The following is a 72,089-nucleotide window of genomic DNA, read 5'->3' as shown; positions in this document are numbered from 1 at the left end:
GGAGTGTAAATTAATAAGGAACATTAAGCTTGTGAAGGTCTCAGAACAAAACTTTCTTCCTCTGTGACCCAGGCGTGGGCACCATTTGGCAAGATGGTATGTGAAAGGCAAAGGCCTTTGAGATGAGGGAAGCACAAAAAGAACCATTTATGCCCATTTTTAGCCCAGGAAAACAATAACCTGTTTCTTTGATGAATGATTTGGATTTGGTGGTTTCCAGATTAGTCAATTTTTTCATGTCTTGCTCTTCCTTCATACCTCCTCTGCCTCTACCAGCCCTTAGACCGTACACTTCTATTCCATCTCCCCTCACCATTCAAGTTGTCTCCAGTCCACTGCACCAGATTAGCTATCGATAATCTATTAATATATGAAAATATAGCTGTATTTTGCATCCACACTAGGGCTGTTAGCACACACATGCATTTTCTTAACAGCCAAAACATGAAGAGTTTCTGGTTATTACGAACATACACAGAACAACTGGCCATTAGAAGCCTCCTTCCAGTTCTTCCTGTGAACCTTGCTATTCCTCAGGACCTTTGCTATTCTCCTATCTGGAATATTCTTCCCCTCCCCTTTCACTGAGCTAAAACCAACTCATTCTTCAGTTTTGTGAAAGGAAACTAAACCTGGGGATCCCAAAATCACTAAACTAAAGGGAAAAGTCAAGGTGGGAACTGGGTCACTCAAACCTCCCTCCCCTTTTAGTTCCTAAATAAGATGGCCACAAGATGAACAGCTACACCCTTCCCCCATATTCTGCAAAAGGAAATTCCTAATGAGCTCCAAAGATCTTTACCCTAAGGTTTTTCTGTTTAAATTTCACCATGGTAATGTAAATCGATAGCTTATCTTTACAGGTGCAGTCGTCCCCTGCCCACCAGACATAAAAGCATATCTGATTGTTCCCTTGTCCCATTTTGTCTATGTTATCTTACATAAAAATGCAGATTCCCTGCATTTTTCCTCTGTCCCATCTGTCTATGTCATCTTATTGTAAAATAATGCAGATTCACTGAGCCAGACAAAGGCATGAATAACTATTTTTCCTAATGCCCCCTTACATGAAAATTGTGTACTTCTCAATATTCTGCCCTTTCCCCTTTAAATGTGGAGCCCTCAAAATATCTTCAGAGTAAGTCATAGGTGTACATCCTTCACTTTGGCAAATAAACCTCCTCAAATGATTGAGACTTGTCTCATCATTTTCTTGATTGACAGTTTTAAGTTCAAATGTAGTAATTACAATACTAGAGCAAAATGACAATGCTAATATTTCAGTATTTGTTTCAAGTTTTAACACCACTATTTTATTTTTCAAAAAGTACTAGCACCACATAATGGTTAAGAGCATGAGCTCTGGAACCAGACTGTCTCACTTTGATTCTCAGCTCTATCATTTACTGCTGTGTGACCTTGGGCAAGTTGTTTCACCTCTCTGAGCTTCAGCCTCCCCATCTGTAAGTGGAGATACTACTGATACCCACCTCATAGGGGTGCTGTGAGCATCAAATAAGTAATATGTGTTTTAACAACTCGATTAAAAATAGAAACAATATTTAATACATTTCAAATACAAATATATTTAAACCTGTTACTAAATGAAATGAAAATATTAATTTATAAAAAGTCATTAAACATACATTGTTCTGCTATGAATTATTTGAAGTTACAATTAATAGAAATAAAATATTATTAAAAATTGATGCTGAATAAAAATGACTAAAACTTGATTAATAATAAAAAATTGAATGTGTAATAATTTTTGATCTTTTGAAAAAGCTGTGGTATTAACAAACCAAAAATGACAATGGTCATTATCAAAGCTCCAGAGTACTCTCTGCAAAAATATCCAGCTTTTGGAAGCTCTGGTTTGTGAATGGCAAGAAGACATTTAAAACTAATACCATACCCTTCTTTCTGACTCTTCTATCTTCAAATAATTCCATCTCTTCATTAATAACTTTGAGAAGATATTTTTAACATTCCCCATGAAGGAACAACAGAATTTCTATCCCTGGCAGAATTTTTAAAAATTATACTGAGCTGGAGTTTTGTTCAGAGAAAGCATTTCTGGTTTGTTTTGTGATCCTTACTTTTCTCATGTATAGGTGAAGATTCTAACGCAGTTATCTGTAAATGTGGAATCTGCTACCTTTTCATTCCAATTTTTCAGAATGTGTTTGTCCCCTGTCATTTCCTCTTTTTCTTGAGCAGACTGTGGCCCTTGCATCAAATCCAGCCTGCTGCCTGTTTCTTTAAATAAAGTTTTATCAAAACATTCACACTCACTCATTTGTGTATTGTCTGCGGCTGCTTTTGCAATGTGATGGCAGAGCTGAGTAGTTGCAACAAAGATTGGCCCACAAGCCTGAAATATTTACTCTTTAATCCTCTACAGAAAAAGTTTGCTAATTATTAGCTCTCTATACCTTTCCTTCAGAATCCTAATACAATTTGTAATGATCTATTGTGATTATTTTATTAATGTTACTCTCTCGCACTATTCTTTAAGCTCCATGAGGGCAAAACCATGTCTATTTTTTTCACTATTAAATTCCCAGAACCTAAAATAATGTTGGCATATAGGTACTCAATATATGTTTGTTAATTAAATAATTAGATTATCTAAAATGATAATTTTGGAGGAAAAAGTACCTCTGGGGTAAATCTGCATTTCAGTTTAAACTTGTGAGATATAATGGTGAAGTCCAGGTGGCCTAATACACAAAGTGCTCAGCATAATGTTTACAACCTGTAATGGGCTGAATAAATGACACCTTTTATTAACTGAGATCCTCCAAATCTCCTGTTTAAACCATTATGGTGGCTTTGCCACCAGGGAACAGCCTTATAAATGCATGAAAATATTAGGAAGAGCATTCACTCTAGAGAACACATTTAGTAAGCACCTACTTTGTGCCTGGTGAATCCACTTTTCTTATTTCATGGCTTCTGAGTCTTACCAGTCTGCCTAATGTCTATAAGACCTTGCTAATCATGTATCTTCCAGAAAAGAAGATCAATGGAGAAGTCAGCAGCCTTGCCAAGGCACATGCCAGTTCTTCATGTGTTTGCTTGTTAACCAGGACCGTGCATTGGAATTGCCTGGAGAACTATTACAAACACTGAGGTCTGGACTCCATCCTCAGAGATTCTGGTCTAATTGGTTTAGGGTAGTCTTTTTAAGCTTCCCAAGTTATTCTAACATGCAGCCAGGTGTGAGATTGTCAGTTTTATCAGTTAGGAGGTACGTGGCAGGGCCCAGCAGCTCACATCTGTAATCCCATCACTTTGGGAGGCCAAGACAGGGCACAGTGGTTTGCATCTGTAATCTCAGCACTTTGGAAGACTGACACAGGGGGTCACTAGAGATCAGGAGTTCAAGACCAGCCTGACCAACAGAGCAAGACCCCTGTCTCTACCAAAAATAATAATAATAATAATAATAATAATAATAATTATCCATGCATGGTGGCACACTTCTGTAGTCTCACGACTTGGGAGGCTGAGGCAGGAAGATCATTTGAGCCCAGGAGTTAAATACCACAGTGAGCTATGATTGTACCACTGCACTCCAGCCTGGGCAACAGAGTGAGATTCTGTCTTTAAAAAAACAAAAACAAAGAAACAAAAAGGGGCACTCAATGAATATGTGATCCGAGAGACTGAAGATACAGACAATGGCTAGACCACACAGATATGACAATACAACTTTGACCCACAACCTCTGTAGCAACTGGCCTAGAAGGAAACTTTCCTATTTTTGTCCTCACTTTTCCAACTTAGGACCACCAGAGAAAGTCAAGTATGTTCCCCAAGCAAATCACAGAAGATGTCCCACTTCTAGTTAGTCCATCTCTAGTATCTCCATGCTAACAACCTCCAATCAGGATGCACCTGAAGCCTTCCATTCTTTTCACAATAAAGCCTTTCTATTCCCCTGCCTGCCTTTGAAACTCTGCCAAAAACAAGTAACAGTGGCTGACTCCCTCCTTATACCAAACTCTGAATAAATAGCCTCTTTCTTTTCATTTGGGTGGTTTTAGTTTGTTTCCACAGTGCCACTGTACTTGTTACTGTAACTAGTACTGTAACAATTGCACATATAAATAACATATTTCTTCAGCATCTCTTAAAACAAGCAGAATCAAATAACAGACCTACTGGGATTAGCCTAGGTAAAAGCCCGATCAAATATAAGGATTCGAGGGTGTCTCAAGAGCAGGGTACAGTTGGGTCTCAGGAACCCGGAAAAGGAAGGTTGTACGGAACCAGAACATTTTCTCTCTTTGTCTCATGTCTCCATTTTTCTCCATGCATCTGCTCCATTTTTTCCTGGTTTAGACCACCTGTCTCTATTTTTCAGCCCATGTGACACAATAGTCACAGCCAGAAGCTCCCAGGTTTGCATACATTTCCTCAATTAAAGACAGGAGAGCTAGACCAACTGGAATCTCCTACTTGCAATTCCAAATCCCTAAGGAAGGATCTGCCTGGCCCATGATGGAGGGGTTCCTTTTCCTGATACCCCTTTACTATGTAGATTGCTGGGAGGAGATCAGTTCCCACAGGAAACAGGAATGGTGGCTGAGGAGCACACATTAGTAAAAAAACTTTAATAATAAAAAAGCCATGTAATTTAAATTCTTTTTTTCTTCTTTTTTTCCTTTTTTTCAAATTATACTTTAAGTTCTAGGGTACATGTGCACAACATGCAGGTTTGTTACATATGTATACTTGTGCCATGTTGGTGTGCTGCACCCATCAACTCGTCAGCACCCATCAACTCATCATTTACATCAGGTATAACTCCCAGTGCTAACTTGGACCAAACCTAGTGATTTTTGTCTCTTCTGGTGAAGCTTACCTTGTATAACTTGTAGCTGCATCTCCACTTTCAGGTATCTTGTGATCATTTTAACATTTTTAAGAAAAATTGTCCTTGAGACCATGCTGCCTCCATGGGGCCCTTCAGTGTACCTCTCTACTTTATACGCTTAGCCCATAGCCATGAGACAGCTGTGTCCATGCCCCCACCATCTCCCGGTGTCCTGTAGAAGTACACTTCACCTATTACCGATGAGGGGCACCCATGCCCAAACAACTGCTATAGTCCTTGCTATCCTTTCTGGCGGCGACGTTGGATCTTCTTGCCCAGAAGACCTAGAGTTAGGGCAGCTATTTGGAGCACCCCAGCTTCCTATTGTATTTACCTCCACTCATCCAAAGTGATGCTGTTGTCCCTCACTTGCCCCTCACTCCACCAATCCACAGGAACAAAGAGAGAGCAAGGAGGTACTAGGGATAGAGGAAGAGAGAATTTCTTGAAGTGGAATTAGCTCAGAGCCGTCCACTTCTAATCAACTCAGACACTAAATTCTGGGCAACACAAGGAGGCAATTAAGCATAAGTGTATGCCATTTGCTTTATAGGTGAATATAAATTGCAGAGGCCAGAGGTTTGAGACATTGTGCTCAAGCCAAAACCAGGGCATACTGTGCTTCTCCCAACAAATCACATACCATAAGTACAGAGGAGCCACAGGATTAAGTCTGGAATTCATATTTTCAAAGGAAGCTTGGAGAAAAACACTGTTTCAAACATTCCAGCCACTATCACCATGGAACTCTGCACTGAGTCTTGATATCAAAGATTTACTGAAGACCTGACACATACGCCATTATGCAAATAACATATTCTTTTTTCAACTGTGAAGTTCAATTAACATTTTATTATGTGAAGTCAAACAGGCGCCTACTCTTAAACTTCTAGCTTTAAACAAGTAGCAATATTGTCAGTCTGTTTTGATGTCTGCTTATCTCTAAGCAGAGAGAACAGGAACAAAGATAACTGGGAGTTTTGTGTTATGTAACTGCAGAGTTCACTGTCTCTTTGCCCTTTTCAAGGTCTTGGGTACTATCTGATCTGACATTTCTCAAGCTAGGTATTTGAGAATAGCTTCTGAAAGATCATCTCTCTCTTTCATTGTTCCCCCTCCTGGAATATTTTACATGAGTTTGCAAAGCTCCTGACCCTTCAATGGAAAGGATTCATGAGGCCCTTAGCGCCAAAGGACATTGTGACCTAGCTAGCAGGGATTGTGTTTCCACTCCCCTACTTACTAATGATATAGGCTGTAGCAAGTACAGATATATGTGTGTGTGTGTGGTGTGTGTGTGTGTGTGTGTGTGTGTATATATGTAATACTTTAAGTTCTAGGGTACATGTGTACAATGTGCAGGTTTGTTACACAGGAATACATGTGCCATGTTGATTTGCTGCACCCATGAGCTCATCATTTACATTAGGTATTTCTCCTAATGCCCTCCCTCTGCCCTCCACCCCACGACAGGCCCCTAGGTATGATGCTCTCCTCCCTGAAGACACAGATGTTTTTGAACCCTGATTTCATCATCAGTCAAATGGGAATAATAATAATAAAAAAAAGTATGGGGAGGCGGAGCAAGATGGTCGAATAGGAACAGCTCCAGTCTCCAACTCCCAGCGTGAGCGACACAGAAGACCGGTGATTTCTTCATTTTCAACTGAGGTACTGGGGTCATCTCACTAGGGAGTGCCGGACAATCGGTGCTGGTCAGCGGCTACAGCCCCACCAGCGAGAGCTGAAGCAGGGCGAGGCATCGCCTCACCTGGGAAGCGCAAGGGGGAAGGGAATCCCTTTTCCAAGCCAGGGGAACTGAGACACACAACACCTGGAAAATCGGGTAACTCCCACCCCAATACTGCGCTTTAAGCAAACGGGCACACCAGGAGATTATACCCACCCCTGGCCGGGAGGGTCCCACGGCCACGGAGCCTCCCTCATTGCTAGCACAGCAGTCTGGGATCTAACCGCAAGGCAGCAGCGAGGCTGGGGGAGGAGCGCCCGCCATTGCTGAGGCCTAAGTAGGTAAACAAAGCCGCTGGGAAGCTTGAACTGGGTGGAGCTCACAGCAGCTCAAGGAAACTTGCCTGTCTCTGTAGACTCCACCTCTGGGGACAGGGCACAGCTAAATAACAACAACAAAAAAAGCAGCAGAAACCTGCCCAGACGCAAATGACTCTGTCTGACAGCTTTGAAGAGAGCAGTGGATCTCCCAACACAGAGGTTGAGATCTGAGAACGGACAGACTGCCTGCTCAAGTGGGTCCCTGACCCCTGAGTAGCCTAACTGGGAGACATCCCCCACTAGGGGCAGTCTGACACCCCACACCTCACAGGGTGGAGTACACCCCTGAGAGGAAGCTTCCAAAGTAAGAATCAGCCAGGTACACTCGCTGTTCAGCAATATTCTATCTTCTGCAACCTCTGCTGCTGATACCCAGGCAAACAGGGTCTGGAGTGGACCTCAAGCAATCTCCAACAGACCTACAGCTGAGAGTCCTGACTATTAGAAGGAAAACTATCAAACAGGAAGAACACCTATACCAAAACCCCATCAGTACGTCACCATCATCAAAGACCAGAGGCAGATAAAACCACAAAGATGGGGAAGAAGCAGGGCAGAAAAGCTGGAACTTCAAAAAATAAGAGCGCATCTCCCCCTGCAAAGGAGCGCAGCTTATCGCCAGCAATGGATCAAAGCTGGTCAGAGAATGACTTTGACGAGATGAGAGAAGAAGACTTCAGTCCATCAAACTTCTCAGAGCTAAAGGAGGAATTATGTACTCAGCGCAAAGAAACTAAAAATCTTGAAAAAAGAGTGGAAGAATTGATAGCTAGAATAATTAATGCAGAGAAGGTCATAAACGAAATGACAGAGATGAAAACCATGACATGAGAAATACGTGACAAATGCACAAGCTTCAGTAACCGACTCGATCAACTGGAAGAAAGAGTATCAGCGACTGAGGATCAAATGAATGAAGTGAAGCGAGAAGAGAAACCAAAAGAAAAAAAAAAAGAAGAAAAAGAAATGAACAAAGCCTGCAAGAAGTATGGGATTATGTAAAAAGACCAAATCCATGTCTGATTGGGGTGCCTGAAAGTGAGGGGGAAAATGGAACCAAGTTTCCCCCTGAAAATGGAACACTCTTCAGGATATCATCCAGGAGAACTTCCCCAACCTAGTAGGGCAGGCCAACATTCAAATTCAGGAAATACAGAGAACACCACAAAGATACTCCACGAGAAGAACAACTCCAAGACACATAATTGCCAGATTCACCAAAGTTGAAATGAAGGAAAAAATCTTAAGGGCAGCCAGAGAGAAAGGTCGGGTTACCACAAAGGGAAGCCCATCAGACTAACAGCAGACCTCTCGGCAGAAACTCTACAAGCCAGAAGAGAGTGGGGGCCAATATTCAACGTTCTTAAAGAAAAGAATTTTCAACCCAGAATTTCATATCCAGCCAAACTAAGTTTCATCAGTGAAGGAGAAATAAAATCCTTTACAGATAAGCAAATGCTTAGAGATTTTGTCACCACCAGGCCTGCCTTACAAGAGACCCTGAAGGAAGCCCTAAACATGGAAAGGAACAACCGGTACCAGCCATTGCAAAAACATGCCAAAATGTAAAGAAAATCGAGGCTAGGAAGAAACTGCATCAACTAACGAGCAAAATGACCAGTTAATATCATAATGGCAGGATTAAGTTCACACATAACAATATTAACCTTAAATGTTAATGGACTAAATGCTCCAATTAAAAGACACACACTGGCAAGCTGGATAAAGAGTCAAGACCCATCAGTCTGCTGTATTCAGGAGACCCATCTCACATGCAGAGACATACATAGGCTCAAAATAAAGGGATGGAGGAAGATCTACCAAGCAAATGGAGAACAAAAAAAAAGCAGGGGTTGCAGTCCTAGTCTCTGATACAACAGACTTTAAACCATCAAAGATCAAAAGAGACAAAGAAGGCCATTACATAATGGTAAAGGGATCAATTCAACAGGAAGAGCTAACTCTCCTAAATATATATGCACCCAATACAGGAGCACCCAGATTCATCAAGCAAGTCCTTAGAGACTTACAAAGAGACTTAGACTCCCATACAATAATAATGGGAGACTTCAAACTCCACTGTCAATATTAGACAGATCAATGAGACAGAAAGTTAACAAGGATATCCAGGAATTGAACTCATCTCTGCACCAAGCGGACCTAATAGACATCTATAGAACTCTCCACCCCAAATCAACAGAATATACATTCTTCTCAGCACCACATCACACTTATTCCAAAATTGACCACATAATTGGAAGTAAAGCACTCCTTAGCAAATGTAAAAGAACAGAAATTATAACAAACTGTCTCTCAGACCACAGTGCAATCAAACTAGAACTCAGGAATAAGAAACTCAATCAAAACTGCTCAACTACATGGGAACTGAACAACCTGCTCCTGAATGACTACTGGGTGCATAATGAAATGAAGGCAGAAATAAAGATGTTCTTTGAAACCAATGAGAACAAAGATACAACATACCAGAATCTCTGGGACACATTTAAAGCAGTGTGTAGAGGGAATTTATAGCACTAAATGCCCACAAGAGAAAGCAGGAAAGATCTAAAATGGACACTCTAACATCACAATTAAAAGAACTAGAGAAGCAAGAGCAAACACATTCAAAAGCTAGCAGAAGGCAAGAATAACTAAGATCAGAGCAGAACTGAAGGAGATAGAGACACAAAAAACCCTCCAAAAAATCAATGAATCCAGGAGTGGTTTTTTGAAAAGATCAATAAAATTGACAGACCGCTAGCAAGACTAATAAAGAAGAAAAGAGAGGAGAATCAAATAGACGCAATAAAAAATGATAAAGGGGATACACCACCGACCCCACAGAAATACAAACTACCATCAGAGAATACTATAAACACCTCTACGCAAATCAACTAGAAAATCTAGAAGAAATGGATAATTTCCTGGACACTTACACTCTCCCAAGACTAAACCAGGAAGAAGTTGAATCCCTGAATAGACCAATAGCAGGCTCTGAAATTGAGGCAATAATTAATAGCCTACCAACCAAAAAAAGTCCAGGACCAGATGGATTCACGGCTGAATTCCACCAGAGGTACAAGGAGGAGCTGGTACCATTCCTTCTGAAACTATTCCAATCAATAGAAAAAGAGGGAATCCTCCCTAACTCATTTTATGAGGCCAACATCATCCTGATACCAAAGCCTGGCAGAGACACAACAAAAAAAGAGAATTTTAGACCAATATCCCTGATGAACATCGATGCAAAAATCCTCAATAAAATACTGGCAAACCGGATTCAGCAGCACATCAAAAAGCTTATCCACCATGATCAAGTGGCTTCATCCCTGGGATGCAAGGCTGGTTCAACATTTGCAAATCAATAAGCGTAATCCAGCATATAAACAGAACCAAAGACAAGAACCACATGATTATCTCAATAGATGCAGAAAAGGCTTTTGACAAAATTCAACAGCCCTTCATGCTAAAAACGCTCAATAAATTCGGTATTGATGGAGAATACCTCAAAATAATAAGAGCTATTTATGACAAACCCACAGCCAAAATCATACTGAATGGGCAAAAACTGGAAAAATTCCCTTTGAAAACTGGCACAAGACAGGGATGCCCTCTCTCACCACTCCTATTCAACATAGTGTTGGAAGTTCTGGCTAGGACAATCAGGCAAGAGAAAGAAATCAAGGGTATCCAGTTAGGAAAAGAAGAAGTCAAATTGTCCCTGTTTGCAGATGACATGATTGTATATTTAGAAAACCCCATTGTCTCAGCCCAAAATCTCCTTAAGCTGATAAGCAACTTCAGCAAAGTCTCAGGATACAAAATTGATGTGCAAAAATCACAAGCATTCTTATACACCAGTAACAGACAAACAGAGAGCCAAATCATGAATGAACTTCCATTCACAATTGCTTCAAAGAGAATAAAGTACCTAGGAATCCAACTTACAAGGGATGTAAAGGACCTCTTCAAGGAGAACTACAAACCACTGCTCAGTGAAATCAAAGAGGACACAAACAAATGGAAGAACATACCATGCTCATGGATAGGAAGAATCAATATCATGAAAATGGCCATACTGCCTAAGGTTATTTATAGATTCAATGCCATCCCCATCAAGCTACCAATGAGTTTCTTCACAGAATTAGAAAAAACTGCTTTAAAGTTCATATGGAACCAAAAAAGACCCCACGTTGCCAAGACAATCCTAAGTCAAAAGAACAAAGCTGGAGGCATCACGCTACCTGACTTCAAACTATACTACAAGGCTACAGTAACCAAAACAGCATGGTACTGGTACCAAAACAGAGATATAGACCAATGGAACAGAACAGAGTCCTCAGAAATAATACCACACATCTACAGCCATCTGATCTTTGAGAAACCTGAGAGAAACAAGAAATGGGGAAAGGATTCCCTATTTAATAAATGGTGCTGGGAAAATTGGCTAGCCATAAGTAGAAAGCTGAAACTGGATCCTTTCCTTACTCCTTATACGAAAATTAATTCAAGATGGATTAGAGACCTAAATGTTAGACCTAATACCATAAAAACCCTAGAAGAAAACCGAGGTAGTACCATTCAGGACATAGGCATGGGCAAGGACTTCATGTCTAAAACACCAAAAGCAACGGCAGCAAAAGCAAAAATTGACACATGGGATCTAATTAAACTAAAGAGCTTCTGCACAGCAAAAGAAGCTACCATCAGAGTGAACAGGCAACCTACAGAATGGGAGAAAATTTTTGCAATCTACTCATCTGACAAAGGGCTAATATCCAGAACCTACAAAGAACTCAAACAAATATACAAGAAAAAAACAACCCCATCAAAAAATGGGCAAAGGATATGAACAGACATTTCTCAAAAGAAGACATTCATACAGTCAACAGACACATGAAAAAATGCTCATCATCACTCGCCATCAGAGAAATGCAAATCAAAACCACAATGAGATACCCTCTCACACCAGTTAGAATGGCAATCATTAAAAAGTCAGGAAACAACAGGTGCTGGAGAGGATGTGGAGAAATGGGAACACTTTTACACTGTTGGTGTGATTGTAAACTAGTTCAACCATTATGGAAAACAGTCTGGCAATTCCTCAAGGATCTAGAACTAGATGTACCATATGACCCAGCCATCCCACTACTGGGTATATACCCAAAGGATTATAAATCATGCTGCTATAAAGACACATGCACACGTATGTTTATTGCGGCACTATTCACAATAGCAAAGACTTGGAATCAACCCAAATGTCCATCTGTGACAGACTGGATTAAGAAAATGTGGCACATATACACCATGGAATATTATGCAGCCATAAAAAAGGATGAGTTTGCGTCCTTTGTAGGGACATGGATGCAGCTGGAAACCATCATTCTTAGCAAACTATCACAAGAACAGAAAACCAAACACCGCATGTTCTCACTCATAGGTGGGAACTGAACAATGAGATCACTTGAACTCGGGAAAGGGAACATCACACATCGGGGCCTATCATGGGGAGGGGGGAGGGGGGAGGGATTGCATTGGGAGTTATACCTGATATAAGTGACGAATTGATGGGTGCTGATGAGTTGATGGGTGCAGCACACCAACATGGCACAAGTATACATGTGTAACAAACCTGCACGTTATGCACATGTACCCTAGAACTTAAAGTATAATAAAAAAAGAAAAAAAGAAAAGAAAATCAAATTTTACAAAAGTAGGAAAAAAAATAAAAATAAAAATGGAAAAAGTATGTTCTGGCCACCTCATAGGGAATCGAATGATAATCAAAAGAGATGCCAATGTGGACATTCTAATTTATTGGGCACCTACTGTATGCCATGTATTCTGACAGGTTCTTAGTGTGAAATGATAGAGCAAAGATAGACATGGTCTATTTCCATATGGGCTTACTTGAGTCTACTGGCAAAATTAGTTTTCAAGTTTTAAAATCCACACAACAAATGTAAACTTTAATTGTGACAAATGCTCCAAGGCAGAGGTCCATGGTGCTATGAGAGACTGTATTAGGGAGATCTGATTTAGGTTTGAGGTCAGAGAAGGCTTCCCCTATGGTAGTGATGATTGAGCTATAACCTAAAGGGAAAAATAGAAGTTGGCTAGGGGAAGAGAGATGGGAGAGCCTTCCAGGCAGTGGGAGTAAGATGTACAAAAGCCTCATAAAGAAGAGACCCAGAATAAATACAAAGAATTGAGAGACATGCAAAAGGAACATTGGCACCTTGCCCTGCCACCATTATAATTAAGTGTACACATTGCATACACAGTCCGAGGGGAAAATAAAAGCAACTTTGCATCTGAGTGACCATGAAAATCAGAAATAACTGTCTAATCCTCGTTCCTCAAATGAATAACATCTTGAGCCCCTTCTTCAAAATTAAAAACAACTTTATCCCTCATTTTATCTTTGGTATCTTCAGATATATAATGATCCTTGTAGATATGATAATCAAGTGAGAAATTTCTAGGTTTTGAGCAATGGAAATAATTGCCAGACTGATTATAACTCTAAATATCTGCTTTTCAGCACGTTCCATTCTTCTGGAGGTTGAACTGTCTTGCAAGCATTGCAAGGAACATTTCTTACCACTTAAACCTCCCTCTGAGTGCTAGTGTGGCGGGAACTGTCCAAGGTAAGGTTAGAGGGATTTAGTTTGGGCCAGCTCAGAGTCCTGTGAGCCACTTTCAGAAATTGTATCTTTATGTTAAGAGCAAGGGGAAAGCCACTGGGGGTGGTAGAAACATGATATTTTGTATTTTGAGACCACCACTCTGCTATGGCATGAAAATGAATGAGAGAGGAACAGAGTAAGTGCAGGTCAGCCACTTAGGAGGCCACCGCAATAACCAAGTTGAAAGAAGATGGAAGCTTATTTTAGGGTGGTGATGGTGGTGGTAAAATGGAGAGAAGAAAATGGAACTGAAAGGCATTTGGTAATAAAATGAACAGGACTTTATTCTGGCCTGAAAGCTAATTGGATGGTGAAGCTATGCCCTAAGCTGGGAAGCACTGGAAGAGGAGCAGTCTTGGGGCCTTGTAAAGTCCTAGATGCATGTGAAGTGTGATTCTCATTATCCAGGGATTGGGGAATTCCTAGGGATGGAGTGCTGTCACACTCCGTTCCAAACCACAAGGTGCAGCCCTAGCATTCCCAAATTTCAGTGTGTAACCCATTAAACCCTCTGGTAGAGTGCAAGGAATTCATTCTTTTGTCAAAGCCACTATTGTGTCTCCTTGGAGAACTCATTTAAATATATTTATAGGGAGAAACAAGACATTAAGAATCTGTTAATCACTCTTTATGTTTACACGACACCTTAAAATTCACAAGATGCTTTACCACAGCAATACTCAAAGTGTAGCCCCTAGCAGCAGCTTCAGCATCACCTGGGAGCTTGTTAGAAATGCAGATGCTCAGAATATCCAAGACTGAATGAGTCAGAAACTAGGTGTGTGTGATGTGGGGGCTTGGGGGGTGTATCTGAAACCCGTATTTTGACAAATTCTCCAGGCGATACTGATACACACTCAAGTTTGAGAAGCATTGCTTACATGTAGTATCTCTTCAATGCTTAACAATTGTGGTAGGTAGAAATTATTATCATCCCTATTTCACTAAGAAAGAACCGAGCCTCTGAGAAGTTAAGGGATTTGCTTAAGCACCCAGTTGGTGTTAGCAGAAGTGTAAATCTAGTCCAAGAATCCAGGATCTCCTGGATCTACATTTAGTTCCCATCCAGCCTTCTCAGTTAAAATGAATGCAGGGATCTGAGGAGACAGGTTTGTATGTTTGATGGGGACTGAGGGTGCAAAGGTGAATTTGGAAGAGATGAAAGGATTTCCTTTCATCCTAATTTGTACCAAGTAGTAAGCTGCCAGATTATATTATTCTGCCTGGGGTGGGCCTCAGGAGGGAGCAGTAGTGCACTAGTGCTGGCTGGTAACAGTTCAGGAAGAGCCAATAATGCACGTCTCTTCCAAACTCTGTGTTTAGTGATGTCATGCTGGTAGGTTAAAGTGGACCAGGGTGAGAGTATTTACATCACAGAAATGGCAAATGCTACAAATTGGGGCTTACCAACCCTCCTCCCTGAGATGGTTATTAAATATTTACCAGCACACCACTGGGTGGAAACCAGAGGATCTCAGAGACAATATCATAAAATAGGAAAGGTGGGGGATACTGAGGTAGGACAGGTTCACTGTGATCAAGGTAAGGTGTTGCCAGTTATAATTATGAACTAGATGTTTCTCTTGTGGATTAAGGTAACTGGCAACAAATAAACCAATCTTAAATCATATACTTCTAGCTGAGCTAATCAAGTCAAGATAAGAAACACTGAATACACATGTTTGAGGCAAAATTAAAAAACATTTTAAAAGGGGTTTCTAGTCTCCACTAAATATAAAAAAAGTGAGCAGGCTCTTCATAATAAAGAGCATGTCTTCAGCCGTTTTTCCTAGCATCGCTTGAAATGGCTCTTAAGAACTCTTGAACAAAATGATAACAGATGCCATCAGCAAGACCTACAGATTCTGGAAAGAAAGGAAGTTTTACCAAGATCAAGTTCATGTTATATTTTAGTAAATGTTGAATAAAATTCTATGAATTTTTCTATACACCCAAGATTGAGAAAGTATAATTATATGAAACACGGATTCATGCTAGGGAGGCTTGTTTTAAATAGAATCTATCTTAGCTAAAATTTGAATACATTTTGGTTTACAAACTAAGGATGAAGACTTTTGACTTTGGGGGCACTTAACTCCTAATATTATAGAGCTTAGCTACTAAAACCAATCATAGAATCACCTAGAATGTCTCTGGCCCAGTGATTCTCAACTGTGGATACACACTAGAACCACTTGGGGAACTTTTAAAAATCCTGATTTCCAGGTGGGCCCCCGCCCCCAACCAAAAGCAGTTAAATCATAGTCTCTGGGAGTGGGACACAGGCAGCAGTGTTTGTTAAAGCATTCCAGGTGATCCCAAGTGCAAGATTCCAATTGTAGCTGAGGTCAAGAACCCCAGTCCTGGAACAAATGGAGACTCCCTACCCCTTATTTCACAGAAAAAAGGCCTAAAGTCCAAAGAACTTTAATGACTGGCCCAGAGCCACTCAGCTAGTTGCTAGTTAGTTTATCATTGTAAACATTGTCAGAATCAAAATGGAGTCACTAATGTTAAGAAAATCCTGGCAGGCCAGGCATGGTGGCTCACACCTGTGGTCCCAGCACTTTGGGAGGCCAAGGTGGGAGGATCACTTGAGGCCAGGAGTTCAAGACCAGCCTGGTCAATGTAGCAAGACCATATATATATGAATTTATTAAGTATTAAATCACACGATCACAAGGTCCCATTATACACAATAGGCTGTCTGCAGGCTGAAGAGCAAGGAGAGCCAGTCTGAGTTCCAAAGCTGCAGAACTTGGAGTCTGATGTTCGAGGGCAGGAAGCATCCAGCACGGGAGAAAGATGTAGGCTGGGAGGCTAGGCCAGTCTCTCTTTTCACATTTTTCTGCCTGCTTATATTCTAGCCACACTGGCAGCTGATTAGATGGTGCCCCCCAAATTAAGAGTGGGTCTACCTTTCCCAGCTCACTGATTCAAATGTTAATCTCCTTTGGCAACAACCTCACAGACATACCCAGGATCAATACTTTGTATCCTTTAATCCAATCAAGTTGACAGTCAGTATTAGCCATCACACTTCTACTAGGACATCTGCCCAGCAACTGCCTGTCTAACCTTGGACTGGAATCACCATTGTTATTGAACTTTGTAGTCAAGGATAATTATTTCAAAACAATGATGTAAACTTCCTCAGTTTTTCCTTTAAAAACCTTTGTTTTACCTCCCTGAGTATTCATTTAGTTTGATATGACATGCATATTCCCATTGCAATGCTTTATTCCCAAATAGTTACATTTTCTTTTAGAAAACCCCTCTCTGTTATTTAGGTTAACATCATCAATCTGATAGCAATTATCCTTTGCTCAGTATTGTGGTAGATGCCATTGAATTTAAAGGGAAGACCAGTGGAGTGGACTGTGGAGCTCTGTTCTCATAATTCCCACAAGCACTTTTGTCCTGGTGAAATCATTTTAAATCAGTGGTGACTTCAGATTCACACTTTACCATGCAACCTCCTACCCTCAGGTTTTTCCAATTACTCTAATAGCACTCTGCAATTTATTTTCATAGCACTTGTCACAGTCCGTAATTGTATATTTATGTATAACATTACTATGTTAATTAATCCCACTAGTCTATAAACTCCACGAGGACATGGATTGTGTCTGGATTTTACCCACAATTCATTCCTTTATTCAACAAATATTGACTCTGAGTGCCTACCCTGGGTCAGGCTCTGTTCTAAGAACTAGTATAGTGCCTGGCACAGAGTAGTCACTCAATAAATGTTTCTGTCAGTCACAAAAAGGCAGGAAGAGAAGGGGTATGTGGAAACATGAAGAGGCACCCATTTACGTTAGAACTGTGGTTTCCAGAGTGGTCTGCAGACAAGCGACATCAGCATCACTTGGGAATGTGTTAGTAATGCAAATTCTCAGGCTCCCCTCCAGACCGACTTAATCACGCCCCTGGTGATTCTGATGAATGCTAAGGTTTGAGAACCACTGCGGTAAAGCTGGCAGAATTGGGAACTGATTATAGGCTTCTGATCTGATTTTGGCATCAGTTAACCAATGCCACCTTTGATCTTCCCACCAGCTGCCCCTTTGCCTGTCCTTCTTCCAAGGCCTCCCACCTGTCCCCAGGAAATCAAAGAGCTTGAAGGAACCACTCAGATTTTGACCCATAAGGATAGCTCTTTCATCAAATTGTGGTCTATGTCTTCAAAAAAGATGGAAATGTAAAGTAGACTGGATGTAAGGCTGAAACAGAAGGTTTCACTTGGCACTATTTAACGAAACTCTTGAGAATATCCTTTTTAAATGAGTTGGCTGTGTTAGGAACCAGACATTCACAACCTCAAATCAGGAATGGGAGTGTTGGCTGCATATAAAGTTTGGTACCACCTTGTCCTGCTGTACATGCCTTGCCAACTCCAGCCCTCAGCAATTTCCATTTGCTTCAGTTTCTTCCTCATTACAACTGCCAAGATTTCTGAAGAAAGTGTCAAAGCCTTGCTAGTTTGATCCACTCCCAAATCACTCCATCCAGCTTTGACGAGGTTCTCCCAGTGCTGGTGCTCATCAATCACCCTTTTCCTTCTCTCTTCTTCACTCTCGACCAGCCACTTTCCACTCTTTTCACCAGAAACCCCTCTCTGACTTCTCACTCTCAGTAGTGACCTTACCACTCTTCTTAGAATGTCAAGGAGTCCAACACGCTCTCTCAGCTGTCTTCTCTCCACCTCATTTTTCTGCATCTTAATTTTTTCCTTTTTTCCTCATTTTTCATCTCATTTACAAGTAATTTACTAAGAACTCTTTATTTGCCAAGCACTGTCCATAATCCTGCCTTCAGGGTGCATTCAAGGAAGGTTAATAATAAACATACAAATATTTAATAAGACAGGATAATTATAAATTGTGACAAGAGCCACAAAGGAAAGCCAGGTCTGGGCCAGGGATAGGGGATAGGAGAGAGAGAGACAGAGAGAGAGAGAGAGACTTCCTAGGGCTTTCCTCCTCCCTGTGCGCATTCTGATTCCAGCCTGGTTTGCTTCCACTGATTTAATTACCATCACATCTCTCTCTCTTACTCCAAATCCTTTCCTGCTACCTACAAATAGAATTGACTCTGCCCCATTGTAAAACATGTCTTCATGATTCTAGGATAGGTTGCTTTTTGTTTCCACCACTTTCTTGAAACTCTACCTTTCATTAGGCTGGTCGCTAAAGTCTAAATCCAGTGGCCTAGTACTCTTCATTCTTGTCTTGCGTATAGGGATATCCACGTTCCTTCTGATTTAAACCCATTCCTTCTCTGACTTCTGTGAGGTGGAGCCAATCTTGTTCTTGAACCTAACCAAATGTGCTTCTCTCTTTGTTTTGCTCTCTTCTACATTTACACACCTCCTTCAGGAAATCATTTTTAATTTTCAGCTGAAAGTGACCAGGCCCTCCTCTGATACCTTACAGCGCTCCTCTTTAACAGGTGGCAGCACTTACTGGTCCTTTTGTGGCTCTCGCATTCTCCTTCCTGGGGTTGCAAAATGCGTAAGAGCAAGAACTGTGAGTGAAGCATTTTAAAAATTCTACCACCAAGGGTTTTTAAAAAAATTATTATTTTTTAAAACTTTTTGTATTTCAGTAGGGTTTTGGGGAACAAGTGGTGTTTGGTTACATGAATAAGTTCTTTAGTGGTGATTTCTGAGCTTTTGGTGCATCCATCACCCAAGCAGTGTACACTGAACCCAATGTATAGTCTTTCATCCCTTGCCACCCCTACTCTTTCCACCAAGTCCCCAAAACCCAATGTATCATTCTTATTCCTTTGCATCCTTATAGCTTAGTTCCCACATAAAAGTGGGAATATAAAATGTTTGGTTTTCCATTCCTGAGTTTCTTTTTTTTTTCTTTTTTTGAGACGGAGTTTCGCTCTGTCGCCCAGGCTGGAGTGCAGTGGCCGGATCTCAGCTCACTGCAAGCTCCGCCTCCCGGGTTTACGCCATTCTCCTGCCTCAGCCTCCCGAGTAGCTGGGACTACAGGCGCCCGCCACCTCGCCCGGCTAGTTTTTCTGTATTTTTTAGTAGAGACGGGGTTTCACCGTGTTAGCCAGGATGGTCTCGATCTCCTGACCTTGTGATCCGCCCGTCTCGGCCTCCCAAAGTGCTGGGATTACAGGCTTGAGCCACCGCGCCCGGCCTCATTCCTGAGTTTCTTAACTTAGATTAAAAGTCTCCAATTCCATCCAGGTTGCTGTGAATGCCACTATTTCATTCCTTTTTATGGCTGAGTAGTAATTCATGGTATATTAATATCACATTTTCTTTATCCACTCATAAATTGATGGGCATTTGGGCTGATTCCATATTTTTAAAATTGTAAATTGGGCTGCTATAAACATGTGTGTGCAAGTATACTTTTCATATAAAGATTTCTTTTCCTCTGGGTAGATACCTAGTAGTGGGATTGCTGGATCAAATGGTAGATCTACTTTTAGTTTTTAAAGGAATCTCCACACAGTTTTCCATAATAGTTGTACTAGTTTACATTCCCATGAACAGTGTAAGTGTTCCCATTTCACTGCATCCCCACCAACATCTATTATTGATTTTTTTTGACTTACGGCCGTTCTTGCCAGAGTAAAGTGGTATCACATTGTGGTTGTTATCTGCATTTCTCTGATCTTTAGTGATGTTAAGCATTTTTCCATATGCTTGTTGGCCATTTGTCTATTTTCTTTTGAGAATTGTCTATTCTTGTCCTTTGTTCACTTTTTGATGGATTTTTTTGTTTGTTTGTTTGTTTGTTTCTTGCTGATTTATTTGAGTTCTTTGTAGATTCTGGATATTAGTACTTTGTTACATGTATAGTTTGCCAAGATTTTCTCACACTCTGTGAGTTGTCTGTTAACTCTGCTGATTATTTATTTTGTTGTGCAGAAGCTTTTTAGTTTAATCAAGTTCCATCTATTGTTTTTGTTGCATTTGCTTTTGGGTTCTTGGTCATAAAGCCTTTGTCTAAGCCAATGTCTAGAAGGGTTTTTCCAATGTTGTCTTCTAGAATCTTTATGGTTTTGGGACTTAGATTTAAGTCTTTGATCCATCTTGAGTTGATTTTTATATAAGGTGAGAGATGAGGATCCAGTTTCATTCTTCTACATGTGCCTTAGCAATTACCCCAGCCTCATTTGTTGGGTAAGTTGTCCTTTCCCCACTTTATGTTTTGTTTGCTTTGTCGAAGATCAGTTGGCTGTAAGTATTTGGCTTTATTTCTGTGTTCTCTATTTTGTTCCATTGGTCTTGTGCCTATTTTTTACACCAGTACCATGCTGTTTTGATGACTATGACCTTATAGTATAGTTTGAAGTCAAATAATGTGATGCCTCCAAATTTGTGCTTTTTGCTTACTCTTGCCTTGGCTATGTGGGCACTTTTTTGGCTTCAAATGTATTTTAGGATTGTGTTTTCTAGTTTTGTGAAGAATGATGGTGGTATTTTGATGGGAACTGCATTGAATTTGTAGATTACATTTGGCATTATGGTTATTTTCACAATATTGATTCTACCCATCCATGAGCATGAGATGTGTTTCTCTTTGTTTGTGTTATCTATGATTTCTTTCAGCAATGTTTTGTAGTTTTCCTTGCAGAGGTCTTTAACGTCCTTGGTTAGGTATATTCCAATCTTTTTTTTTTTTTTTTTTTTTTTGGAGCTATTATGAAAAGGGTTGAGTTTTTGATTTGATTCTCAGCTTGGTTGCTGTTGGTATATAGCAGAGCTACTGATTTGTATACATTAATTTTGTATCCTGAAACTTTGCTGAGTTCATTTACCAGCTCTAGAAGCTTTTTGGATGAGTCTTCAGGGTTTTCTAGATATACAATCATATCATCAGCAAACAGTGACAGTTTGACTTCCTCTTTACTGACTTGGATGCCCTTTGTTTCTTTCTTTTGTCTGATTGCTCTGGCTAAGGCTTCCAGTACTATGTTGAATAGAAGTGGTCGAAGTGGGCATCCTTGTCTTGTTCCAGTTCTCAGGGTGAATGTTTTCAACTTTTTCCTGTTAAGCATAATGCTGACTGTGGGTTTTTTTAGATGGCTTTTATTACTTTAAGATATGTCCCTTCTGTGCTGATTTTGCTGAGGGTTTTAATCATAAAGGGATGCTGGATTTTGTCAAATGCTTTTCTGTGTCTATTGAGATTATGTGATTTTTGTTTTTAATTCTGTTTACATAGTGTGTCACATTTATTGACTTATACATATTAAATCATCCCTGCATCCCTGGTATGAAACCCACTTAATCATGGTGGGTTATCTTTTTGATATGCTGCTGGATTCGGTTTGCTAGTATTTTGTTGAGGAATTTTGCATGTATGTTCATCAGGGATATTCGTCTGTAGTTTTCTTTTTTTTGTTATGTTCTTTCCTGATTTTGGAATTAGGGTGATACTGGCTTCATAGAATGATTTAGAGAGGATTCCCTCTTTCTCTATCTTTTAGAATAGTGTCAATAGAATTGGTACCAATTCTTCGTTGAATGTCTGATAGAACTCAACTGTGAATCTGTCTGGTCCTGGACATTTTTTTGTTGTCAATTTTTAAAATTACGATTTCAATCTTGTTGCTTGTTATTTATCTTCTCATAGATTCTATATCTTCCTGGTTTAATGTAGGAGAACTGTATATTTCCAGGTTTATCCATCTCCTCTAGGTTTTCTAGTTTATATGTGTAATGGTGTTCATAGTCGCCTTGAATAATCTTTTGTATTTCTGTAGTATCAGTTGTAATATCTCCCGTTTCATTTCTAATTGAGCTTATTTGGATATTCTCTCTTCTTTTCTTGGTTAATCTTGCTAATGGTCCATCAATTTTATTTATCTTTTCAAAGAACCAACTTTTTGTTTTCATTTAAATCTTTTCTCTTTTTTGTTTCAATTTCATTTAGTTCTGCTGTGATCTTCATTACTTCTTTTTTTCTGCTGGATTTGGATTTGCCCATGTTCTTGTTTCTCCACTTCTATGAAGTGTGACCTTAGATTGTCTATTTGTGCTGTTTCAGACTTTTTGATATGGGCATTTAATGCTATGAACTTTCCTCTTAGCACAACTTTTGCTGTATCCCAGAGGTTTTGATAGGTTGTGTCACTATTATTGTTCATTTCAAAGAATTTTTAAATTTTCTTTTTTTTTTTTAAAGGGTAAATTCATTTATTATTAATAAATCTCTTTTCTTTTTCCTTTTTTTTTTTATTATACTTTAAGTTCTAGGGTACATGTGCATGACGTTTATATCATGTATAACTCCCCAATGCAATCCCTCCCTCCTCCCCCCTCCCCATGATAGGCCCCAGTGTGTGATGTTCCCCTTCCCGAGTCCAAGTGATCTCATTGTTCAGTTCCCACCTATGAGTGAGAACATGCGGTGTTTGATTTTCTCTTCTTGTGATAGTTTGCTAAGAATGATGGATTCCAGCTGCATCCATGTCCCTACAAAGGACGCAAACTCATCCTTTTTTATGGCTGCATAGTATTCCATGGTGTATATGTGCCACATTTTCTTAATCCAGTCTGTCACAGATGGACATTTGGGTTGATTCCAAGTCTTTGCTATTGTGAATAGTGCCGCAATAAACATACGTGTGCATGTGTCTTTGTAGTAGAGTAATTTATAATCCTTTGGGTATATACCCAGTAGTGGGATGGCTGGGTCATATGGTACATCTAGTTCTAGATCCTTGAGGAATCGCCATACTGTTTTCCATAATGGTTGAACTAGTTTACAATCCCACCAACAGTGTAAAAGTGTTCCTATTTCTCCACATCCTCTCCAACACCTGTTGTTTCCTGACTTCTTAATGATTGCCATTCTAACTGGTGTGAGATGGTATCTCATTGTAGTTTTGATTTGCATTTCTCTGATGGCGAGTGATGATGAGCATTTTTTCATGTGTCTGTTGGCTGTATGGATGTCTTCTTTTGAGAAATGTCTGTTCATATCCTTTGCCCACTTTTTGATGGGGTTGTTTGTTTTTTTTCTTGTATATTTGTTTGAGTTCTTTGTAGATTCTGGATATTAGCCCTTTGTCAGATGAGTAGGTTGCAAAAATTTTTTCCCATTCTGTAGGTTGCCTGTTCACTCTGATGGTAGTTTCTTTAGCTGTGCAAAAGCTCTTTAGTTTAATTAGATCCCATGTGTCAATTTTTGCTTTTGCTGCCGTTGCTTTTGGTGTTTTAGACATGAAGTCCTTGCCCATGCCTATGTCCTGAATGGTACTACCTAGATTTTCTTCTAGGGTTTTTATGGTATTAGGTCTAACATTTAAGTCTCTAATCCATCTTGAATTAATTTTCGTATAAGGGGTAAGGAAAGGATCCAGTTTCAGCTTTCTACTTATGGCTAGCCAATTTTCCCAGCACCATTTATTAAATAGGGAATCCTTTCCCCATTTCTTGTTTCTCTCAGGTTTGTCAAAGATCAGATGGCTGTAGATGTGTGGTATTATTTCTGAGGACTCTGTTCTGTTCCATTGGTCTATATCTCTGTTGTGGTACCAGTACCATGCTGTTTTGGTTACTGTAGCCTTGTAGTATAGTTTGAAGTCAGGTAGCGTGACGCCTCCAGCTTTGTCCTTTTGACTTAGGATTGTCTTGGCAATGCGGGCTCTGTCTACAGAGACAGGCAGGCTTCCTTGAGCTGCTGTGAGCTCCACCCAGTTCGAGCTTCCCAGCGACTTTGTTTACCTACTTAAGCCTCAGCAATGGCGGGCGCCCCTCCCCCAGCCTCGCTGCTGCCTTGCGGATAGATCGCCGCAGACAGCTGTGTTAGCAGTGAGGGAGGCTCTGTGGGCGTGGGACCCTCCCGGCCAGGTATGGGATATATTCTCCTGGTGTGCCTGTTTCCTTAAAGCGCAGTATTGGGGTGAGAGTTACCCGATTTTCCAGGTGTTGTGTGTCTCAGTTCCCCTGGCTAGGAAAAGGGATTCCCTTCCCCCTTGCGCTTCCAGGTGAGGCGATGCCTCGCCCTGCTTCAGCTCACGCTGGTCAGGCTGCAGCAGCTGACCAGTACCGATTGTCTGGCACTCCCTAGAGAGATGACCCCAGTACCTCAGTTGAAAATGCAGAAATCACCGGTCTTCTGTGTCGCTCGCGCTGGGAGTTGGAGACTGGAGCTGTTCCTATTCGGCCATCTTGCTCCACCCCCCGAATTTTTAAATTTTCATCTTGATTTCATTGTTGACCCAATGATTCAGGAAGAGATTATTTAATTTTCATGTATTTGCATGGTTTTGAGGGTTCCTTTTGGAGTTGATTTCCAGTTTTATTCCACTGTGGTCTGAAAGAGTACTTGATATAGTTACAATTTTCTTAAATTTACTGAGTCTTGTTTTGTGGCCTGTCATATGGACTATCTAGGAGAATATTCCATGTGCTGGTGGATACATGTATATTCTGCAGTTGTTGGGTAGAATGTTCTGAAAATATCTGTTAAGTCTATTTATTGTAGGGTATAGTTTAAGTCCATCGTTTCTTTGTTGACTTTCTATCTTGATGACTTGTTTAGTGCTGTCAGTGGAGTACTGAAACCCCCCACTATTATTGTGGTGTTGTCTGTCTTCTTTCTTAGGTCTATTAATAATTGTTTTATAAATTTGGGAGCTCCAGTGTTAGGTGCATATGCAGGTGCACAGAATTGTGATGCTTTCCTGTTGGACTAGTCCTTTTATCATTATATAATGTCCCTCTTCATCTTTTTTATGTGCTGTTGTTTAAAGTGTGTTTCGTCTGATATAAGAATAGTTACTCCTGCTCATTTTTGGTGTTCATTTGCATGGAATATCTTTTTCCACCCTTTTACCTTAAGTTTATATGAGTCCTTCTGTGTTAGGTGAGTCTCCTAAAGACAGCAGAAACTTGGTTGCTGAATTCTTATGCATTCTGCCATTCTGTATCTTTTAAACGGAGCATTTAGCCCATTATGTTAGTATTGAGATGTGAGGTACAATTCTATTCATCGTGCTATTTGTTGCCTGAATACCTTGGGTTTGTTTTCACTGTGTTATTGTTATATAGGTCCTGTGAGGTTTATGCTTTAAGGAGGCTCTGTTTTGGTATATTTCGAGGATTTGTTTCAAGATTTAGAGATCCTTTCAGCAGTTCTTGTAGTGCTGGCTTGTGGCAAATTCTCTCAGTATTTGTTTGTCTGGAAAAGATTGTATCTTTCCTTCATTTATTAAGCTTAGTTTCACTGAATACAAATTCTTGGCTGATAATTGTTGTTTAAGGAGGCTAAAAATAGGACCCGCAATCCTTTCTAGCTTGTCGGGTTTCTGCTGAGAAATCTTCTATAAATCTGATAGGCTTTCCTTTATAGGTAACCTGATGCTTTTGCCTCACAGCTCTTAATATTCTTTCCTTTGTCTTGACTTTAGGTAACATGACGACTATGTGCTTATGTGATTATCTTTTTGCAATGAATTTCCCAGGTGTTCTTTGAGCTTCTTGTATTTGGATGTGTAGATCTCTAGCAAGGCCAAGGAAAGTTTCCTCAATTATTCTCTCAACTATGTTTTCCAAACTTTTAGATTTCTCTTCTTCTTTGGGAACACTAATTATTCTTAGGTTTGGACATTTAACATAGTCCCTAACTTCTTGGAGGCTTTGTTCATTTTTTAAAATTCTTGTTTCTTTGTCTTTGATGGATTGGGTTAATTTGAAAGTCTTATATTCTGTCTCTGAAGTTCTTTCTTCTGCTTGTTTGATTCTATTGCTGAGACTTTTCAGTGTATTTTGCATTTCTCTAAGTGTGTCCTTGGTTTCCAGAAGTTGTGATTATTTTTTATTTATGCTATCTATTTCACTGGAGAATTTTTATTTCATATCCTGTATCATGTTTTTGATTTCTTTAAGTTGGACTTCACCTTTCTCTGGTGCCTCCTTGATTAGCTTAACAATTGATCTTCTGAGTTATTTTTGTGGCAATTCAGAGATTTTGTCTTGGTTTGGATCCATTGCTGGTGAGCTGGTATGATCTTTTGGGGGTGTTGAAGAACCTTGTTTTCTCATATTAACAAAATTGTTTTTCTGGCTCCTTCTCATTTGGGTAGTCTATGTCAGAGGGAAGATCTGGGATTCAAGGGCTGCTGTTCAGATTCTTTTGTCTCATGGCTGCTCCCTTGATATGGTGTTCTCCCCTTCCTCTAAGAATGAAGCTTCCTGAGAGCTGAACTGTAGTGATTGTTTTTGTTCTTTTGGGTCTAGCCACCCAGTGGAACTATGAGGCTCCAGGTTAGTACTGGGAAGTGTCTGCAAAGAGTCCTGTGATATAATCTTTCTTCAGGTCTTGCAGCCGTGGATACCAGAACCTGCTCTGGTGGAGGTAGCAGGGGAGGGAAGTGGACTCTGTGAGTCCTTGGTTACGTTTTTGGTTAGTGCACTGGTTTTGTGTTGGTTGTCCTCCAGCCAGGAGGTGGCGCTTTCAAGAGCGCATCAGTTGCCATGCTATAGGGAGGATTCAAACTTGCCCTAGGGACACCTGATCAAGTGATCAGGTTTCTCAGGCAGTGGGCAGGCCCATAGACCTCCCAAGAGATTATGACTTTTGTCTTCCACTATCAGGGAAGGTAGAGAAAGACCTCCAGGTAGGGGCAGGGATAGATGGGTCTGAGCTCAACTTCTCCTTGGGTGGGTCTTGCTGCAGCTGCTGTGGGCAATGGGGGTGTGGTTCCCAGTCCAATGGAGTTATATTCCCTGGGAGATTATGGCTGCCTCTGCTGAGTCATACAGGTTGCCAGGGAAGCGGAGGAAAGCCAGCAGTCACAGGCCTCACCCTGCTCCCACATAGCTTACAGTCCTAAAGTCTGGTCTCACTCTCACTGAGCCCCCACAACAGCACCGTCTATTTCCAGGCAGCCAGTGACTGGGGCTGAGAACTTGCCCCAGACCGTGAGCCTCCCCATTGAGAAAGCAAGCCGACTAAGGTTTTCAGTATCTGAGGGAACCCACAGAAGTGATCCAGTTCCTTTAAAGGGTCTGTGGATTCTCTTGGCTTTCCTGGTACGTTCCTGTGGTAGTTCTTGGGACAAAACTCACAATGTGAGTCTCCACATGCTGCTCTGCCCATCTAAGTGGGAACTGCAAGCTAGTCTTGCCTCTCATCTGCCACCTTAATCCTCTGTCTACCACAATAGCTGTTTGAAATGGATTACTGTTAGCTTAGCAGTGGTAATTAGTAGATATTCTTAAGTAATATCTTAAAATATTTCTTAATTAATTTGATGCATTTGTGCATTTCATAGATTTCAAGGCCTAGATATTGGGAATTAGATGTCTCAGCTGAGGATGAAATTGATTCTTATTCCAGAAATAAAAATGAGGTCCTGGTGCCCATAAGCAGAATCTATGTGCTACCATAGCAACACACAGCATTGCTTTGTCTTAGTCAATATAATTAACCTTTTAAAAAATGTGACTGTAAAAGGTTATATATATTAAGTATATAATTAAATTTTTGCTCTGAAATATCCCTCATTCCCACCACTGGGACTTTCTAGAATACATCCCCATTCCTTCTCTGTTACCTACTCCTCCCTTTGTGCCTTGTTGGACCACATCTGACATGTTAATAGATGTATCTTTGCACAGTTAAATCCTAAATAATGTGCTTGGATGTGTGTATGTTGTCAGGGTCTGCAGGAGAAATTTGAGAACTTGCTCAGAAACTTTTTGTGGCAGAAAGTTGGATTCAGCTAGACTGGAAGTAAGATAAGAGGCTCACCAAGAAGCACAAGAGGGATGGACCAGGGCAGTTGGCAGGATGAGCATTGTGTAAGGTGAACCAAAATGCTGGCACCAGGTTTGTTTATAATCTCTGAACCCTACTGGGTTTTACTTCAATATATGAAGACCCAACCCACAAATCATTGAGAACTGAACAGAAAAAAACTGATTTTTTAAAAGGTAACAAGTTTCAAAACATTGGTAGCTTTCCAAGTTCCATCCCACAAAACCCAGTTCTCAGGGCTGGCAGGCTGGTGGTGAGACTGGCTGTGCCAGGGGAGTCAGTTGAATGGTGGAGATCCTTAGTCTGATCCACTCCAAGAGAGATCTCAACTGAGTCTCTTCTGTTGCCATTTGGAATATTAAATAGTTTGCCAAGGATAGAAACTAAATCTGTGCAAGAATGTATACAGAGTCAGAATGGCCCATGCTTCTACACTTCCCTCCTCCCCACTCAGTTCTTCTCCAAGTCATTCGTTAATTCCAAGGCCAAGGATAATAACCACAAGAGAGAGGACATGAAAATAAATACAATGGTGGAAAAAGAAAACAAACAGCAGCAGCAGAGAATGAAGACAAGGAGGAGAGAAAAAATGAGAAGTAGGAAGAGGATGAGTTTGTTGTGCTGATCTGGCAAATATGTAATCTGATTTTAACTTCTAGCCATGGTGAATGATCCCAGGGGAGCACAGACTGGACCCAGCTGGGATCTCTCTTGGAGTGGATCAGGCTGATAATCTCCACCACCAACTCATTCCTGGATAAGGAAGAAGAGAATGTCACCTACTTCAATGTGATTTCAACCCCACCTCTACATCTTAAAGACATTGTATTATTTCAGCAGTAATGCCCCTGTTCATTAGTCCCACTGATGTTTTCCTTCCTCATTTCATCTTTTTCTTAGCAGCATTCAATTAATCCTTCCTTCTAGAAACACTATGTTCCTTTGGCTGGACAGAAAAAAACATTTCTACTGATTTTTTAAAAGATAACAAGTTTCAAAATGTTGGTAGCTTTCCAAGTTTCATCCCACAAAACCCAGTTCTTGGGGCTGGCGGGCTGGTGGTGAGACTGTGGCTGTGCCAGAGGAGTCAGTTGAATGATGGAGATCCTTAGTCTGATCCACTCCAAGAGATATCTCAGCTGGGTCTCTGCCCATGAGCAGAATCTGTGTTCTTGGTACACAGAGTTCCCAAGAGACCATTATTTCATGAGACTTTCATGAGACCACTCTCAGATTAGCATCCAAGATGAAGTGGCATTATCCTGCATAGCGTCCAACATCATACATTTGATTAGGAGGGAGTAAATGAGATTGAGCCCTGGGAGCAATAGTAGAAGGACACCCAATAGCCCAGAGTTGGAAGGAGCACAAGTGTTCATTGATGGAAGAACAGATAAACAGAATGTGGTCTAAACATACCATGAAATATTATCCAGCCTCAAAAGGGGAGGAAATTCTGACACATGCTACAACATGGATGAACCTTGAGGACATCACACAAGTGAAGTAAGCCAGGCAGAGAAGGATAAGTGCTGTATGATTCCACTCATATGAGGTACCTAGAGTAGTCAAACTGATAGAGAAAGTAGAATGGTAGTTGCTAGAAGTTGTGGCGATGGGAAGATGGGAAGTTCATGAGACCATTCTCACCTTGTTTTGTCCTACTACTCTTTGGAAAAAAAACCGTTTTTTTTTTCTTGTTAAATTCTAGTAAAATACACAAATAAAAATTTGCTATCTTAAGCATGTTTAAATGTGCAGTTAGTAGTGTAAAATACATTCACATTTTTGTGCAAACCATCACCACCATCCATCACTAGAACTCTTTCATCTTGCAGATCTGAAACTCTGTACCCATTAAACAACTTCTCATCTTCCCAACCCCACAGCTCCTGGCAACCACCATTCTACTTTCTCTATTAGTTTGACTACTCTAGGTACCTCATATGAGTGGAATCATACAGCATTTATCCTTCTCTGCCTGGCTTACTTTACTTGTATGATGTCCTCAAGATTCATCCATGTTGTAGCATGTGTCAGAACTTCCTCCCCTTTTAAGTTTGGAGAATATTTCATGGTATGTTTAGACCACATTCTGTTTATCCATTCTTCCATCAATGAACACTTGTGCTCCTTCCAAGTTAGGCTATTGGGTGTCCTTCTACTATTGCTCCCGGGGCTCAATCTCATTTACTCCCTCATAAACAAATGTACAGCACTGGACACTACACAGGATAATGCCACTTCATGTTGGATGCTAATCTGCCATGTTGACTTCTGACTAACCCCAGGTCCAGGAATGCCTCTAAGATTTTGATTTTATTTACTGTTGCTTGTGTAAGCCAAGACAACCTTGATGTTATCATAAACATGTACTTACCTAAGTCCTGTATTTTGGCAAATTATGGGCTATGAGGCACATAGCATTTTTGCCTTTCCCTGAGGGGTCAATTTCAGTGATCCTACACATTCCTTCTGAAGCACATATGCTCTTTCTGTATGGTATGTAAGCGCTGAGTCTGGGGGGTAACAGTGCAGAGATCTACCTGTCTTGCTGCTACATGCTTCTAAATTTGCCAATAAACACCTTCTACTGACAAAAAAAACAATATTTCTCTCTCTAATCAGTATGATAACGATGGTGAGTAAAAGACATAGGGCAAAAAAAGGATAACAGCTTATGAGTAAAAAACCACTGTCAAATGTCATCCAAGGAAATCTTGTAAAAAGTGTTCTTTGTCTAACTGTAAATTCATAAATTCTTGCATGTGTTTATGGGGCACAAAGTGAAATTTTGACTTATGAATACAATGTGGAATAATTACATCAAGGTAATTAACGTACATCGCTTCAAATACGATTAGATAGGATACATAAGCTTGTTTTCTTTGAGATATATTGTGCACTATGCAACATATAGTGAATAATAATGCAATATAGTAAATAATAGTGTATTATATATTCTAAGGAGGTCTTTATTTCATCGTTTAGTATTTCAAAATAGGCCAAGATCACATCTCAGAAATCCCAGATTCAACATTTTAGATGCCAGGTAGAGAAAAATAGTTATTCTTCACTTTTTCCATGATTACTCATATTTATAAAGGTCTTCTGTTTGAAGGCCAATTTAAGAGAGTCATCTAATCTCAGTAAGCTGGGAAAGACAGGGTTACAGAAAGACTTTCAAATATATGCCTCATTATGCGTGATCATTGTCACTGGGAACAAATAGGCAAAGTGTGGCAGATTTGAAATTTTCTGAAGTCATTTCTAATTCTATGCTAATATTAGACCTCAGTGTGATTAATAATATAACTCATCAGTTGTAGCCACTTGATAATTATTTTCATTAGGCTTATGTATAACACTGTTTTTTTTTTTCTCCATGAGAAACCCAAGTCTTTTTACAAATTTTCATTTGCCAAGTAGACAACAGTCCTCACACTCTGTGGGCAAGACAAGTGCAAATTGCATTGAGTCTAGAAGGAAAGATGCTCATTTTTATTTAATATTTTTAGTTCCCACCTGTTCTCAGATGTATTTTTATTTCACTCTTTGGTAGTCTCCCTTGTTGGATGCTGTTTCCCACTCAATTCTTTTGGATTTCTGGTTGGAGTAGCTTTCTGTAGCTCTCAAAGTTTAAGCTGAAAACTCATCTATTTTAACATCTAAAGTGATAGACTCTACCACCCCCTGCCTCCACCACCAATCTCATGTCTTGCAACACTCAACAATTAGACTGTGAACACTTCAAGGACTTGGATGGAGGCTGATCTGTGTTTGTATTTCCGGGGTTGAGCTAAAATCCTAGCAATTGGACATACTTGGTAAGTGATGTTTGAACAAAGGAATACATATATGGATGACCATTCCATTATAGTCTACCTCATTAGCCATTTATGAGGTCCATGGAGGAAGTATAGGCATAAGATGCTGAGGGTATGATTAGAGGAAGGCAAGGAAGATATCTGTAAAGATGTTGATGAAAATTCTTGACTGCATTTATGTTGGAAAATAGGAATAAAATATATATCATAGATAGACCTCACATAATGTATTTGTTGGGAGCTGCCACATCTCAGGAGAGTCTTTAGTAGCTTGTGTGATCCTACCTATCTCTCCTTAAAAGATTTGTCTCTCCTCTCATAGCATTAGGTTTTTCCAGACCCTGAAGTTCTGTCTGTGAGAAAAAGAAGACAGGAGAGTCCAGACACACCAACAAGTTGGTAAAAACAAAATTAACACAACTGAGCATCCTTTTATGTGTCAGAATATTTACATACACATTGTCATCTAATCTTAATAACCCAATAAGGTTAATATTATCCTTATTTTAAGGTGAGAAAATGTAGGCTCAGATAAATTGTTTCAGGGAAGCTTTGATGAGAACTTGGAAAGCTTTTTTCAATTCACTGCCAAAGTGCTAGAGTCTGATGTAACCTCTTTAGTCAGTTTTCCTGTTCCTTAATACTGGTAAGCACCATAGTGAGCCTGTGTGTGTGTGTTGTGTGTGTGTCTATGTATATGTGTGTGTGTATGTTAAGCATACAGTTGTATGACTTGGAAATTTTATTTTTAAAATTATCATTGATGAAATTGACTTTCTTCCCACATGAAGTTACAAGTCTATGATTTTTAACAAATGTATAGTTTCATGTTACCCCCCACCATAATCAAGATGCAGAACAGTTCCATCACACTAAAGAATTCCTTGTGCTATCATCTTGTAATTATACCCTCCCCCATCTCTATCCCATCATCTGTTCTCCATCACTATAATTTTATGTTTTTGATAATGTCCTATAAATAGGCTCATAGAGTATATACAATCTTTTGAGATAGGCTTCATTTACTTGACATAATGCCTTTGAGATCCATCCAAGTTGTGTATCAAAAGTTTATTCCTTTCCATTGCTGATTTTGTTGTATAGATGTATAGAATTTTATAGGATAGGATTTGTGTAGGATTTCATTGTATGGAGGTATAGCCATTTGTTTATTCATTTGCCTATTTGTGGTAGACAGATTAATACCCCCCTAAAGATGTCTACATCCTTTTCCCCAGAACCTGTGAATATATTATGTTATATGGCAAGAGGGAATTAAGGTTATAGATGGAATTAAGATTGCTAATCATCTGACCTTAACATGCAGAATTATTATGTATTAGCCAGGTGGGCCAATGTAATCATAAGAGTTCTCAAATGGAGAAGAGTAAGGCAGAAGGGTCAGAACCAAAGAAACAGCATTGTAATAAACACTTAACTGGCCACTGCTGACTTTGAAAGTGAAAGGGGGCCATAAGCCAAAGAATGCAGGCAGCCTCTACAAACTAGAAAAAACAAGAAAATTGGTTCCTCCCTAGAGTCTCCAGAGAGAAATGCAATCCTGAAAAAACCTTGATTTTAGTCCAGTGAGACCCATTTCTGCCTTCTGACCTGCTACACTATAAGATAATAAGTGTATGTTATTTCACGCTACTAAATTTGTGGTAATTAGTTACAGCAGAAATAGGAACTAGTATACTATTGAAGGACATTAGGTTATTTTCAGTTTGGGGCAATTATAAATACAGCTTCTATAAACAATTATGTATAGATTTTTGTGTGAACATAAAATGTCTTTTTTTTTTTTTTTTTTGAGATGGAGTCTCGCTCTGTCACCCAGGCTGGAGTGCATTGGCGCGATCTCCGCTCACTGCAAGCTCCATCTCCCAGGTTCACACCGTTCTCCTGCCTCAGCCTCCTGAGTAGCTGGGACTACAGGCGCCTGCCACCTCGCTTGGCTGATTTTTTTTTTTTTTTAATAGAGACAGGGTTTCACCATGTTAGCCAGGATGGTCTCCATCTCCTGACCTTGTGATCAGACCACCTTGGCCTCCCAAAGTGCTGGGATTACAGGCGTGAGCCACCGCGCCCAGCCAAAATTTCATTTCTTTAGGGAAAACACCCAGGAGTGGGATTCCTAGCTCATATGGTAAATGTATATTTAATTTTATAAGAAATTGCCAAGAGTGTTTCCAGGGTGCTGTTATTATTTTACATTCCAGTAACATATGAGAGTTCTGGTTGCTTTCCAGTCCTCATCAAGTAGTATTGGGATTATTTATTTTAGTCAATTAAGTACTTGTGTAGTAGTTTTAATTTGCATTTTCCTCATGGCTAATGATGCTGAACATCTTTTCATGTGTCTGTCTGCCAATTTTACATCCTCTTTAGAGAAGTATAAGTCCTTTGCCCATTTTAATAATTGGGTTGTTTGTTTTCCTATTGCTGAGTTTTGAGTGTTCTTTACGTATTCTGAATACAACTCTTTTTTTCTTTTCTTTTCTTTTTTTTTTTTGAGACTGAGTCTTGCTCTGTCGCCCAGGCTGAAGTGCAATGGCCGGATCTCAGCTCACTGCAAGCTCCGCCTCCCGGGTTTATGCCATTATCCTGCCTCAGCCTCCCGAGTAGCTGGGACTACAGGTAGCCGCCACCTCGCCCGGCAGGTTTTTTGTATTTTTTAGTAGAGACGGGGTTTCACCGTGTTAGCCAGGATGGTCTTGATCTCCTGACCTCGTGATCCGCCCGTCTCGGCCTCCCAAAGTGCTGGGATTACAGGCTTGAGCCACCGCGCCCGGCCAAATACAACTCTTTTTTGTCAGATATGTGAATTTCTTTAGCACTTTTGTCAATAATCAAGTGGCAATTTTTATAAGGATCTGGTTTCTGGACTTTCTCCTAGATGTGTTCCACTGATCTGTATTTCTGTCCCTTCGTCAATACCATACTGTGTTGATTACTATAGCTTTCTAGTAAGTTGAAATTGGGTAGTGTAAGTCCTCCAACTTTATTCTTCTTTATCAATATACTTTTTTTAGCTATTCTACTTCCTTTTCCTTTTCTTTACCACATAAAATTTAAAATCTGTTGGTACATGTCTACAAAAACATCCTGCTTTTCATTGGTATTATTAAATCTAAAGATAATTTTTAGGGAGAATTAACATTTTTACTATATTATCTCTCTCCATTTATTTGATCTTCTTTAAGTTCTTGTATTAACATCTTTTAGTTTTCAGCATATAAATACTGTACATGTCTTGTTATAGTTCTGTTTTTTAAGTTATTATAAATGGGTTTTTTTTACCTTTTAATTTCTGGTTTTACATTACATTGTTTGTTAATATATAGAAATACAATTGTATCGTTGTGTGTGTTGACTTTATACACTGCAACCTTGCTAAACTCATTCATTAGTTCTAGGGGCTTTTTGTAGATTTTGTGACATTTTCTACATAGATAATGTTTTCTGTGAATAGAGTTTTACTTCTTTTTAAATAATCTGTGTACCTTTTATTTATTTTCCTTGCCTTGTTGCACTGGCTAAGATTTTCAGTACGATGTTGAATGGAAGTGGTGAAAGTGAACATTCTTGCCTTGATCCCAATGTTAGAAGAAAAGTATTGCATCTTCCACCTTTAAGTGTAATGTTAGTTGTAGGATGTATAAGTGCCTTTTGTCAGACTGAGGAAGCACCATTGTATTCTTAGTTTGCTGGCATTTTTGTCATGAATGGATGTTATATTTTTTCAAGTGTTTTTCTGCATCTGTTGATATGATCATGTAGCTTTTCTTATTTTATACATTTAATGTGGTAGATTACATTGATTGATTGATTGATTTTCAGATATTGAATCCAGCCCTGCCTTCTTTATATAAATCCCTTTTGGTCTTTGTGTAGTGGTCTTATTATATGTTATTGGATCAATTTGCTAATATTTCGTTGAGGATTTTTATGTCTATATTCACAGGGGATGTTGGTCTGCAGTTCACTCTCTCGTAGTGTCTTTGGTTTTGGTATCAAGGTAATTCTGGCCTTGTAAAGTGAATTGCAAAAGATTGCCTCCCTGTCTATTTTCTGAATGAGATTATGTAGAATTGCTGTTATGTTTTTGTAAGATGTTTGCTAGAATTTACCAGTAAAACCATTTGGACCCTGAGATTTATTTTTCCAAAGGTTCAAAAATATCTTTAAATTATCATACAGTAAAACTGACTTATTTTCTTTTGGTGTACAGTTCTATGAACTTTAAAAATGTGTATGAATTTGTTCTTTTCAGGAATTTTTTAAAATATAAATTCAGTTTCTTTAGTATTATAGTTATGGGGCTCTGCACGTTATCTCTTCCATTGTGGGTGAGTTTTGGTAGTTTGGGGGTTTTGAGGAATTAGTCCATTCTGTTATTGAGTCTATCCCATGGGGTTTTTATATTGGTTATTACTTATTTTAGTTATATGATTTCCATTTGGTTCTTCTTTGCCATGTACTTGTCACTAGATTGCCTGGGGACTAGAGTGAGAGAGAATAGAAGGAAAGAATATAACTGGGGGCTTTACCCTGTCTCTCTGTGCTTTAGGATATCCCTTTTCTGCTCTTTGTCCCTAAATTAGAGAGATTCTCATGGATATCTCTCTGTCTGCATCACAGGTCTCACTTTTGTGTTTCAGGCTTCAATGAGTTTGGGCCAAATGATACCAGAGGGGAAAAATGATAAACTCACCACCAGCCAATTTGGTATTATTTTGAATTCTGATATTCTTTCTTAATACAGCTGCTGATATTCACTTTCCAGAGACCTTGAATACCTGTGCCTTGCAGTTTATCTAGGTTTTATTGTATCTAGTGGGAGAGAAGGGTTGGCATGTGTTTACACCATCTTACCTGGAACCAGAACTCTGAACATTTATTTTTGTCACCCAGAATTTTCTTCCTCCTTGTAATGGTCCTTCAATTTTTCCTTGACAAAACATCTTTTTGCCTTTCATCCCGGGTACTTCCAGAAGAGTTGGTCCCACTTATGACTCAGAATGGAGAAAGTATTTCAGGCTGAAAACAATCCACTCAATGCATTTTCTTGAACAAATTGATTGATTTAATAGCAAACTAAGATTCACTCAGAGCCAATGAGAGAGAATAAGATTCTGCTGAAAATTTAGAGAACTATCACTGGTTCTTCCCATCTAGATTTATACCTAGAAACTTTTAGCCCCAGAAGTTACTGGTAGCTGTCTTGGGACTAGGGAGAAGAGGATTCCCTGAAAGGCAACAACATAGGAAAGGAAGAACAGAGAAGAGGAAGGAGAGAGAAACCAAATTCTGGTATCATTTGAACTTTGGATCAAATGTAATCTGAAGCCAGTTAGATCTCTCTCCAAACTACCCAGTGACTTATGCCAATATATTCCTTTAACTTACTACACTGTGAGTTGAGTTTTCTGACCCTTACGATGGAAACCTTCCTCCTTTATCAGTCCTGTCACTCTGTATTTCCTCACATATTGAAAAATTATAATTAGTTATAATCTGTATCTTCTCTAAAATATTTTACCTTTGCCTTTTCCTATATATCTAGACAATTTTGTTTTTCATCTGTCCATTTAATGTGATGAGATATCAATAAACCAAGATTTTTTCTAGAAACCTCTCTATGATTGAAAATAGGTGTGAGGTATTACCAAATCCCAACAGCTAACGAAAAGACATTTTATCTGATGGTTTCTCCACTGTTCCTGATGAAATGTGAAAGGTGGTTATAAAATGGAAGGTGGGGAGATATTGAAACAGAGATGAATATATAAAGTTGCAATAAACCCCTATAAATTTTGATTAAACTGTATCCATTCGAGGTAGCCCAGAGACATTTATAACTTTTCTCTCATGAAGAGGTCGGCCTCATGGCATCATAAAGTCTAAGATTCTGCAAAACCTGGCGGATATCTCTTATCTATACATTAGCTGGAGTGAACATTCTTGCCTTGATCCCAATATTAGAAGAAATGTATTGCAAAGGACATTGAACCTTCTTGGGAAGAATGTGGTAACAAAGTGCTCAATATCATGGGATATAATAAAATGGCTCTTGTTTGAAGCCATTTGAAGTTTTGGGGGTAGTTTATTACACAGCAGTAAGTAACTGAAACACAAACTATTTTGTCTCCAAGAGTTGCTATGCTATTTCATTACCAGAATCTCTTTACTTTGCGGATCTTTCCAGATTCTAGACTTCTAACTTCTTCCTTCAGCCTATTTTCCACAATTAGTTGACATACTTTATTTTTTAAAAAGTACAATTCACATATGTCTTGCAAAAAATTGATAGTTACTATAATCTACTTGCCATAGACAGTTCTGTCAGCTCTTGGGAAAGTGGCCACTGTAGGCTTAGCAGTGGTTTGGATAAGAAAGGCCACTCTTGGGCTTGCTCACGCAAAGCTCGAAAAGTTGGCTTATTGCTTTCTCAATCAGTATTTGGCTGGATCAGGAAATGTCTAATCTTAGAAAGAAATCCTGCTATACTATATTTTAAGGTTGCCTGGTTCTGGAGTCTGTAATAACAGAGTCCTGACCTATGGGTTGATGAACCTCTCATGAATACCCCACCATGGATAAGTGGCACATACATACATAGAAGAAGAATGGGTACAAATTCTCTCAGAAAGAACTTTTTTATAGGCCTAAACTAGAGAAAACTGCCCATATAACTCAAGTAATCTCTCTTGGAAAACTAGTGAACTAACATAATATTTTGAGAATGCCTAAAATTGCAATAGTTGGCCCATAAGTCTTTAGGGGTTTAGGGACAGTTTCAGACCCCAGGAGTGTCCACAAAGATCTCTCACATGCAGTCTACCTAGACAATTGCTTCACCACTGAGGCCCTAGAGCTCTACTCAGTGTTTCTCCGATTAAAGTATATCTTCTTTGTGTTCCATTCGCTCTCAGCTGGTCTACTAGGACAATTTCCAATGTGTGAACCTCTTCTAAGAATGAACTGACCACTTCTGAATGTATGAGATTAGACCATACCAGTAGACACAATGCAACTAGTTAGCTCAATTATTGCAGAGTCTCATGATCAGCTTTGATTGAGTGTTTGATAAATCTTAATGATAAGCAGTAGTGTCATGCAAAGACCAAATGAATTCTCAAATTTTTTTGACATCCAGCAAGAAACGAGATATTTAGTAAAATTGTGTATTTGGAGGAATGTCATGACTCTGATCTTGGCAAGTGTCTGTGACTTATCATCATTTCTCTTAGGAACTAAGCAGGGTATTTAAAAATATGTCACCTATTGTTAATTTCTGACTCTAAAAATAATACATTTTCACTGTAAAAAATTGGGACATACAGGAAGGAATAAAGAAGAAAATAAGGCCGGGCGTGGTGGCTCAAGCCTGTAATCCCAGCACTTTGGGAGGCCGAGACGGGCGGATCATGAGGTCAGGAGATCGAGACCATCCTGGCTAACACGGTGAAACCCCGTCTCTATTAAAAATACAAAAACTAGCCGGGCGAGGTGGCGGGCGCCTGTAGTCTCAGCTACTCGGGAGGCTGAGGCAGGAGAATGGCCTAAACCCAGGAGGCGGAGCTTGCAGTGAGCTGAGATCCGGCCACTGCACTCCAGTCCAGGCGACAGAGCGAGACTCCGCCTCAAAAAAAAAAAAAAAGAAGAAGAAGAAAATAAAAACTAGCCATATTTCTACTACCCAAATATAATCACTGTTAACCTTTCATTTCATTACAGCTAGATAAAGTATAAAAATATTTTATAAAACATTTGGATAATCATGTATACATATGTGTAGGTGTTTGTATATAGGCATACATACGCGCATACATATTATTGGGGGGGTGTGTATTGTGCATGTGTGTGTGCACACATATATAGTTTTGTTTCTAAGTAGGAAATTTTCAAAGGACTAGTTAAACTTTTGTCCTACTTCTTCTGTCTGAAAGTAGATTATGTCAACAAATGAGATTAAACTCATCTTGATTTGTCTTGCCTCCCAGTTGGATAATGTTATTTTTAAACCAGAAAGCAACTTGGATAATTAAATAATGATAACAGCAACAAACAAGAAAGTCAATCTTCAGATCTTTGTATAAGATCCACCATATCTCTGGATGCATACAAATTAATCAAGGGTTGTGGCTATGTTTAAAAAATGATTTAAGGTTTGTGACCAACCTGGGTGAAATAGTAAAACCCTGTCTCTACAAAAAAATTTTAAAAATTAGCCAGGCATGGTGGTGCATGCCTATAGTCCTAGCTACTAGGAAGGCTGAGGCAGGAGGATTGCTTCAACCCAGGAGTGCCTGGAGACAGAGCAAGACCCCATCTCTAAAGAAATAATAACAACAATTTCTTCTCTGGGAGCATTTAAAAATTGATTGGGAAGAATGATTCACACATATTGAACAATTTGAGAGTGGTAGAAGATCATCTATGTTTAGGTGGTTAAGAGATGTGAGGTTCAATGACCACAAGTGTTTCAAGGGTTCCTGGAGAAAGTGGAGTTTGAGATAAGCTTTGGGTTATAGATACAAAAGAAAAAGGGAGGGACTTTTTCTACTTCTTTGACTGCAGCATGGACAAATGCTTGGGAGCAGGAATAAGCTTGACATTGGAAAAGGCGTGGCTCTAAGCATATGAGCTACAGTCAGGCAGACATAGGTCTGAGTCTGTCTCTGTTACTTGTTAGATTGATGGCCTTGGCACTTTTCTCTATCCTTTCCTAGGCCTCTGATTCTTTATCTCAAAGTAGGGGAAAGTAGCATCTGCCTCAATGGGCTATTTTAAATATTGAATGGGAAATGTGTATAAAGTGCTTAGCACAGTACTTTATGCATGTGATGGTTAATACTGAGTGTCAACTTGACTGGATTGAAGGATACAAAGTATTGATTCTGGGTGTGTCTGTTAGAGTGTTGCCAAAGGAGATTAACTATTTGAGTCAATGGGCTGGGAAAAGGCACCCACTCTTACTCTGGGTGGGTACAATGTAATCAGCTGCCAGCATGGCTAGAATATAAGCAGGCAGAAAAATGTGAAAAGAGAGACTGGCCTAGCCTCCCAGCCTACATGGGCTAGTACTGGAAGGCTAATAATGGAATATATATATATATATATTCTATTAGTTCTGTCCCTCTAGAGAACCCTAATACAATACAATACTCTCTCTCTATATATGTATATTCCATTAGTTTTTTCCCTCTAGAGAACCCTAACTAATACAATGTATAAGAAGCATTAAAACCTACTGGCTAATAATGGTGATAAATAATCATCAAAAATGGCAACTGGTTCGTGAGGTGACCTAGAAATGTGGCAATCTATGCGACACTAGTAGGTTGATATTCCAGAAAAAGCTTCTAGAATTCAAAAACAGGAAGTAATAAATATTTCAGATGGAAGGCCATGCTTCCTATACCTCCAGTGTTTCAATCAAGTTACAGAGGTCTCAAATCTGTTCACCTGCTCAGGCAGGCTCGGAGGTGTTCTGCTGATGGGCAACTATCTGGAGTCTTTCAGGGGAAGGCTGCCCACATCCATTTTCTGTTGGTCTAGTACAAGGATTGACAGATTTTTTCTGTTTTCTGCAAAGTACCAGACAGTAAATATTTTAGGTTTTGTGGGCCATACAGTCTCTGTTCCAGCTCCTCAATCCTGACGTTGCAGTGTGAAAGCAATAGACAGTACATAAATGCCTGGGTGTGGTTATGTTCCAATAAAACCTTATTTATACAACCAGCCAGCAGATTTGCCCTCATGGGCTACACATTGCCCACTCTTGGTCTAGAGTTTAACTCTCAGAGGACAATCTGAATTTTTATTAGTTATGGATTTGTTCCACAACACCTAGATTCAAAACACATCATAATATTTTCTTTTTATTTTTTAAAATTAAAATTTCACATTTAAAAGTTTAAATTATAAAACAGTTCAAACATCTTTACATTTTTCTAAATAAAAATTATTCTTGCTTGGGCCATACTCCCCATGCATGGTTACAAATTCAACTTAGTAATGTTTTCGGAACAAGCTCCTACTCTTCCTGGGGTCATATTAATAACCTATAGCATTTACATGACTGTAGGGGGTAGTGAGGACTTGACTCTCTTCTTGGTGGTTACCTTTGTTACTATTGCCTGAAATCCATGACTGCTTCTTCCACGATGCTCTAACACAGGGCTCTTCTTGCACACTGAAGCTCTGTCATGTCTCTTTTCATGTTAGGCACTTAGTGCCCCGGACCCAGGGACATCCCTCAGCCATCCTCCCTCTGAGGTGTTGGGTTTATCTGCCATTTGTAGGAATCCCCTAAGCTACCCTTTCTGTTATCAGAGAACCTCCCTCTGGTGGTTGTGCCATCCTTTCTTCTGTTTCACGTAACTCAAAGCACCAGACTTCAACCATTCCCTTCTGGGACAATGCATCTTCATTTGCCTCATAAGAAGCATCTGATTTCCATCAGCTTGGGGTGGAGGTGGTGAAAGTGATGGTAAGAAAGGCTCGGCCGGGCGCGGTGGCTCAAGCCTGTAATCCCAGCACTTTGGGAGGCCGAGACGGGCAGATCACAAGGTCAGGAGATCGAGACCATCCTGGCGAACACAGTGAAACCCGTCTCTACTAAAAATACAAAAAACCAGCCGGGCGAGGTGGCGGGCGCCTGTAGTCCCAGCTACTTGGGAGGCTGAGGCAGGAGAATGGCGGGAACCCGGGAGGCGGAGCTTGCAGTGAGCTGAGATCCGGCCACTGCACTCCAGCCTGGGCAACAGAGCAAGACTCTGCCTCAAAAAAAAAAAAAAAAAAAAAAAGTTTCAAACTTCTTAGAAACACAATAGTTTGATGAAGTGGGAGTTGGAGAGAGGGTTGCTTGCTTCTGTGTTAATGAATTAACAAGAACAATGTAAAGCAAAACAAAACAAACAGAAGCCACCAGTTAGGTTTTTCTCTGAACTCCCAGGTCTCGGGAGGGGTATCTCGTTGTGGTTTCCAAGTCCTGGCAATCTCCAGAATTGGACTGTATGCCAAGGAAATGCCACAGAAGCTTTCAGGAAACTGTCAGTCTTGTTGGAGAAAGGGAGCTCACACACAAGGCGACTCTTTCACCAAGTGTTACAGGGGAAGGAGTTGTTAGACCCGTGATTAAGGCACAGTCCCAATTCTCAAAGAACTTATAACAAGACATGCACCCCAGACAGTCAAAAGGCTGTACAGTTCAGTGGGTATGTGATTGAATGGGGAGAGACAGCTATGTCTGCCCTGAACTTGAAAAGCTATTCTAAAAACCACCCCAGAAGGGAAATGCAGTTCCTACAGCTGTTCTCAAATTGCCACTTTGCTTTGATGACCTCTTTATGATCTAGAGACAATCTGCCCGAGAGACTTTGCATGTTTTTCACTGAGTAATGTGACAGGTGCTACCAAAGTCTGAGAGGACAGAACAGCAGCTGACAAAGGGGCAAAGAATCCACGGCTAGGCTTGGCTTTGTCTATTAGATACTTGTTTTTTTTGTGGTGGGGGCTGAGGGACGAGGTGAGGTTGGTCAAGGGATACAATATTTCCATTAGATAGGAAGAACTGAGAGATCAGTTGTACAAAATGGTGACTACAGTTAGTAACAATGTATTGTATTCTTGAAAATGGTGAAGAGAGTATATTTTAAGTGTCCTCACCAACAAAAAAAAGTTACGTGAAGTAATACATATGTTAATTAGCTCAATGTAATTCCACAGTATTTACATATTTCAAAGTAACATGTTGTACATGATAAATACATACAATTTTTATTTGCCAATTAAAAAAATTAATTAAGTTTTAAAAAGAGAAATATATATGATTCTGTTTCATCTCAGCAAGTCCTCTGAGATGCCTGCAAGCCATAAGATGAAAAAGACCCTGTCTGGGTGCGGTGGCTCACACCTGTAATCCCAGCACTTTGGGAGGCCAAGGCAGATGGGTCAGCTGAGGTCAGGAGTTCAAGACCAGCCTGACCAACATGGCGAAACACCATCTCTACTAAAAATACAAAAGCTAGCTGGGCAAGGTGACATGCGTCTATAATCCCAGCTACTTGGGAGGCTGAGGCAGGAGAATCACTTGAACCCGCAAGGCGGAGGTTGCAGTGAGCTGAGATAGTGCCACTGTACTCCAGCCTGGGCAACAGAGCAAGACTCTGTCTCAAAAAAAAAAAAAACCCAAAAAAAACCAAAAACCCAAGAGCCCTACAGGGAGGCAAACATCTTGCTCCTTTTGATACATGGTATAATATTCCCCAACTTGTTAGCTACGAGATTTTGGGCAAGTAAATTAATGCCATTGTGCCTCTGCTGCAAAAAAAAAAAAAACAAAAAAACAAAACAAAAACAAAAACTATAAAAAGATTCCTCCTTCACAGAGTTGCTCAATTATTAAATTAGTTAATACATATAAATGCACTTAAGAGTATTTCCTAGTACATAATAATTGTTTGATAAATACCAACTATTATTATTCTGGCCTTTTCCTTCTCAAATTTATTTCTAAAGAATAAACAATCTGTAATAGGGTTGCAGGCCAGCATCTAATAAATGAAACAGCCTCTAATAAATGAATAGATGAGGCAACCCTTAAAAACTTAAAGGAGGTAATTCTAAGATGTGTTGAAAATAGTGTTGTCTTACACAGCAAGTATGAAGCATATGGAAGTTACTATCCCAGGAGCTAAGCCAAAAATGCAAATAGACTCTAGGAGAGGTGAAGTAAAATTCTGAGTGGTAGGACTTAAAGTGAGGACATGCCAAACTTCTGAGGGCACAGGAAACAGCTGCTGTTTCTGTTTTACCCCCTTGGTGCCAGTGTTAGAAAGAGCAGGGTGAATTAAACATGAGCCGGTCTTTAGCAGAAATCTGTTTGGGTAGAGTTTAAAGAAGTGGGTGCTTTGATGGCTGAAGCTTTCTAGAACTCATAGCTGGAGGTCTTTGACCTCTTCATTGTAGGTTAAATCCCACACATACCTGCCCAGAGACAGTGTTCAGTAAGTTTTTTTTTTTTATTTCATTTTTAAAATTAAAAAATAATAATTGTGCAGATTCATGGAATATATGGTGATGTTTTCATACATATATTTTGGAGTGATCTGATCAGGATAATTAGCCTACCTATCATCTCAAACATTTCTCATTTCTTTGTGTTGGGAACATTCAATATCCTCCTTCTAGCTGTTTGAAACGATATAGTATTGTTAACTGTAGCTGTCCTACAGTGCTACAAAACACTAGAACTTAATCCTTTTATCTAGGTGTAGTTTTGTATCTTTTAACAGCATCTAAGGTTTTGTTGAGTAAAAGAGATTTCCAAACTCTTGGACCCATTCTGACCCCAAGGAAGTGAAAGGAGCCATTTTTCAGGAGTTTGGATGGTGGCAGCAATATTTTTGACGGTCTGGCCCACAGCCATACTAATTTACTAGTTCTTCTGCTGACATCACCCTGAGTTGTGAGTTTGTTTGGGTATCAGGGCAAGTATTCCCAGGGCTTGCTTCATGATTGGTCCAAGCAACTGTGTTCATCTCATTCCCCTTTCCAGTAATCGGTTTAGTCATAGTTACATGACCCAATTCTGGCCATGGGGACATGAGGAATTCAGCAGGGAAGCTTTTAGAAAAGATTTTTTTCTCTCAGATTTAAAAATAAAAAAATACATGGAAGGAGAAGTTGTTTTAGTCCTTTCTACTTTCAATACTATCATGTGAGGATGTGATTCACGGAACTACTACAACTTTCTTGTGAACATGAGGGAAACTAAGAAGTTCAGCCAGAGTCCTGACATTGGTGAGCTACAGAGACAGCTTTAGGTCAGCATTATTCCAGACTTTGTATGTGAGATTGCTAATTAGCCCTATTGTTTAAGCCAACTTTAGTTGGGTATTCTGCCACTTGCAGCCAAAAGCATCCTGACTGAAGTGATTACTATGTGTGTTCTGTTCACCACCAATGCCTAGCACGGGGTCTGGCATGTAGCTAGAAGCTCAATAATTGTTTTTTGAATTAGTGAACGATAGCACTGTCCAATCTTACTGCTGGGTCTACCCTGGCTATGCTCTGGCTCTGGTAGAGAAGTTCCGGAGAGGTCCCAGGAGTCCATCTGATCCTGGGTTACCTGCCTGGAGTCCCAGCACTTGGCTGCTGGGTCTTTTTTAATTCTTGACAAGTTTTCCAGGGTTGGAGTTATGCCCCTGGCCAGTGGTGACTTATAGTTCTCCCTGAGACCAACCTCTGCCCAGACTGTGAAAGGACAACTTGCATATCTTCTGTTGCTGAGTTCCTTCTGGAGAGAAACTACATGTTACCTTCTGTTGAGCTGCCTTGCCATAGACCTCCTGCCTCGATTGCCAGGTTTGTCTATTCACATACCTCTGGAAACTGTATTCCTCCTGTGTGCCTGAAGAGCCCAGCCCCCGCCCCCATCTGTATCTTGTCCAAGATTGTAAGTGCTCACTGCTCCTAGCAGGTGTGATTTGCTCCCAGCACCCAAACCCTGGTCTGGTTTGGTCTATCACAGACTTCCTGAGTTCTGGAAGGAAGGCTTTCCTCCTGATATACTAAGAAGCCATTTCTGTCTTATTACCATCATCTGACAGAGTTTGGTCAGATGCTAATGAACAATGACAACAATTGCTTCTTCTGCAGGTTAGGAAGCCTCACCTGCAATTGTGAAATGTTAAGCAGAAGTTGAGGTAAAAGAGGAACAAGAAAATTATCTTCTGCCCATTGTATACTTCTAAGATTAAACAAAGAGTCTAAGGCTTTTTGAAACCTCGGTACAAGGACATTTCAACCTCATTGTTTATAAAATCAAACAAAGTAAACTAATTTTCATTCCTCAGATTCTTGAGAATTCGATATGGTGAAGTTTTTTGGTAAACATGACCAGCCACAAAGGAAGCCTACTCAAATGCCCACTACGAGTAGAATGGTAATTCAGCTGTGGTATATTTGTTCAATAGAACACTACATCAATGAGAGTGAACAGTCTCCAAACATGTGGATAAGTTTCAAAATATAATACGGAGTTAAAGAAGTCAAATGCATACACAGTGTATGATTCAATTTATTTAAAGTTCAAAATAGGTAAATTTAATGCATGGTATTAAAAATCAGGACGGTGGCTACCCTTGTGGCAATGGGGGCTACTAGAAGGGAACAGAAGATGGGCTTTTGAGATTCTGGTCATGTTCTACTTTTTGATCTGGGAGCTGGTTACACATGGTTAGTTTGCAAAAATTCAATAAGCTGTCCACGTATAATATGAGCACCTCTCTCTCTCTCTCTCGCTCTCTCTCTCCATATATATATATATATATATATATATACTTCAATTAAAAGTTAAAAAAAATTACATGGCCACGGAAACAAGCCTTGGATCAGAAACAAGCAAAGATTCACAGAATCCTAGTGCCAAAAATGAGCTCTTTCATTTTACAGAGGGGAATACTAAGTGGTCAGGAAGTCCAGTGAATCACCCAAAGTCACACTAAGGAGCCAGAGGTCAGTCCAGACATGGAGCCCGTGTCTGATTCTAGCCAAGGGCTTTTTCATTGAGTGGGCATAAAGGAAGTTGGATTGTGGCAAAAAATTTAGTGATGTTTCCTTCTGTGCATCTTTTTTCCTTTTTGTTGGATTTACTTGAGATACAGAGTTTTAGGAAAATGTTTAGGCATAGTTACTTCTAACAAACACTTTTGTTGCTTAATGGGTATATGGAAAACAACACAGATAGACAGGGTCAGAGGTTGCATAGTGCCTTACTCTCAGAAGAACCCTAACCTTGCTTTGATGCTCTGCCATCACCATCTTGAAAGCCTTACCAATTTTTAAACAATGGGCCCAGAACTTTTCATTTTGCACTGAATTCTATAGCTTATGTGGCCAGTCCTACAAATAAATGCTGCATTGTTTGATGAAGAAGACATGCAAGTCAAGTATTTGTAATCAAATCTATTTTAAATGAGCAAGGAGAATTTGTTATTTAAAGATAAATCCTATACAACAACAAATCCGTTTTATACAAGGAATAATCCCCTAATTTATTTATTTTGCCACTAAATTTCAGTACCACCAGTTGATTTAAGAGATCAAATGGAAAGTGAAATAATAAATAAGAATCCTGGAATAGTAGAATTTAAGAACTAAAAAAGGATCCTAGAGATAATCTCATCCATCCTCTATTTTGCAGATGGAGAAAATGAAGTCTAAAGCAAGGGGGTGATTTGCAAAGAAATTGACCATGTAGATAGAAACTAATGAACCTTGATCAATATCTGAAGTCCAATATCTGAAGACTCAGTGATACTTGAAAATTTCTGGCCAAGTTTCTGTTTCTGGAGCACTTCCTTTTGCCATCCCACAATAAGTCACCTAGGCAGGCCAAAACATTAAACTTTGCTTAATGCAGAATCATTTGCTGGAAAGAAAGCGTACAGGGAAATTGATTATATTTTGTGTAAAATAATTACCTTAATGTAGCATCTGCCATATACAATGTTCACTTGTAAGCAGAAATGACTGTCAGAATGGCTCTGCCTCAAACACAGTTTGTTAGCATCAACTTGACCCAACTCGGTATCTTCCAGATGCAGATCAGACAAAGACTCTGGCATGTATCTGGGGCCCTGAGCTTCCATCTCAATTCACCCCTGTTTGTCTTCGCTGAATAGATTTAGGTGACTGGGTCATGGCTATGTTCTGCTTTAGAGCAATGGCATTTCTGCAGCCAGAAAAACAAAAGAATGAAGTAAGGTTGCAATTCAAGACGATGAGTATACAGCATAGATATGTAAAGGGTAGTGGGCTAGTGGGGCTACCTGGTGGAGCACGGCAGGAGAGTGGGGAGCAAAGAAGGGCTTCATGCAAGAAATGAGTCTTAAAGGATGTGTAGAAGTTAACCTGATGAAGGGCCCAGAAGGAAGATGGCATGGCAAGCAGGGCAAAGAACTCCAGGGGAGAGTACGAATAAAGCCGGCAAAGGGTTTTCAACAAGAAGTTATTGGTGCTTCAGAATGATTACTGTGGACAATGGCTACAGGAAGGTGGAGGGCAGGATGACAGGCAGTGGTCCAGGTAAGCAAAGGTGGGAGTCTGAACTACAATGCCTCTCACCCCTTCTCAGAGAAATAGTCTGGAAACAGTGAGGAGGTAAAATTTTAAGGGCTTAGTCATCTCCAGGGGTGGAGGCTAAGAGAAAAGACCAAGAGGCTCTATTTTGTTGCCCGGGTGGTGTTGGTATAGTAGTTTGGCTGACACAAGCATTGAAGGAGGATAAGATTTAAAGAGAAGACTGAGGAATTCTTGGATATGTGAGTTTCAAGTGCCTATCGACCATTTAGGTGGATAATTTTCACCATTTCAAGCAGAAGCATTGAACTTTTTCTTATTTGCCTGAATATATGTTTGTGATAGTTGAATGAGTTCAAAGCTCACATGTGAATATAATATGCAATATAACACATCTTCATTTCAAGTGAGCATGCATATCATTAGGTATTCATTTTTAAACCACGTCTAAATATAAGAGAGTAGGGAAGTTAGAATACAATTATATTGCTAGAAGGAGCCGTAATAATCATATTCTGCGTAAAACAATTTGAGTTCCCTGAGGCTGAGTAACCCTCCCAAGGTTTCCAGCTATTAAATGGAAGAGTTGGGACTCCAACCCAGTTCGCTATCCCCTGCCTCTTGCTGCTTCATCAAGGTATTGAAGATGGCTGTAATTTACAGTCTAAAGTGTGCTGTAGTGTGTTTACCATGCTAACCTCCCATTTGAAAAGAGAGCTTTGAAAAACTTCCTGTCTCCATTTTTGCTTCTCACCTAATCACAGTTTTATTTATTCCTTGAATTTCAGGCCTCAACTTTATCCCCTGCTTGTTTTAAAGTTTCTTTGAGAAGTGCCTTTGAGAAAGTCCTCATGAGCTGACATTGATTCCGTGGTTTCTAGTGAAGTGGGAAGCTCACTGAGCACTATCACTCATTGTGGCCTGTTTGCCTTCCTTTACTCTCAGAGTGGGCAGAGTCTTGAATAGCTGGAAGCACAGGGAAAGACAAAGCAGCAAAACATTGGGTCAGGTTTTCCTCCCAATCATACTTTTCAGAGAGAGAGAAACATGATCAGAATCCAAGACAAGCAGGTGTTCAGCATCTACTAAGAGGGCTTTTGAAGCAACTTTAAGGAATAGTTTTTAAATAATTCTGCCTGGGCCTTCAAATCACATCCCATCGTAAATTTTAAGAAGCAAAATTATTATGTGTCATTGCAAATGTGATGATTATTAGAGCCAAGGCTTCAATTTACATCAAATGTATGTATATCGAGGGTGCCTTGTACCACCCATGTGTCCAGCAGAGTTGTACCCAAATTATAGAAATCAGCACAGAAAATTTCTTTCTGAAATGATTATGGATTTATAGTAGAATATTTGCATGATGGGGCAAGTTTCTCTGCCCCTGGACCATCATTGCCTTGCTCTGTACTTTCTTCTGATGGGGAAGGGAGTTTTAAGCATAATGTCGAATCTAAGTTATACTTTGAGAAGTCAATATTGGCAAGATTTTTGGCTGGTTCTGCCAGGCCCAAAGAGTTCATATTGTAGGTCCTGTCCAACGTTGCTCAGTCATAAGGTTCTGTTTTTCACTAGTGATACTTCTACCCAAGACCTGGAAAAGAAAGCTTACTTCCAAGTGCTACTTTTTAGACCCACATTACAGATGGAGCAGAGTTTTTCTGACCCTGACATTGTGCAGAGATCTGTTCTGCCTGCCTGCCTCCCTGCCTATGTCACTCTGCTTCCTGCTTAGGCATCAAAACCTCAGCCTTAAAAGGCATCTAAGACTTATACCTGGAGGTCTTCACAGCTCTAACTCCCACCTTCTATACTATCTAAAGACTCCTTTGTTTCTGATTCCTGGAAATTTCCCTTTCTTGTTTGCATGTGTATTAAAGAAAAACTGCTAAGCTCTGAGCATTCAGCCCATTTATTGAATGACCCCAGGCCCACTGGAAATTCGGGCAACCAATTGTGGACTCCTTTAAACCAGATTTCCCTTTATTACAGAAAAGGAAAGGAAGAATTTACATTTTGCCTCATGGGCCAACCAGAGACCTGAACTCAGAATCTTGCCTTCTGGGTGTGTGTCCTTCTTTTTGCCATATCCAAGTTCTTCCCATTTCTGCTTGGAGAGACCTGCTGAAATCACACTTGAGGGAGGCAACGTGACTCTCCCTGACCAGGTACAAAATAAATCCAGCTTTGTTTCAGACCATGTTTGGTGGTCTGTTTGTTACTGTCCAACACAAATCTATTTTTAATTTAAAAATATCCATGAACATATATATGTAGTTATATATAACTATATAAAAAACTATATCTATCTATCGATATACACACACCAGTCTTTTTGTTTTTTTGGAGCAGTTTATTTGTTTCTTTGGGGATGGGACGGGGGTGGCTTATACATCGTTAAGTCTGTCACCTTGTCTAGAGGTCTGAATAACTTCAGCATTTGCAATGTTGGCTCACGTTGTAATAACTCCACAAAGGTCCTCAAGGTCAGGAGAATGTGGACAAACATAAATGAATAAGGAGGGAACACTAAAAGTGTTTTTCCTTTGTGTAGAAAGGCTGTCAGTGCCCAGGCCAAGGTCACAGCTTTGCTCTTCAACCCAAAGTTGCAGAGGCAGAAGGGCCACTTTCTGTGTAGTCAGGAATCTGGGTTCCTACCATCAGCAGCCATATGGGTTTGGGAACATTCGTCAGCTAGAGAACTCGCTGAGATGGAAAAAGAAACTTTTCACAGGACAGCCCAAAATATTTTTTAAACTTATGGAAAACTGGTAGTGACTTTCTCCATGTGCCAACTGCTGACATGTATTTTTGTTTAAAGATATACCAGGTAGAAAAATAGTGAAAAGTTTCAAGGAATACCTCAACTGATGATTGTTGGCTGTTCTGGGGGCTCACAGAGAGCAGTGTAGGGATAGAGGCATAATTTTTGATGTAGAAGAAAAGATTTGGAACAGTACTGACACACAGTAGACATGACATAAACTTAGCTATCATTGTAATATACAGTAGAATGATAAAATCCCACAGGTTGATTTAGCTGAGGCGCTAACAGCAGTAGGTGTCAAGTACTCTCACATTCCAATGTGAGTCACTAAACCAGCTAGAACATCCATGTAGACCATCCATGTTGCAAAGGGAGTGGCTGGAGCCTGGTTCTGCCAGAGTCAGGGAGGTTGAAGATTAAGTAAGGGAGAATAAGTATTTCTTTAGAGACAGTTGTCAGAGGACCGTGGAGTTTCCATTTTCCAGGGAATAGAAGTATTTCTCCATCACTGTGAACCAAATCAGGAGGATGTGTCAAGCAAGCTACCCAGAGAGCTTCCCCTGCATCTTCTATAATTTGGGGATATGAGGACATGTGCCTGATACACATCTGGAAAAATCTATAGGTGAGAGGCTGTAGCTAAAGAGACCAGAGCTGAAAAATAGAGGCAGAGGGAGGGAGGTCACTTTTTTGGGGGAAGGTAGGAGACAAAGATATGGAACCCTTGGAAGGGATCTTGCTGTCAGTTGTCTTGAAAAGGACACTTCCCAAGAGATCATCCTTTCTGGGGTGAGGTGAACAGGGCAGAGAGAAGCTGGAGTACTGCTACATGCAGAAGCTGAGGGTGGAAGGGGAACTGGAAATGGCTGTCAGGGAGAGACAATATCACACCAGGGAATTACAGTTGAAGCCGTCTCCCGTCTACCCTTCTGTGTGTGTGGTGTGTGTGGTATGTGTGTGGTGTGGTTTGTGTGTAGTGTGTGTGGTATGTGTGTGGTGTGGTGTGTGTGTGGGATGTGTAGTGTGTGTGGTGTGTGTGTATGGTGTGTGTGGTGTGTGGAGTGTGTGGTGTGTGCGTCTGTGGTGTGCGTGGTGTGTGGTGTGTGGTGTGTGTGGTGTGTGTGGTATGTGTGTGGTGTGGTTTGTGTGGAGTGTGTGTGGTATGTGTGTGGTGTGGTGTGTGGGGTGTGTGGTGTGTGTGCGTGTGTGCGTGTGTGGTGTGTGGTGTGTGTGGTGTGTGTGGGGTGTGTGTGGTGTGTGTGTGTGTTGTGTGTGGTGTGTTTGTGGTGTGTGTGTGGGTGGTGTGTGTGAGTGGTGTGTGTGTGGTGTGTGTGTGTGGTGTGTGCATGTGTGGTATGAGTGTGTATGGTGTGTGTGGTGTGTGCGTGGTGTGTATGTGTGGTATGTGTGTGTGTTGTGTGGGGGGGTATGTGTGTGGTGTGTGTGTGGTGTGTGGTGTGTGGGGTGTGTGGTGTGTGTGCGTGTGTGCGTGTGTGGTGTGTGGTGTGTGTGGTGTGTGTGGGGTGTGTGTGGTGTGTGTGTGTGTTGTGTGTGGTGTGTTTGTGGTGTGTGTGTGGGTGGTGTGTGTGAGTGGTGTGTGTGTGTGGTGTGTGTGTGGTGTGTGCATGTGTGGTATGAGTGTGTATGGTGTGTGTGGTGTGTGCGTGGTGTGTATGTGTGGTATGTGTGTGTGTTGTGTGGGGGGGTATGTGTGTGGTGTGTGTGTGGTGTGTGCGTGGTGTGTGTGGTATGTGTGTGTGTTGTGGGGGGTATGCGTGTGGTGTGTGTGTGCGTGTATGTGTGTGTGTGTGTGTGTGTGTGTGTGTGTGTGTGTTGGCAGTGTCTCTAGGGAATTTATAACTCAGAGGAAAAAGACTTAGCATTTGGCATTTGGCTATCCCTCCTTCCAGGGGGCATCAGTGCCAGACTCCAATTGTACCCATCAGGAAACGTGTTTTCTGCTCCTTTTCTAGCTTCATCTTACTCCCTGGGGACCCCTGGAGCAGCACTGTGGGTGGAGGTAGGAAGACTATAAGATGTAAAGGAATAATGGTGAAGCCAGCGCTACCCCCACTCCCTTCCACATGGCAGGATTTCAAGCCTGCTTTAGACCTAATGGAGGAGAAGCTTTAAATTAGATGAGAGTTTAAAGTCCACAAAATGGGATTCCAGAGGCAGTTATGAAAGAAATTAGTTTATAGTTATTACACTTTGTCAAGTTCAATGGTCTTAAGTCAGTTCTAGCAGCAGAGCCTGAGATAGGTATTCAAGTGCACAGAATTTATTGAGAGAGTCCTCAGTGCTCTCAGGAGAAACTTGAAGGAGAGAGAGCGAGCCAGGATAGGGCAGGGGAAGAGGCTAGGCAAAGATGTGGTCTCAGGTGAAGACTCATCTTGGTCTGATCCACAAGAGACTGTGAAGCATAAATAACACCACAAAGATGTCCCACTTTGTCAGTCAGTTGGGGTGAGGTGGGGATGGAGAGTAACCTCCCGAGCGAGTTAGCTCCCATCAGCCGTGGGCAATCCTTCAGACGGGGGCAAGCTTTGAACTGTTAACAGTGAACACTCAAAGCAGCTGAGGGATGGCTGCTCCAGCCCAGTAACAGGGACCTAGATGGGCACCAACGGTGACTGTTACAACACTTTATTTCAAAGCCCATTCCGTAGCCTTTTCTTTACAAGAACTTCAGCAGTCCCCTTGAAATATTTTTATGTGCAGTTGATACCTACAGTACAGTCTTAGTCTTGGGAAATGTTCTAAGAAAATATGTATTGAGGAAGAGAAAGTTCCTCTGCCCAGATTGTGCCACCACATTGGGCCTGATGTGTAATAGCACACTTCTTTTTGGAATTTGGTGTGTTCATTACAATAATCGTAATGCAACATAGCACGTTCTTAAGATTTCCTCTTTCCTACAATAAAAATCTATGTGAACTAAAATCTTATGCACCCCTAACACTGTGAGGTGCAATACAAGGGCATAAATGGAGGCTGCCTACATACCATATATCCAGTTACCTAAAAGGTAAAAACCATGCCAACAAACTGATAGGTAAAATAAGTTGTATCCCACTACATTGACATATATGCCTTCGTAACAACCTGGTCAAGTTTGAGTTCATAACTTTCAGATTCCTTAAAGTTTCATGTTAAAATAAGACGATGGAGGAGACAGGGTCCTGCCTGTGGCTCACTGACACTGTACTTCCTGTCCGTCTTCCATTTTGTTCCGTGAGCACAAGGATATTTGACTGCTTGGACTGCCACGACAAAATGCCATAAACAGGGTGGCTCTAAAAGAGAAATTTATTGTTTCACCTGTAAATGACTATTGTCATTTTAAGCCACTAAGTTTTGTGGTGATTTTTAAATGCAGAATTAGATAACTAATAAAGGAGAGAAGTACAACAGAAGGGCCATCTCAGAACCCTCTAAAATGTGGGGCCTAGGACTGGGGCTACTTTTGCTTGGATCTAAAGGCAGTGCTGACTATAGGATATCAATTTTGTTTCTTTAGGGACCCAGAGATTTCCTAGGGAAGGGTGGGTTTATTTACACAAAAGAAAAACCAAAACCAGACAAAGACACAACAACAAAAAAAAGAAAACTAAAGGCCAATGTCTCTGATGAACATTGGTGCAAAAATCCTCAACAAAATACTAGCAAACTGAATTCAACAACACAGTAAAAAGATTATTCTTCATGACCAAGTGGGATTCATCCCACATATGCAAGGATGGTTCAACATATGCAAATCAATAAATGTGAAACATCTTATCAATGGAATGAAGGACAAAAATCATATGATCGTTTCAATGATGCCGAAAAGGCATTTGATAAAATTCAACATCCCTTCATGATAAAAACTCTCAAAAAAACTGCATATAGAAGGAACAGACCTCAACATGATAAAAAACCTTATGCAATAAACCTATGGCTAGCATCATACTGAACAGTGAAAAACTGAAAGCCTTTCCTCTAAGATCTGGAACATAACAAGGATGTCCACTTTCACCATTTTTATTCAACATAGTACTAGAAGTCTTAGCCAGAGCAATAGCAATTAGACAACAGAAAAAATAAATAAATAAATAAAAGGGCATCCAAATTGGAAAGGAAGAAGTCAAATTATGCTTGTTTGCAGATGATATGATCTTATATTTAGAAAAACCTAAGGACTCCACCAAAAACTATTATAACTGATAAATAAATTCAGTAAAAGTGCAGGATACAAAATCAACTTACAAACATCAGCAGTATTTCTATATGCCAATAATGATCAATCTGAAAAACTGAGAAAGAAATCCCAAATTTAGCTACAAATAAAATAAAATCCTTAGGAATAAACTTAATCAAAGAAGTAAAGTATCTCTACAGTGAAAACCATAAAACATTGATGAAAGGAATTAAAGAGGACATAGAAAAAATAAAAAGATATTCCCTGTTCATGAACTAAAAGAATATTATTAAAATGTACATACTACCCAAAGCAATCTACAGATTCAAGGTAATCGCTATCACAATACCAATGATATTCTTCACAGAAATAGAAAAAATAATCCTAAAATTTATATGAAACCACAGAATACCCAGAATAGCCAAACCTATCCTAAGAAAAAAGAACAAAGTTGAAGGAATCACCCTACCTGACTTCTATTATACCCAGAGATATAGTAACCAAAACAGCATGGTGCTAGCATGAAAACAGACATAGAGACCAATGGAACAACAGAGAGAACCCAGGAATAGATCCATGCATTTACAATCAACTCATTTTTTATAAAGGTGCCAAGAACATACATTGGAAAAGGTCAATCTTTTCAATAAATGGTGCTGGGAAAACTGAGTATTTATATGCAGAAGAATGAAACTAGACCCTGCTCTCACCATATACAGAAATCAAATACAAATGGATTAAAAACTTAAATCTAAGACCTTAAACTGAAACTACTACAAGAGGACATTGGAGAAACTCTCTGGAACATTGGACTGGGCAAAAATGTTTTGAGTAATGACACAGGCAACCAAATGCACAGGCAACCAAAGCAAAAATGGACAAATGGGATCACATCAAATTAAAAAGCTTCTGCACAGCAAAGGAAACAATCAACAAAGTGAAGAGACAACACACAGAATGAGTGAAAATATTTGTAATCTACCCATCTGATAGGGGATTAATAACCAGAATATTTAAGCAGCTCAAACAACTCAATAGGAAAAAACAAATAATCCAGTCAAAAAAAATGGGCACAAGACTTGAACAGACATTTCTCAAAAGAAGACATACAAATGGCCAATAAGTATATGAAAAAGTTATCAGCATCACTAATCACCAGAGAAATGCCAACCAAAGCCACTATGAGATATCATCTCACCATAGTTAAAATGGCTTGTATCCAAAAGGCAGGCAATAATGAATGCTGGCAAGGATGTGGGGAAAGGGGAACTCTCATACACTGTTGGTTGGAATGTAAGCCATTGTGGAGAACTGTTTGGATGTTCTCTAAAAAACTAAAAATAGAACTACCGTGTGATCCAGCAATCCCACTGCTAGGTATAAACCCCCCAAAATAAAATCAGTATATTGTAGAGATATCTACCCTTCCATGTTTATTGCAGCACTATTCACAATAGCCAAGATTTGGAATCAATCAGAGTGTCCATCAACAGATGAATGGATAAAGAAAATGTGGTGTGTGTGTGTGTGTGTGTGTGTGTGTGTGTGTGTATGAAATATTATTCAGCCATAGAAAGAAGGAAAGCCTGTCATTTACAACAGCATTCATGGAACTGAAGGACATTATGTTAAGTGAAATAAGCCAGGCACCAAAAGACATATATCACATATTCTCACTCATATGTGGGAACTAAAAAATACATTGAACTCATAGAGAATAGAATAATGGTTACCAGAGGCTGGGAAGGGCAGTGGGAAGAGGGAGATAATGAGGGCATGGTTAATGGGCACAAAAATACAGTTATGGAAGGAATAAGATCTAGTGTTCGATAGCACAATGGGGTAACTATAGTTAAAGACAACTTATTGTGTATTTCAAAATAACTAAATGAGTGAAATTGGAATGTTTCTATCACACAGAAAGGATACATTCTTGAGGTGATGGATACCCCAATTACCTTGATTTGATCATTATGCATTCTATGTTTGTATCAAAATATCACATGTACCCCATAAATATGTACAACTAATAATATCCATAATACTAATAATTTTTTTTTAAAAAAAGGAACTTAAAGCACTGATTAGGGTGTTTGAGACCAGGAGACTTTTCTTACCAAAACTATAACAAAAGAGCCTTTTATCTAGAGTACACAAATAAACTAAAATGTAATGAGACATTTATTTGCTTGTTTGTATAAATACACCAAAATATACACATTGGAATAGTCAAAGCGGAAGGCAATTTACTTAAGCCAGTGATGCTGTCAGTTGGTTTTCAAAAATGCCTGTGAAACTTCTCTTTCAGAATCACCCATGAAGCTGGATTATGAGCTCCCATGAAACCAGACTCATCACTCAAACTGAAACTTGGTTTGTGACCCCAGACAGCATTTCCCAGCATGATCACCCAACCTACTCAGCAGACTGCTCCAAATGGCTTAGAACTGTTTTCAAAACTCACATCCTCCCTCTGAGGATACATGCTGTCAGAATTATCTTTCTAAAACACATCTCAGATCATGTGCTTCAGTGGCTCTCAGTTGCATAGATAATTAAGTCTCAACTTCTCAGCCTGATTTTCAAAACTTTATTATACAGCTCCCACTCAGTCTTCCAGTTCTGTCATCGACCAGCAGTCTCCCATGAACACACGATGGCTTCTCTAGTTACCAATGAAAGGTACCATTTACTGAGCTCTTATTATGTGCCCCACACTGCACTAAGAGCTTTAAACAATATCTCATTTTATCCTTATAGGATTTTGTAGGATAAATATTATCTCTATAGTACAAATAATAAAACAATGATTGCTAGCTCTTTTTATAGTGCTTACAATGTGCTAAGGCGTTGTTCTATAGAAATATGTGTGCCACATATGTAATTTTACATTTTTTGTAGCCACATTAAAAAGTAAAAAGAAATAAGTGAAGCTGATTTTAATAAAATATTTTGTCAGGGAGCATGTAATTAACATAAGAAATCATTAATGAGATATTCCACATTTTCTTTCTTTTTTAATTTTTTGGTACTAAGTCATTAAAATCTGGTGTGTATTTTACACCTATAACATGTCTCAATTTGGATGCTAAATTTTCATTGGAAACATTTGAATTCCAATGAAATCAACACAATAAATACTGTGTTTATATTTCATAAAATGTACAGTAAAAAAAGTAGATTACATACCCAAGTTGTTATGAACATATCTGGAAGATTTCTAATATCTGAATCAAGTACCAAAAAGTCATTTCCTTTTCTATTCTCATCCAAATTGTTAAAATTGCTTGAATTTAACATTTTAAATTTCACTTTCAATCAATTAAAATAGAGTTAAAATTTTAATTTCTAACGTTGCACTAGCCACATTTCAAGCCTCAGTAGCCACATGTGGCTGTGGCTGCCATGCTGGACAGCATAGGTCTAAGCACTTTACTACTATGAGGTAGGTGCTGTTATTATCTTCACTTCGTTCTCAGCAAACCAACAAAAGAACAGAAAACCAAACACCACATGTTCTCACCACATTGTTCAAGTGGGAGTTGAACAATGAGAACACATGGACACAGGGAGGGGAACATCACACACCGGGGCTCATCAGCGGGGTCCAGGGGAGGGACAGCATTAGGAGAAATACCTAATGTAGATGATGGGTTGATGGTTGCAGCAAACCACCATGGCATATGTATACCGATGTAACAAACCTACACGTTCTGCACATGGACCCCAGAACTTAAAGTATAATTAAAAAAAAAAAAGAAAAGAAAAGAAACAGAGGCACAGAGAGTTGTAATTTGCATTAGTGCACTCAGCTGACGAACTGAATGGTTTCGTTTGTCAGAATACTTTCATTTGCTCAGAATGGTTGATTTGTCCAAGGTGACTTTGCTAATAAGGGTTAGAGCCAGGAGTTGAACTCAGGATTGTTTATGTTCATAGCCTAAGTTTTAGCTATGGTGCTCATTGCTCTACACATTTAATTGCTCACTATTATCCTAAAATCCTTAATTGATGCTGGTCTTTTTTGTCAGACTGTTACCTCTGTCTGTATTGCCTTGCAAGGTCCATTTTAAGTATCATTCATTCAACCATTTATTCAGTCAGTAAGTTAATTTCTTTTTCCAGCAAATACTGTTAGCCATTTTTCAAATATCTGCCATATAGACAATAGCCATGAACAAGGCACACATGGCTTCTGCCCACACATAACTTTTAGTTTAACAGCACTTCTCGAACTTTTAAATCTCCAGACCCTATAACACTCTAAAACTTGTTGAGGACCTCAAAGAGCTTTTGGCTATGTAGGTTATAGCTATCAATATTTATTGTAATAGAAATTAAAACTAGGACATTTTAAAAACATTTATTTATCCATTCATTTAAAGATAACATAATATGGCTGAGTGTTGTGGTTCACACCTGTAATCCCCAGCACTTTGGGAGGCTGAGGCAGGCGGATCACTTGAGGCCAGGAGTTTGAGACCAGCCTGAAGAACATGGTGAAACCCCATCTCTACTAAAAAACACAAAAATTAGCCAGGCATGGTGGTGTGCGCCTGTAATCTCAGCTACTTGGGAGGCTGAGGCAGGAGAACCACTTGAATTCGGTAGGCAGAGCAGTGAACTGAGATTGCGCCACTGCACTCCAGTCTAGGTAACAGAGCGAGAGTCTGTCTCAAAAAAAAAAAAAGAAAAAAAGGAACATAACGTAATAAACCCATTATATGTAAACGCAAAGAATATAGAATTATGAAAATATATTTTCCAAGACAACAGTTACTAAGGAGAGTGGCATTGTTTTCTGACTTTGCTAATCTCTTTAATGTGTGACTTAATAAAAGACAGCTGGATTCTCATCTCTGCTTCTGTCTTTAATCTATTGCAATACGTTGATTTGGTTGAAATATATGAGGAAAATCTGGCCTCAACCAGATATGTAATTAGAAAAGAGAGCAGTGGTCTTAACCTATTTATGCTGGAGGTTGCAAATTTTTGAATTGCAGATATGTGTGAAAAATCAGACCTTGACGATGACCTTGAGCAGTAGGATATAAATAACTCCCACATGCTTAGCATTCCAATAATGGAACACTAGGCATAAATGGGTTAATAGGCTCTTAACTGTGAAAATTGTTTTTTACTACTATTCCGAAACTCAGTAAGTGATTGTTTATTAAGGTTTAGCTACAATATGGAATCTGAAACCATATCAATTTCATGTATTAAAGTTACAAAAATTCCTAGTCTACCTTGCGCATTCAATGGATTTTATTATTATTATTATTTTGAGATGGAGTCTCGCTTTGTCACCCAGGCTGGAGTATAATGGCGTGATCTTGGCTCACTGCAACCTCCACCTCCTGGTTTCAAGAGATTCTCCTGCCTCAGCCTCCCGAGTAGCTGGGATTACAGGCATGAGCCACCACGCTCAGCCTCAATTGATTTTATATATGCGTTTGTAACAACATGTATTGTTCATTTGGAAAACATTGATTCACTGAGTTATACAGCTCTTTCAAATGTTGACACATTTCATTATTTATTTAAGAATCACGTTCACGGCCGGGTGTGGTGGCTCAAGCCTGTAATCCCAGCACTTTGGGAGGCCAAGGCAGGTGGATCACGAGGTGAGGAGATTGAGACCATCTGGGCTAACACGGTGAAACCCTGCCTCTACTAAAAATACAAAAAATTAGCCGGGCATGGTGGCGGGTGCCTGTAGTACCAGCTACTTGGGAGGCTGAGACAGGAGAATCGCTTGTACCCGGGAGGTGGAGGTTGCAGTGAGCTGAGATTGCACCACTGCACTCTGGCCTGGGTGACAGAGCGAGACTCCATCTCAAAAAAAAAAAAAAAAAAAAAAAAAAAAAATCACATTCACTAATATCAGCACAGATCAGATCAGAAAAATATTCAAGTATCAGGAGGCTGTCAAGCTTGTACAGGCAGGTACAATTTTTCCAAAATTCTGATTTTTATTTGAAGGCTCAAATGTTACCATTGGCAACATATACTGCGAGTTGTTTTTCTTGAAGTAACAGGCTCATTTTGTTCATTTTTGAGAAAATTTCTACCAAATAGTCAAGTCTAAACAACCATAGTTTGTCTGATATTCTTTCAAGTAAAAATGGTGCTCCTTGAAGAAAGCATCTAGCTCAGCTCACAAGTCAAACAGTCATCAGGAGCTTTTCCTTGAGAGGACCATTGTGTTTCAATGAGCAGCAAAAATGCTTAATGCATACATTCCCATTGTGTCAAGCAGAATATTAAACAGATACATATTCAAGGGCAGTAATTTAACAAAATTCATCATTTTTAGTGCTTAATCAAGGGCTTTCTCAAGTAAAACTAGCATTTTTTTTCTCGTAGTGAAGAAGAATACAATGACTAATAGTAAGTTTATTGCCACTGTTTTTGCTAATGCACCAGCAGTATTTTCACCCACCATTGCTTTTGCACCATCAGTGAAAATATCAATCCAGTGAAAAAGGTAAATAACATTTTAATATCATCATGAAACTAGTTTTGACCTCACGAATCCCTTGAAATGGTCTCAGGATCCCAGGAATCTAAATGCCACACTTTCAAGACCAGTGGTCTAGAAGGAAAAATAATTGGACAAGTACATGGGTAAGCTTGTTCACTCCAAGGGGTCAAGGAAGTCTTCATGGATAAAGTGATATTTAAGGTTTGACCAGAAATATATGTATCAGTGACCCAAGTGAACAAAGGGCAGAGTAGGGAAGGAGAGTGTCAGGCAGACATAGAGGTGTGTGTAAAAGCTGGAAAAGAGAGACAGGCTGCAGGAGCTACAAGAGGCTCATTTGGCTGGGACTTGAAATGTCAAAGGGAGAGCAGTAAGCGATGAGGCCAGAGATGGCAAGGCCAGCCAGCAAACAGCCTTGCAAATACATTGAGGGCATCACATCACCTCTGTTTACTCCTGAAAATATTTAACCTGAATCGAATCATGAGGAGACAACCAGACAAATCCAATTTGAGGACATTTTACCAAATAATCTGACTGGACTCTTAAAAAATGTCAAGGTATCAAAAGAAAAAAACTGGGAAACTGTTCTAAATTAAAGGAGACTAAGGGAGACATGACATCTAAAAACATTACATAATTCTTGATTGGATCTTGGATTAAAAAAAAAAAAAACACTGTCTTAGTCCATGTAAGCTACAACAAAGCACCTTAGACTGGGTAACTTATAAACAACACAAATTTATTGCTCACAGTTCTGGAGGCTGGGAGGTCCAATATTAAGGTGCCAGCAGATTTATATCTGGTGAAGCCTTGCTCCCTGTTTCATTGATGGTACCTTTTGTGTCCTCACATGATGAGGGACAAGGCAGTTCCTTTCAACCTCTTTTATAAGAGTGCAAATCCTAGTCATGGAGACTCTACCCTCATGATTTAATCACCTCCTAAAGGCCCCACCTCTTAATACTACCACACTGACAATTACATTTCAACATATGAATTTAGGGGACACATTCAGACCATAACACCCACCACCACTACCACCACCACCACCAATAACTATGAAGGGTATTGTTTTGGGACAATTAGGGAAATTTGAATATGGACTACATATTAGATAATGCATATATCAAGGTTACATTTTCTAAATGTGTGGTTGCATTTTGGTTACATAGGAGAATGCCTTTGTTCTAGGGGGATACAATGCTGAAGTATTTAGGGATGAAGTATGATGTCTGTAAATAGTTTAACTCTCAAATATTCATAAAAAACTATTTGTATGTACATACAGAAACAGAGAGAACAATAAGACAAATGTAGCAGAATATTAACAATTGATGAAACTTGATGAAAGCCCTAAGGGCATTAACTTTACTACTCTTGCAAATCGTCAGTAGGTTTGAAAATTTTTCAAAATAAAATGTGGGAATATAAGGAATTTGGGCCTTATTCTAGAATCAACGGAAGCCACGGAAAGATGGTAGCCAATAATCAGTATTTGTAAATAAGGGATCAAAACCAGATTCAAACAGGAAAGTTACTAACTTGTGATCAGACATGATGGATGATGCTGGTCTCCAGATTCCAGAATCCAGATTCCCTCAGGTCCTACCACTCTGCTCCCAACTTTCCTCTCATTCCTGTTTCTCTGTAACACTTGGCCTCATTCTTTGTAATTACAGACAAGAGTCCTCTGCCAGGGAACAGTGGCCTCAGGCGAGTCTGAGATTGCTTTTTTACTGCCTCTGAACCCTACTTCCACTAATAGATTCTATTTGAGGTTAACCAATTGCCAAGAAAGCATTTTCCATGGTCCTGAGGGGTACACAGGTTGCCCTTTGACCAATCACTGAGGTCACTGATGTGAGCGACAACAATTGCTTCTCTCTGGTCCTACACTTGCCCTGTGAATCAGTTTCTCCTTTGAGAAACAGATGCCAAGAAAGGATTAGATTTACAAGAAATGTATTGGAAATACTAGGAAAGGATAGGCTAGAAGGGAGCTGGAGTAGGTAGGGAGAGCCTTCAGACTGTGATTCAGGCTTGACATTTGGGAAAGAAGAGAGGAAAGGAAGGACTGAGTAGGAAGAGCCTCAGGCCACAGCACAGATCTAAGAAAGTCTTGTCTGGGCTAATGGGGAGTGCCCAAAAAATGATGGTCCATTGGAAAAGCACTACATCTGGTAGGAATGTCCTACTTCTAGACTCCCACCATGCTTATTGACTGGGAGCAGCCTTGGGGAGGCATGGTCTTAATATAAACACCATGGTACATCCCAAGATGCAGCATCCAGGACCTGTTAGTTGACTATGCCACCACTCCTCCAGTAGATATTTGAATTGCACACAGAAGGAGATTTGAATTGCACACTTCACAGTTGCCACACTCTGTGGGTTAGAAAGGGAATGGATACTGGGTATATATCCAAGTCAAAAGAAATCATTTTACCAAAAGGCACATGCACTCAATTGTTCACTGCAACACTATTTACAGTAGCAAAGACATGGAATCAATATAGGTGCCCATCAACGGTGGACTGAATAAAGAAAATGTGCTACATATACCATGGAACACTATGCAGCCATAAAAAAGAATGAAATCATGTCCTTTACTGCAGCATGGATGTAGTTGGAGGCCATTACACTAAGTGAATTAATGCAGGAACAGAAAACCAAATACTACATGTTCTTACTTATAAATGGGAGCCAAACATTGAGTACACGTGGACATAAAGATGAAAACAGTAGACACTGGGGACTACTGGTGGGGAGGATGGAAAAAGAGACAAGGGTTGAAAAACCACCTATTGAGTACTATTCTCACTACTTGGGTGATGGAATCATTTGTACACCAAACCTCAGTGACATGCAATGTACCCATGTAACAAATCTGCACGTGTGCCCCCCGAAAATAAAATAAAAGTTAAAAAAAAAGGAAGGGAATGGGGGAAATGTAAGAAGAGATGCTGTACAAGAAAAAGCATGAAAGTATATTTATCCCGGAGGGAAAGAATCCTGCCTTTTCTTTGACTTTCAGTCTTCAGTTCTTTGAATCACTGTGTTCTTACACAGTAATAGATGTATAATAATTAAATTTATATTCTGGAGATGATCACAAAATAAGAGATAAAACAGATTTTATTTAATAACTGTAATGTAGCTTAGTCTAGCTGGAGTGATTCCTTTGAAGGTAAAAATGCATTTGATGTGTTTCTGGTGTATTAAAAAAAGATTTGCTTGTCTTAATACCCTAACTTCCTGTTTTCTTTTTTCTTTTTCTTTTTCTTTTCTTTTCTTTTTTTTTTTTTATGGAATTTCACTCTTGTTGTCCAGGCTAGAGTACAATGGCTCGATCTCAGCCCACTGCAACCTCTACCTCCTGTATGTTTATTGCGGCACTAATCACAATAGCAAAGACTTGGAACCGATCCAAATGTCCATCAATGATAGACTGGATTAAGAAAACGTGGCACATATACACCATGGGATACTATGCAGCCATAAAAAAGGATGAGTTCGTGTCCAGTATAGCTACATGGATGAAGCTGGAAACCATCATTCTGAACAAACTATCGCAAGGACAGAAAACCAAACACCACATGTTCTCACTCATAGGTGGAAATTGAACAATGAGATCACTTGGACACAAGGCAGGGAACATCACACACCAGGGCTTGTCGTGGGATTGGGGGCTGGGGGAGGGATAGCGTTAGCAGAAATACCTAATGTAAATGACAAGTTAATGGGTGCAGCAAACCAACATGGCACATGTATACATATGTAACGAACCTGTACATTGTGCACATGTACCCTAGAACTTAACATATATATAGAAAAAAAGGTCAAAATAGTGGGGAGGAGGGGGAGGAGTGAGTGGGAGGGAGTGGCTGGATTAGGATTGGCTCATGTGTGCAGGCAGTGACCTATTTTTAAATCTGGATGATGGTCACATGGGTGTATTCACTTTGTGAAATTTCATTGAATTTTACATGTATGTAAAATTAGGCACTTTTCTGCATGTACACTTGAATTTTTAAAAGTCTATTAAAATTATGGATCAGGAGTAATTAGGATTGTGGAGTCACCATGGAGTTTGAGAAATTAGTCTTTACGTAATTGCTCAGAATTGACATGGTGGATAGTTTTAGGCCCAGCTGTGGGACAAAGGAGACTTTTTCAGCATAAACCACATATCAGTTATGGGAGTGTATCGGAGTTAATGGCAGAGCCACTGGCATTTTAAAGATGTGCTTCATGTTAAAAACCCTTTCATATACGTTCACTCACATGAGTTCCACACAACAACCCTGAGAGTAGCAATTGTCATAACAGCTACCTTCCAGGGAGAAAACCAATACTCAGAAAATCAAGTGATTTATTTAAGGTGTCTTAGCTAGTAAGCAGTGGATTCAGAGTTAAAGCCCAGGTACGTTGGCCCCAAAGCTTGTGTTGGCTCATCTTCCCCACCCTGCCTCCAGATATTTTAGTAACTGGCAACTTCCCCTCACTCACATAATACTGTGTCTAGGTAGCACCGTTCTGGTAATTATCTATACATTTCTATCATAGGGAAACAATTCTATAATTTTATCGGTGCTTACTCTGTTTACCAATTAGATTTGTTTTTATTGTTTTAATTTTTAACTCAGTGCTCTTTTTAGAATTAGAGTACATAAAAGAGTTATTTTTATTTAGGCTTTTATATTATAACAGAAGTTTAATGACATTGTGGTGGCTCACGCCTGTAATGCAGCACTTTGGGAGGCTGAGGCAGATGGATCATTTGAGGCCAGGAGTTTGAGACCAGCCTGGCCAACATGGTGAAAACCCATCTCTACCAAAAATACAAAAATCAGCTGGGTGTGGTAGCGCATGCCTGTAATCCTGGCTACTAGGGAGGTTGAGGTAGGAGAATCGCCTGAACCCAGGAGGTGGAGATTGCAGTGAGCTGAGATGGTGCCACTGCACTCCAGCCTGGGTGACACAGCAAGACTCCATCTCACAAAAAAAAAAAAAAAAAAAAGTGTAACAACATTAAAGGAAAGGAAATTGAGAAATTAAGAAGTCATCCACAATCTTGTCATCCTAATCCAATCACTATTTACATACTTTTGCTTGTTTTTATGACATTTCTTTTCTAAGCCCTTTTGTTGAGTAATGATTGACATACAAAAAGGTGTACACATTTAATGTGTAGAGCTTGACTTTGGAGATAGGTCAATTACTATTTAAGTTGTAGTATTCCTTTTAAATCTTTTCTCATACGTTTATTTTTTTCTACTTTTCACACTTAAGAATACATATCCTAGAGTTTTAAGAGTATTTAAGGCTATATTTTTAGAAATTCCTTTTTGTATCGAGAGTAAACATTCTTGTTATTTAAAAAATTGCAGGCCGGGTGCGGTGGCTCACGCCTGTAATCCCAGCACTTTGGGAGGCCGAGGTGGGCAGATCACGAGGTCAGGAGATGGGGACCATTCTGGCAAACACGGTGAAACCCCATCTCTACTAAAAAATACAAAAAATTAGCCGGGCGTGGTGGCGGGCGCCTGTAGTGCCAGCTACTTGGGAGGCTGAGGCGGGAGAATGGCGTGAACCCAGGAAGCAGAACTTGCAGTGAGCCGAGGTCACGCAACTGCACTCCAGCCTGGGCAACAGAGCGACACTCCGACTCAAAAAAAAAAAAAAAAAATTGCAAACTGAAAAAAATACGAAGAAAAAATAAAAAGTATCTTAATTGCACCACTGAGCAAGAACTAGTACTAATCATTTATCAGGTTTCATTTGAATACATAGACACAGGGAGGGGAACGACAGACACTGGGGCCTGTTGGGAGGTGCAGAAGGAGGGAGAGCATCAGGAAAAATAGCTAATGTATGCTGGGCTTAATACCTAGGTGATGGGTTGATAGGTGCAGGAAACCACCATGGCACATGTTTATCTGTGTAACAAACCTGCACATCCTTCACATGCACCCCAGAACTTAAAATAAAATAAAATTAAAAATGTACTGGGTTTTTTTCCATTGCTTGTTTTCTATGGACATGAAACATGCATTTAGAAATCAGAATCACACTATATGTACAAAATCGCATTCTACTTTTTTTTCACTTAGCATATTCTTTCAGGCCATCAAATATTCTTTGAAACCATAATGTTAATGCCACATACAAATATTGGATTAAAATATTTAAAAGGAAAACAATTTCCCTATACAACATTTTTATTTTTAATATTCTCTTCTATTTTATGAATATATAAAAATATAGTTTTTGATGTAATTTTAAAGACTGCAAGCCTTTTAAGAGCAGGAGCTACTTGGAATAAAGTACAGAATCTAGCCTTGAATCAAAATGAGACCTCACCAGGGGTGCTGCTAAGCAGAGGAGGGCCTACTAAAATGTTTAGATTGTGTGTAACTATTATTTCTGGATTAAAGAAACTATAGAAACTGGTATTTTAATATTTATTTATGAAAATAAAGGGAGCTTTACATTATTAGGGCAAAATAATCTACAGGTAATGATGTCAAATGAAGCTAAATATCTGAATATAACCCAATATCTTCAGCCTTGAATATGTACCCACTGGCCTACTTGCCACAAATTTGTCGTCCACCACCACGTTTCTTTGTGGCATTGCCATGATCCTCTTCTCTGTGCTATGAGTCCTGGAGCCAGCATAGTACAGAGTTGCCATTGGCAATAGTAGAGTTCTGCTAGCTCCCACCCTCACTCCCTCCACTGTAACTGCTTTAGGATTCATCCAGGCTCTGGGTCAAGGCCAGAAAGAAGAGGAATTCCCTCTCTTTCCCACTCCAAAGATTGTCAAGTTTCCTCCTGCGAGCTTTTCTGGATCCCAGGATTATTAACAGGTGAAACAACCATTCTCTTTAAAGAAATCCTTACTCCTTTCACAAGGGAGAGATCATATTCTCTTGGCCCCAAGAAGGCAATAGTAAATTAGTTTAGTCTTGGCCAGTGTCCCATGGTCTGATTCATTCTTTCTTATCCAGGATTTTTGGAGCAACAGATGCCTCATAAATATAAATAGGTCAACTTGATCTCACCTAAAATAAAAATGTGTTGGAAAAATCAGAGAACCACAGTTTGTGTTCCAATCAAATTCAGGCTGCCCATTTGGGAAAACCGAAAAACAGAGGGAGACAAAAATGATAAAATAAGATTACACATAGTGTCCAAGTAACAACCTCTGTGCCTGTTTCCACTTCCTTAAGTCCATTATAATGAGAAATGCCCTCTGACTTGAAAACAAAGATTCAATTAAAATAACTGGCTATCCTGTCATTTTCCAAACAGGTATGTTCATCAAATGCTTTAGAGGATTAGTGTTCAGTTTTGTGGCTATTTATTTCGGCCCTGGATAATGCAGACAAGTGCTCATAAACATGAAGACCCTGGAGGCTGTGTTGTGCCTTCAGTCCCACATTTAGCAAATTATGGATGTTTTATATATTGTACAATAGTTATATATTCCTGATTTAAAACTGCATGTTGTTGATGCACTAATGGAAATAAACACATACACGACTAGTTTTTAAAGCTTACACATTATTTTTGACATTGTGGGTATATATAAAGTATACCCTGAGGGTGTATGTTTCTGTCTAAAATTCACCGAGAATCTCACGTCTTCTAAGACTGTCCTGTACTTTGCCATGTTTGCCTGAGAATGAAGAAAAGAAACTTTATGGGAATGAACCCTTAAGAATGGAGAGAACTCTATGCTTGCTTTCAACTACTCAGGATATTTTTAAATTCTTTCCCCAGTGTTCCCTTCTCTGAACATTCCTCACTCCCAATATTTATAAGACCCTGAAATCCATTGTTTCCTTGATGCAGACTAGAATCATGTGCTCTGTGAATGTCTGTACAGCGGAGAGCCAGAGGAAAACACAGGGAATGCTAATAAAGAGTCCAATGGTGGTAAAATAAAATTGTTCCACCGACATTTACATGGTAATACAAAGGAGAAGCCTGTTCAGTCATGTTTTATAGTCATAGAGCCTAATTTAACTTAAAAAAGAGTAGCATCATTGCCAAAAGCCACATGCTTATATATACAAAAATTTGATATATAAAAAATTTGATATATTTATAAACTTGACATACATATTATGTATAAAAATATATATTTATATAGAATATATACTCTATATTTATAAACTTGACATACATATTATATATAAAAATATATATAATATAGAATATGTACTCTATATAAAGCTAACACTGTTTTATGTATATATCAAGTTATATATATATTGATATATATATAACTTGATATATATCAAGTTTGGCTGTGACCCCACCGAAATCTCATCCTGAATTGTAGTTCCCATAATCCCCATGTGTCATGGGAGGGACCTGGTGGGAAATGATTGGATCATGGAGGTAGTTTCCCCCATGCTGTTCTCATAATAGTAAGTGAGTCCTCAGGAGATCTGATGGTTTTATAAGCATGTGGCATTTCTTTGCTTGCACTCAATCTCTCTCCTGCCACCCTGTGAAGAGGTGCTTTCCACCATGATTGTAAGTTTCCTGAGGCCTTCCAAGCCATGTGGAACTGTGAGTCAATTAAAGCTCTTTTCCTTATAAGTTATCAAGTCTCAGGTGTTTCTTCATAGCAGCATGAGAATGGACTAATACACAAGTTTATATTTTCATCAAATATATGAATATGTATTTATATACATACTTGATAATATATACATATATGTGTGTGTAGTATACATATGTGTGTATATATTATAATCATATATATATACACGCACACTTGATATGTGTATTCTCAAGTGAAAAAGAATACATGATTTCACTTTTTCTGGGTCAAATGTAATTTCTGATTATAATCCTGCTGGCCCCCCCAGCAAGTTATCTTCAGAAAAGAAGCCCAGTAAATTTGGAGTTTGGTTGAATTTCAAATTTGATTTTAAGATTCATTTATATTTGGAGATGCTGTGTTGTTTTCCTTCTCTAATTTCAAATAGAACAGCAACCGTGGACTGAAACTCTTGGTATAAATAACAAGGAAGTTCTAACAATGAAGCTTTCCTGTTAAGGAGCAAGAATGTTCCCATCTTTGAAGAGAATATAAATTATTTCAGAGTACTACAGTGAGTAATGCCCATTCTCAATAGGTAAATCAATTGCCAAAGCCCTGAGATGAAAGTTTTCTTGAGATAAAGAACCAAGCCTTTGAAATATCTGTCCTGGATATCAATTAGGTTAGAAGTTCAATCTCCCATCCCCACCTCTGAGAACTGCCTCCTGTATAATGAACATAGTGGCACAGCCAAAGCTCATTAGATT

Source organism: Trachypithecus francoisi, unplaced genomic scaffold, assembly GCF_009764315.1.
Source record: "Trachypithecus francoisi isolate TF-2019V2 unplaced genomic scaffold, Tfra_2.0 Lachesis_group0, whole genome shotgun sequence".
Classification (NCBI taxonomy): domain Eukaryota; kingdom Metazoa; phylum Chordata; class Mammalia; order Primates; family Cercopithecidae; genus Trachypithecus; species Trachypithecus francoisi.
This window is presented reverse-complemented; position numbering follows the sequence as displayed.